At 43.0% G+C, this 72089-nt stretch overlaps 1 protein-coding gene and 1 pseudogene across 1 annotated transcript; one reads left to right on the top strand and one right to left on the bottom strand.

The window, feature by feature from the left end:
- Positions 1-4836: 4836 nt before the first annotated feature.
- On the bottom strand, positions 4837-8294 carry LOC123405258 (calnexin homolog). The gene is made up of 6 exons (XM_045099016.1): positions 8099-8294; positions 7943-8012; positions 5686-6815; positions 5516-5587; positions 5312-5428; positions 4837-5221 (listed from the first exon to the last, which is right to left on the bottom strand). The coding sequence occupies exons 1-6, from the start codon at positions 8180-8182 to the stop codon at positions 5078-5080; spliced, it is 1617 nt and encodes a 538-aa protein (XP_044954951.1). The 5' UTR covers positions 8183-8294; the 3' UTR covers positions 4837-5077.
- Positions 8295-28981: 20687 nt separating this feature from the next.
- Positions 28982-51379, top strand: LOC123405044 (annotated as a pseudogene).
- Positions 51380-72089: the final 20710 nt, after the last annotated feature.

Below are 72089 nucleotides of genomic sequence, written 5' to 3'. Positions count from 1 at the left end.
GGTTCGGCCGACCCCTCTCCTTGGAGGAGGGGCCAAGGCAGCCTCCTCTCCTCTCCTCCTATATATACTAGAGGGTTTGAGGGTTTTTGAGACACAACAATCAACCACGTGTTGCCCTCTCTCTAGACCTGTTTCTCCTCTAGTCTAATTTTCAGCGGTGCTTAGGCGAAGACCTGCTGGACTAGCTCCACCACCATCGCCGTCACGCCGTCGCACTGCCGGAGAACTCATCTACCTCTCTGCCCCTCTTGCTGGATCAAGAAGGCAGGGATCGTCATCGAGCTGTACGAGTGCTGAACGCGGAGGTGTCGTCCGTTCGACACTAGATCGGGATGGGTCGTGATGGGATCGCGGAACGGATCGTGATGAGATCGCGGGGCAGGTTGCGATCTGAATCGCGAAGATGTTCCACTACATTAACCGCGTTATATACGCTTTCTCTTAGCGATCTACAATGATATGTGGATCAGATCTCACTCTCGTAGATGATCATCATCATGATAGGTCTTCCTGTGCGTAAGAAATTTGTTGTTTTTCATGCAACGTTCCCCACCAGCCTCCTCTATCTGAAGTTGTTCTAGTTTGCTTTATGTGACACCTTACATATAACTATTATTATTTCAAACTTCAAGAAAAAAGAAGATATAGATACAACATTGGGGCGTTGAGAACTTTAGAAGCTTATTAAATATAATTCACCCACTAATAAAAGGTTACTGCTCGTAAACTTCAATAGCTGAAATAAAAATCATTAAGAGATAAAATTCAGAATCTTGGATGAAAATATTTAAAAATCAGTTAATTCCTCAAAATCAAAATTAGTCGTAACAAAATGAAATAAATTGACGCTCAAAAATCTTAACATGTGAAACGTAAAAAAATTCCATTAGTGAACTGAAAAGAGAAAATGTTACAGTGATGTTCTTAAACCAGACACGTCGACAAACAACTCATCAATGAACAAATATCTAGGCAAATAACCCAGGCAGCCGGTGCATTGCCCATTCCATTCTCTTTTAACCGTCAAGAGGGAAAATGCTATTCGCCGTATTTTGCGGCAAATAGCGGTGGCTCCGCACACCAACCCCTGACCATATTTGGACCAGCCCAGTTGGCTTAGCCACAGGTTTTGAGAACCTTCTAGAAGGTTTTCTGAACTGTTTTTTTTCTTTTTTTTCTTCTTTTTCGTTTTTATGTTTCTGTTTCTGTTATTTTCTCTTTTTCCTTTTACCTTTCATATATTCTTTTTTTTGTTTCTTTATTTCTTTTTTACAAAGTTATTTTATCCTTTTTTCAACTAAGATCACGTTCGACCATTGTTCTTAAAATTCGAATTTTGTTTGCTTTTTAAAAAGACTAATCTCAATTTCACATACCTCCTCCGTTCCTAAATATAAATCTTTTTAGAGATTTGACTAGGGGACTACATACGAAGTAAAATGGATGAATCTACTTTCTAAAGCATGTCTACATACATACGTATGTAGTCTCTTAGTGAAATCGTTTAAAAGACTTATATTTAGGAACGGAGGGAGTAGTTGCCTTTTCTAAACAAATATTTATTACTTTAAAAAATGTTCCTGCTTTTTAGAAAATGTTCGGTATTTTCAAAAAAAATGTTTGGTTTTTTCAAAAAAATATCTGGTATTTTCAAAAATTTCTCGATTTAAAAATTGATTATGCTTTCAAATTTGTTCACAATTTTTCAAAATTGTTCTCGGTTTCAGAAAAAAATCTTAAGATTAAAAAATATTCATGCTTTCAAATTTGTTCTTTGTTTTAAAAAATGTTCAAAAATGATCGTGCTTCTAAATTTGTTTGGGATTTTTCAAAATTGTTCTCCATTTCAAAATTTTATTCTTAAGATTCAAAAAATGTTCGTGCTTTCAACAATTATTTGTGCTACCGTATTTGTTCGGAATTTTTGAAAATTGTTCTTGGTTTCAAAATTTGTTCTCAAGATTAAAAATGTTCATGCTTTAAATAATTGTTCATGCTTCCAAATTCGTTCCGGTTTCTTCAAAATTGTTCTCCGTTTCAAAAATGTTTCCTCAAGATTTAGGTTTGTGGTTTAAAAAAATCGCACTTCCAAATTTGTTCATGATTTTTCAAAATTGTTCTCGGTTTCAAAATTTGTTCTCAAGATTTAAAATAATGTTCATGCTATAACTTTTTTTCATGCTTTCAATTTTGTTCACTATTTCAAAAGTTGTTCAAAAAAATTCGAGCTTCCAAATTTGTTTGGGATTTATTTAAAAAAAATCTCCTTTTAAAAATTTATTCTCAAGATTCAAGAAATGTCCATGCTTTAAAAAATTGTTCGCGGTTCCAAATTTGTCCAGGATTTTATAAATTTGTTCTCGGTTTCAAAATTTATTCTCAAAATTCAAAAAATGTTCGTGCTTCAAAAAAGTGTTGGCGTTTCCAATTTTATTCGGGTTTTTTTCAAAATTATTCTCCATTTCAAACTTTTGTTCTTAATATTTAAAAAATGTCCTTGCTTTAAAAAATTGATCGCGGTTACAAATTTGTTCATGATTTTTTAAAATTGTTCTCGTTTTCAAAATTTATTGTCAAGATTCAAAAACTATTCGTGCTTTAAAAATCTGTTTGCGCTTTCAAATATTTTAAAGATCCAGAACATTTTCTCAAAATCCCGAACACTTTCTGAAAACAAGAACATTTTATTAAAATCCAGAATACTTTTTTAAAAGGAAAAACATTTTTCGAATTTGAAGACCATTTTTTGAAAATATGGAAGGTTTATTGAAAATCCAAAATATTTTTTTAACATTGTTCATAAATTCGGAAAATGTTCTAATTTTCAAAATTGTTCTTCATATTAGAAAAATGTTTTTTCTAAAGTTCTAAATGTCAAATAGTTGATGATCTTCCGAAACATTCATAACTTGAAAAAATGTTGGAGATTTTAAAAAAATGTTCTACTTTTTAGAAAAATGTTCGTCATTTTAAGAATATGTTCGTATTTTCAAAAAATATCCGTTATTTCAAAGAAATGTTCGAAATATCGAAATTTTGTTTAGTTCTTAAATTAATTTCGTGTTCGAAAATTGTTCCTAAATGTCAAAAAATGTTTTTGATAATAAAATGTACCAAATTTCAAAAAAATGTTGTTTTTTAAACTTTGTTCATAAATACAAAAAATATTTTGGATATTTAAAATTATTCTTCATATTCAAAAAAAGTTTCCTTCAAATTTGAAAAGAAAAGAAAAACTAAAAAGAAAAAAGAAAATAAATATGCAGAAAAGGAAAAAACATAAAAATATATTAAAAGGTAACAATCAGATTTTTTGGGAATAAAAGAAAACTGGGCCGGCCCAGTTGAGACGCCCACCTATGGCGAGCGAGGACCGTCCCGTAAGCAACGACGATGTCACGACTAGCAGCCGAGGTGCACAATAGGAAAGCCCGGACCACATTTCGGTGGGGTGGGAGTGGGACAACCTCCTAGAGTTCCGGAGAGCTTGGAGGAGGAAATTTTCACCACGAAGAGGGTTTGTACAAAATTTTCATCACTCAAACCAATCAATAATTTATACTTCCTCTATAAAGAAATATAAGAGCATTTAAATCATTAAAGTATGTTTTGATGGAAAATTTTCATCACTAAAATCTCTTGGTATATCTAACCCTACAAAAATTAAGAGGATATGTTGAAATCTGAGATGGGCTTAGAACACATGAGACAATTTCAGAAAATCTCTAAGGACCCATATAAGTGGTGGCATGACAAGAGGAGGTAAAAGGTTTAGTCCCATTCCACTGGAGAAGGACTTGAACCCCTTTATAAGGGTCTTTCTTCTACTCCCTCCGTCCCAAAATAAGTGTCGCTCACTTAGTATAAAATTTGTACTAGTTTAGTTATAAATTTGCGACACTTATTTCGGGGCGAAGGGAGTACATGCTATTGGAACATGAGAAGAGAAGAGGCCCTCGCGCACTTCTCAGCCGCCCGCCACGCTGCAGGTTGCGTGAATGAACCGAGCTCATACCTATGCGTTTATTTTTGCCGGTCAGGAACGGAGAATACGTAACGGACGTGCCACGATATGAGACGTCGGATCGTGGGCTGCTACCGACTCGGGCGTGGGTCCAGCTCACGTCTCTCCACCCGGCCGCGCCTAGATAAGCAAGGCTCCTGCCAACCCTAGCCGTCACGAGATCAAATCACATCTGCCTCCACGCGCTCGTTTCTTTTGCTGCTAATGCCGCAGACGACTCTGTCCTGTTCACAGCGTACACGGTCGACGGGAGAGCAGGCCTTCGAAAACCCGCCTCTCCGGATCCTATGAAAGAGGGGCGATTAGGTTTTTTTGGAAGCGACTACGCGACTGCTCGCCTCCGTTCGTCTACTTCATCTACGTCTGGGTCGCCTTTGTCATCGATATGTCTTCACCAGCTGACGTACCGTCTCGTGAAGACCAACTGGCCGATCAAAGGTTATAACTTGTACCGTCTCGTGAAGACCAACTAGCCGACCAAAGGTTATAACTTATTTATCCGGCTCGTGTTTATGTTACTTATATATATATATAGTACATGCTAGTCTGGCCCTCAGTATCTCATCAATCTAATCAATATTATGATAGTGATTATTTCATGAATTAATTTAATCAAAAAATTACCTATTTACTCAACAGACATGACTCCTTTTTTTTGGTATTCCCGTGTTTTGAAAATCCTTTGAATTAAAGAGACCGTCCTCCATAGTCCTCGTATAAAAAGACATCCGGGCGCATCATCGGTCCAGGAAAGTAAACTGAGCCGCCCTAGACTCGTTGTGATTTAACCAGGTACAATCGCCACTGAGTAAATGAACATCATCTAAATATCAAAAGATCCTTTCAAGTTTCATTTGATACAAAAGAAAAAGAAAATCACTTCTAGCTGATTCAGGACATCACACAAACAACACAAAGCTTCACCGGCTCGTAGATTCTAGTGACTTAAAACTAGGGGTAGCAGCTGAAGCGGCGGCAAGACTGTTCGATTATACACTCGAGGAGTTCACAAAAAGGCGAGGACCGAGACGTCCGAAAATGTGAAGGTCTGGCCTACGTCTCCCTTCGCGACCTTCTGCGTGGTGCAGCCGTGTCATCCTTTTCATCCTCCTTGTCCTCCTTGTCACCGCTGCTTCCGGCGGCATCGGCTTCCGTGGCACTGGGCTTCTTCACCACAGCAGCGGGCTTCACAGGTGCCTGAAAGAAGCAGAAGTTGCGGTCAGTCGTTTGACTCAGGTTTTAAGAAATACAGCAATGGCACATGTCGGAAAATAACATATAACATACCACTGCCTTCTTGCCACCGAAAATGGTTCTGAAGAGCACAGTAACAAGGATGACAGCAACTGAGGCCAAAATCGAAATTGTAATGTTGGGCTGCTTCTCTCCCTTCTCAATTAAATCCTGAGAGACAAAGAGAGATTATATGTCATTTTTCAGAGAACGCACAGGACCGTTTGAACAGAGGAGACAAAGGTTCTTGGTCCTTACAATGATCTTGATCTTGTATGGTTCCAAGAACGGAATGTCGGCGATTTTGTACAAAACGCTGAAGATCTTCTTCTGCATTACACATACCAAATTAGTTAGCCATAACATGCATGCAGCAACACAATGAAGGGCAAATGTAATGTAACGGAAACATCGGAAGAATGAATTACCTGGAACTCAGAAAGGTCCTCTGACTCGGCTGCTGCAGCCTCCTCAGCCTTCTGCTTTTCCTTCTCAACAACAAACTTAGGCTTCCATGTCTTCTCCAAGATAGACATGGCTACCTTCTCATCATCAGCAATTAGAATGTTGTCAAAAAGGATGCCATCCTGCATTGTCCAGATCTCAATTCCAGTAGCAGCAATCGGATCAAAGTCAGGCTTGTCAAGCTCAAAGTATTCAGGGTTGGGGATTTCTTGGGGCTTCCAGATTCCCTTGTAGTTGGGGTTGTCAATCAGGGGTGCATGCCACTTGCCCTTGTATGCAGGGTTCTGCTTCATCGGCCTCTTCCATTCACCACATCCAGGTGCCTCTTCACACTTGGGGTTATCGATCTTTGGTGCCTCCCACTCGCCATCCTCCTCATCATCCCAGTCTTCAGGCTTAGCAGCCTCTGGGTCATCAACTTCCTCAGGCTCATCATCCAACCATCCTTCTGGCTTGGTGGCCTCCTCATCCAGAATTTCTGTTGGGGCATCCTCATCCCAGTCATCAGGCTTCACTGCATCTGGATCAGGGATTTTAGCTCTCTCGTCCCAGTCCTCTGGCTTCTTGTCGTCAGGGTCAGGAATAGTCTTTGATGGAATAAGTGCTGGCTCAAAATCGTCAGCGGACATGAAGTTTGCTTTGCTCTTCTCCTCCCCATCAACCAAAATTCTGACCTCGTTATCCGGCTTCAAGATAGCCGTGTAGACATGAGAGAGCTTGTCATATGGGACAGAGGGTGGGGACTTGAGGTGATGTTCAACATATTTGCCAGTCTTGGGGTTCTTGTGCTTCAGGATGAAGTGAACCTTGTTGGTTGAACCACATTTGTCAGGACCAAACATAATTGTGTAAGGAGTGTCATTGTCAAATTCCTTGGCATCCCATCCAGCCTCCTGAGGGCGAATGTACTTAAGGTAAGCACCTCCACACTCGAGGCCATTCTGAAGCCTCACTTCGAACTGCAGGACAACTGTCCCATCCTTCAAAGTAACAGGGCTATCAAGCTCTTTGACTATGGCATATTTCCTGGCTGGCTCGCTAACAAGGAGACCATAGTCTTCATGGCCATCACTCTTCTCGTGCTTCCATACACCTGCATGACAGATTTATATCAAAAATTCATCCATGAAGTGCTGTACAAAAAGTATTGGTAGAACAGCAAATTTTGACAGGAAATAGAGTTGGACAGACAACTAGCTGACCAGCAAAACTTGCAATAAAGACCTAGGAAACAAAGCAGATAAACAAAGAACAACAGGCTAGGTTTAACACAGAAATCCTACCTTGAGTAGGGAAATAATAGGGCACAAACATCAATGAACAATATGACAAAAGTTGCAAATTACTCCCTCCGTTCCTAAATATAAGTCTTTTTAGAGATTTCACTAGGGGACTACGTACAGAGCAAAATGAGTGAATCTACACTCTAAAGTATGTCTACATACATCCGTATGTAGTCTCCTAGTGAAACCTCTAAAAAGACTTATATTTAGGAACGGAGGGAGTACATGATTTTACAGATGGCATCTACTAATAGCTATACTTCGTTCCATTGGTATTATCAGAATACCGATCAAAGAATCAAGTCTATTAAGGTGGTTAAGAGCTAGGCGCTGAATTTTGCTTCTATCATTTGGAGCAACAGTTTTTAATCAACTCTATGCAGAATCATGGGGTTATTGATGTAATTGTGCAGACAATTGCTAGGTAGTAAAGAGCTAAGCACTACGCTATGCTTCTATCATATGATGAATATTTCAGATGGTTGATGAGGAGAGGGAAATGCTTGCAAGGGAACCCTACATAGAGAAAAATTCCAATTAACTCTTCATGGGCCTACTGGTATAATTGTGGACACAGCTGCTTACATGTTTCAAACCCAGTTCAACTAAGCATACTAAATATCTTCATCTTCGAATGAAGATAGTCGTTTCCCTTCGCAAAACATACTAGATGTTCCTATATATGGATGGCGTAGCAGATCCGCACCAATGATGTCATGTTTTGGATCTCACGACACTACGACAGCTGAGCAGCTAACCGCCTCGCTCCTAATTCATCATCACTACCTCGACTCCACACTCGAATCGAATTCCACACAGAAGCGTCTCACAGCCTTAGCAGATCAGATTCAGAGCTCCGCTACGCCCACGGATCTCCCAGGGATCCGAACCAGGCGAGCACGCAGTCCACACAAGACCGGCAGAATCATAGAATTACCTGAGTACTCTTCCTTGCCGGAGACGATCCAGCTCCCCTCGAAGCCCTCGTCGAAGGACTCGTGGAACAACTGCAAAAACCCAAGCCAACCATCACAAATCTCGCCCAAAAACTGAGCCGCGAAGAACAGCACGCAGCGACGGAGAGATAAATTACCGGATCCGACGCGTGGATCTGGGCGAAGAGCGCCGAGGCCACCAGCAGCAGCGGCAGCAAGAGCACCGCGCGCCCTCCCGTCATCCTCCTCCTCCTCCCCGACCCGATCTCTCTGCAAGCGCAACCGGAACAACTGGAGTGGTACCGAAGCGAGGGATCGGAAGGAGGGTATAAGAAAGGGGAGGGGGGTTGGACGGCTGTGATGGGGTTGGATGGGGGATGCGACGGTGGAGGCGTGGGCTAGTCGGGGATGCGTGCGTTGGGACGTGGCGTGGGTTGTTCCGGCCAATCAGAGGCTCGCCGGCGGGGTTGTGACAAATGGGAGGGCGCCACGTGGCCGTGATGACGCCTGGACCCACCGAGGACTCCACGTAGATGCATGCTCTGGGTCAAGTCTTGCCTCCCTTCACCAACTCACCAACTCTCTCAGTTCTTTAATGGCAAAAAAGTAAAAGGAATTCGGTTTTTCTTCTCGGGTAAGGCTCGTTGTAATGGGAGTATCATACTACCTCCGTCCAAGTGTATAGGACATGCGCGTAGTTTTAGGTTGTTAATTTAACTAGCTAAATATATATTATATGTAATAAATAATATATCATTAAATTCATGTGGGAATGTAATTTCTGAATATGTAATTTTATCATATATTTCCTCTGTTTCAAAATATAAGACCTTTTAGAGATTAAATTAGGAGACTACATACAGAGTAAAATGAGTGAATCTATATTCTAAAATATGTCTATGTACATCCGTATGTAGTTCATAGTGCAATATTTAAAATGTCTTATATTTAGGAACGGAGGAAGTATAATATATATTTAGCTAGTTAAATGACAACCTACAACTACGTGCATGCCCTATACACTTGGACGGAGGTAGTAGGTAGAATCATGCATATAATTTTGATGATGTGGCATAAAATTAAATTAAAAAAAGTTGAGTATCATATCATGACACTGTATCATATTAAATGATGTGCTTCTATATATCATGCAGGGTCAGGCTACTAGTGGTACAAAATATACGGCCCGCAGAGGGTTCACAATTTTAGGAGGCCCCAAAATTTATATATAGATGTTTTAGTAATTTTAAAAGAAAAAGAAATCCTACACGTTGTATCTGGAAATAAGTTAAGGCCATCGAGCGCACGAGTGTTCGTGCTCGATCGATATTTCTCTAAAAAATAATAGAACTCGATCGATAATATGGAAACGCTACCGTCGGTCTAAAAAAGGAATCGCTACAAAAGTTAATTTGGAACGTTTGGTCTCTCGATCTGGAGACTGCAACAGCAGTCGCTTCTACTTTGCTACAGAAAATATGATCGTCTCGTCGACTTTTGATGTACGGTTGGTTGCCTAAGTTTGTAATAGGTCTACTTTAACTCTTCGTGTTGTCTAGGTTTTCGTCCCATAACGTCTGTTTCGATGACGCGCAAACATGATGGGTTTTCTAGTAGTGCTTTGAAATCGCTTTTCTCCCTACCTTGTTTTTTTTGGTCCGTTGTAAGACTTTGTATTTCCATTCTAGTAATGAAAAGGGGAAAGCCCGGTTCAAAAAATGACCGGTTTTGAACGTACGTCGGTTGTACATCCAACTCGCCCGCTGCATCTCAAACTTATTCTGTTTGGACATTTTTTGAAGAAAAAAAGCGCACAATTAGAAAACTTGCAATGAACTTAATTAAAAGCTTGCAATGAACTTAATTAAAAACTTGCAATAAACTTAAAATAGTCCACAAAAGCCCTGGACACACATCTAAACTTAAGTTAAAATTAAATAAAACATAAAAGACAGATTTGTCACCGGCGTGCCCTATACGATGCCGCCGCCGTCTTCAGGTGTCCGTCCACGTCCTTGTCGTCCATGGTGAGGTTAACGTAGGGTGGTGGTTGCTAGAGGTGGATTGGCGACCATTGCGGCGCTGCACGCGTTGGTGGTGGCGGGGGTGGTGACCAAGGTGCCCACTGTCGATGTCAAAACCGACGGATCTCGAGTAGGGGGTCTCAACTGTGGATCTTGGATCGATGGGTAACAGGAGACAAGGGAGGCGGATGTTTATCCAGGTTTGGGCCCTCTTGATGGAGGTAAAACCCTACGCCCTGCTCTTACTATATTGATGGTGGAGTACAAAGTACACAGTTGATATATCTCGAGATCGCATGTTGTGGTATAAACCCTAGGAGTAATGAGCTTAATCTGCCCTACGGACAAAAAACCTCTGGTTTGTATAGATACCAGGGATACTAAGGTTACACAATGTCGGTTACACATTGCTACTGCAACAAAAGACCTTCCAACGGCGCCAGAAACAAGCGTGCTGATGGGAGACTATTCTTGTCTTGATTCTCCTCAGCAACGGCACCAGGAATCCTTCTGCTACGGCTACGCCTTTAGGGACTTCCTAGGCAAATATGCAAAGGATTCCCCCATGGCCTTGGAGCCTTGCGTTGGTGTTCCCTCAAAGCGAAAAGGGCGATGTAGCGGTGGTAAGTATTTCCCTCAGTTTTGAGAACCAAGGTATCGATCCAGTGAAGGAGTATCACAAGTACCTGCACAAAACACAAAGATCTTGCTCCCAACGCTATGAAGGGGTTGTCAATCCCTTATAGATTGTTTGCCAAGTGAGAACTGAAAGCAACAAAGTAACAAAGCAAAGTAAAAGCGAAGGTGGAAACGATATGTGTGAATAGACCCGGGGGCCGTAGTGTTCACTAGTGGCTTCTCTCATGAAAGCAAGTAGACGGTGGGTGAACGAATTACTGTCGACCAATTGATAGAACCGCACAAAGTCGTGACGTTATCTATGGCAGTGATTATATCTATAGGCATCACATCCAAAACAAGTAGACCGATACTTTCTGCATCTACTACTATTACTCCACACGTCGACCGCTATCCAGCATGCATCTAGTGTATTAAGTTCATGAGAACAGAGTAACGCCTTAAGCAAGATGACATGATGTAGATGGACAATCTCATATCTACGATAAAGCCCAGCTTGTTACCCTTGATGGCAATAACACGATGTGTGCCTTGCTGCCCCTACTGTCACTGGGAAAGATCACCACACGGTATGAACCCAAAACCAAGCACTTCTCCCATTGCAAGAATTATATATCTAGTTGGCCAAACAAAACCCAAGACTCAGAGAGACTTACAAGGATATCAAATCATGCATATAAGAAATCAGCAAAGACTTAAATATATATCATAGATAATCTGATCGCAAATCCACAATTCATCGGATCTCGACAAACACACCGCCAAAGAGGATTACATCGGATAGATCTCCATGAAGATCATGGAGAACTTTGTATTGAAGATCCAAGAGATAGAAGAAGCCATCTAGCTTCTAACTAGGGACCCGTAGGTCTGAAGTGAACTACTCACGAGTCATTGGAGGGGCGATAATGTTGATGAAGAAGCCCTCCAACTCCAAAGTCCCCTCCTGCAGGGCACTGGGAAGGGTCTCCAGATGAGATCTCGCGGAAACGGAAGCTTGCGGCGGCGGAAAAGTGTTTTCGTGGACGCCCTGATTTTTTCTAGATTTTTAGGGAATTTATAGGCCAAAGACCTAGGGCAGGGGAGCACCAGGGGGGCCACAAGCTTGGTTGTCGCGGCCTCCCCCTGGCCGCGGCAACAGGGCTTGTGGGCTCCCTGTGGGCCCACTTGCTTGGCCCTCAAGCCTCCCGATCTTCCTCCGTTCTGGAAAAAATCATTTTGGGGATTTTATTCCGTTTGGACTCCGTTCCAAAATCAGATCTGAAAATAGTCAAAAACACAGAAAAAACAAGAACTTGCACTTGGCACTGAGTTAATAAGTTAGTCCCAAAAAAGATATAAAAGGTAAACAGAACATCCAAAGTTGACAAGATAACAGCGTGAAACCATAAAAAATTATAGATACGTTTGAGACATATCAAGCATCCCCAAGCTTAACTCCTGCTCGTCCTCGAGTAGGGAGGTGATAAAGAATGAATTTTTGATGCTTTCATGCTACCTAACATAGATGTCCTTTGTAACTCCTCTTATGTGACGTGAATGTTCAGATCCATTAGATTCAAAACAATAGTTTTCTATTGACGTGGAAACAATAATACTTCAAGAAAACTAGCAAAGTAATCATGAACTTTCAAAATAACAAGGCCAAAAGAAAGTTATCCCTACAAAATCATATGGTCTGTCTATGCTCTATCATCATTGCACAACGAATTTAAATCATGCACAACCCCGGTATTGGTCAAGTAATTGTTTTCACACCTTTACTTTCTCAAACTTTTTCAACTCTCACGCAATACATGAGCGTGAGCCATGGTTTTTAGCACTATAAGTGGTGTGGAGTGTGGTGGAGGTTGCAAGGCAAACAAGGAGAAGATGGTCACTTTAACTAGGCATATCAATGAGCTGTGGAGATGCTCGTGAATAGATATCAATCTGAATGAGTAGGGATTGCCATACAAATGATGCACTAGAGCTAAGAGTATGTGAAAGCTCTTAAAGAAAAACTAGTGGGTGTGCATCCAACTTGCTTGCTCACGAAGACCTAAGGCAATTTTGAGGAAGCCTATCATTGGAATATACAAGCCACGTTATGTAATGAAAATTTCACACTAGCTATATGGTGGTGACAAAACGAGAGACTCTCAATCATGAAGATCATGGTGCTTAATATGCACAAGTGTGGAAAGGTGGTAGCATTGTCCCTTCTCTCTTTTTTTGGATGGGCTCTTTGGCCTCTTTTTTTTGGTGGGCATCTTTGGCCTCTTTTATTTCCTCACATGGTACAATGCTACATCAGTGATGATCATCACACTTACAACTCAAAACTTAGAGCAACGATGACTCTATATGGAATGCCTTCGGTAGTGTACCGTGACAATGATCTAGCATGGCATGGACATTAATGGAAACATCATGCTAGCTATCTTACGATCATGCAATGGCAATGTAGACGTGGTGGCACATGTCATGGTGGTAGTTGCATGGCAATATATCCCGGAATGACTTTGGAAAAGCCATAGTAGGTAGTTATGGTGGCTGTTTTGAGGGAGGCTAATGGTGGGTTTTGTGCACACGCGAAAGTTGCACGGCACTAAAGAAGATACTGATGGTGGAAGGTGAAAGTGCATCTAAACCATGGACTCAACATTAGTCATGAAGAACTCATATACTTGTTGCAAAAGTTTTATTAGTAATCGAAACAAAGCATTCAACGCATACTCCTAGGGGAAGGGTTGGTAGGTATAAACCATCGTGCGATCCCGACCGCCACACAAAGGATGACAATCAATAGACTAATCATGCTCAGACTTCATCACATAGAGGTTCACCATACGTGCATGCTACGGGAATCACTAACTTCAACACAAGTATTTCTAGATCCACAACACCTTACTAGCATAACTTCAATATTACCACAATCACAACTCAAAACTAGTTGAGATGAATCAAACTTCTCTAACTATTCAATGCACATGAAGGTGGAAGTTTTCATATCCCTTTGGATAACTACCCCTTTTGAGAGTACTTTCAAAGCATAAATCAACTACCAAGCCATGCACCGTCATGCTCTAAAAGATATAAGTGAAGCACATAGAGCAAAAGCATCTAGCTCAAAAGATATAAGTGAAGCACATGTGAGCTGAATTGTCTACCAAAGGATATAAGTGAAGCTCGACAAAATCACGGTGAGTGCATGTCTCTCTCTCTAGGTGTGCGGCAAGGATGATTATGACACAACAAAAATAAAAGACTCATACGATACAAGACGCTCCAAGCAAAACACATAACATGTGGTGAATAAAAATATAGCCCCAAGTAACGTTACCGATGGATTGAAGACGAAAGAGGGGATGCCTTCCCGGGGCACCCCCAAGCTTAGGCTTTTACGGCATCCTTGAATCATCTTGGGGTGCCTTGGGCATCCCCAAGCTTGAGCTCTTGCCACTCTTTATCTTTTTGTCCATAAGAACTTCACCCAAAACTTGAAAACTTCACAACACGAAACTTAAACAGAAACTCGTGATAACATTAGTATAAGAAAGCAAAACCACCACTTCCTTATGTACTGTAGCAAACTTAAATTCTACTTATGTTGATGTTGGGTTACTGTATTTTCAATCTTCCATGGCTAATACCCCTGATACTATCCATAGTTTCATCAAAATAAGCAACCAACACAACAAAAACAGAATATGTTAACAGCAGACCAGTCTGTAGCAATCTGTATACTTCGTATACTTCTGTTACTTCAAAAATTCTGAAAACTTACGACAATCGGAAGAATTTGCGTAGCAATCAGCAGCAAAAAGAATCAACTCAAAAGCTCTTACAGAAAAAAAATGAAAATTCTTTTTGTGAGCAGAAAGTTTCTGTCTTTCCCAGCATGACCAAACGATCATCCCTAAGACTAATCATAACGGTTTTGCTTGGCAGAAACGCAAAAAGAAACACAAAAAACACAATCATAACAGAATTATGAAAGTGTGGAAAACACAAAACAGAAAGAAAAAGGATAGATTCGTTGGGTTGCCTCCCAACAAGCGCTATTGTTTAACGCCCTTAGCTAGGCAAAAGGTGATGGAATCACGTATAGTCATCTTTGGTGCTCAAACCATAAGTAGCCCTCATCATAGATTCATAAGTCAATCTTATTTTCTTTCTAGGAAAATGCTCCATGCCCTTCTTTAGAGGAATTTGAAATCTAATATTCCCTTCCTTCATATCGATGATAGCACCAATAGTCCTTAGGAAAGGTCTACCAAGAATAATTGGACATGAAGGATTGCAATCTATGTCAAGTACAATGAAATCCACGGGTACATAGTTCTTATTTGCAACAATAAGAACATCATCGATCCTTCCCATGGGTTTCTTGACAGTAGAATCCGCAAGATGCAAATTAAGAGAACACTCTTCAATCTCATGAAAACCAAGAATATCAGATAAAGACTTTGGAATCGCGGAAACACTAGCACCCAAATCACACAAAGCATTGCACTCATAGTTTTTGATCTTTATTTTGATAGTAGGTTCCCACTCATCATGAAGTTTTCTAGGTATAGAGACTTCTAGTTCGAGCTTCTCTTCAAGAGATTTCATCATAGCATCTACGATATGCGCGGTAAAGGCTTTGCTTTGGCTATAAGCATGTGGAGAGTTTGCAATGGAGCAACTATCATAATTGAATTCCTTGAAATCCAAAGTGGGAGTTCCATTACTACCCAAATTTTTGATTTCTTCTACTCCACTCTCCACACCTTGATCATCAAGATAGGTGGACTCCGAATCATTGGGGCGTTTTTCAACCAAAGTGGATTCATATCCAGCCCCTTCATCAATAGGTTTGACACGCGAAAACAAAGATTCAAGAGGAGTCACACCAAGCACTTTAAGATCTTTGTGATTTGCATCACTAGAACGCACCCTTTTAAACCATTCATGCCTAGCGCGAATTCGGGCGGTTCTTTCTTTGCTCTCATTCATGGAGACACGCATTGCTTTTATAGTTTCATCCAAGTTGACCTTGGGAGGAGCACATCTAACTTTCAAAGCATCAATATCACAAGCCATCCTATCAACGCTCTTAGCAAAATCGTCTATTTTGAGTAGTTTTTCCTCTATGGACGCATTGAAAATCTTTTGAGAGTTGATGAACCCTTTGATATTACTCTCTAAATCAGAGAGTAATTTGTTGTGATTTCCATAAGTTTTGTTGTAGAAATTTCCATAATTGTTAGAGGAGTTACTAGGAAAAGGCCTAGGAACATAATTTCCTCTAAAAGCATTATTGTTGCCAAAATTGTTCCTACCAACAAAATTAACGTCCAAACTAGCGTTGCTACTCTCAATCAAGGAATATAGTGGCATGTCATTAGGATCTAAAGGAGTGTTTCTACTAGCAACCAAATTCATCAACTCGTCCATCTTAGCACTAAGCGAGTTAATTTCTTCTATAGCGTGTACCTTTTTGCTAGCAAGTGACCTTTCAGTGTGCCACTAAGAGTAGTTGGTCATGATATTGTCTAGGAGTTTTGTAGCATCTCCTAACATGATTTCCATTAACGTTCCACCTGAGGCGGAGTCCAAGATATTGCGAGAGGCAAAATTCAAACCAGCGTAAAAGATTTGTATAATCATCCACAAACTCAAGCCATGAGCGGGACAGTTTCTAATCATTAACTTCATCCTCTCCCAAGATTGTGCAACGTGTTCATGATCAAGTTGCTTGAAATTCATGATATCGTTACGTAAGGAGATAATCTTAGCCGGCGGGAAATACTTGGATATGTAAGCATCTTTGCACTTATCCCAAGAATCGATACTATTTTTAGGCAAAGAAGAAAACCAAGTTTTTGCGCGATCTCGCAACAAGAAAGGAAAAAGTTTCAACTTAATCACGTCATTATCCACATCCTTTTTCTTTTGCATATCGCAAAGATGAATGAAGGTATTGATATGGGATGCGGCATCTTCACTAGGAAGGCCAGAGAATTGCTCTTTCATAACAAGATTCAGCAAAGCTGCGTTGATTTCATACGATTCCGCACTACTGGCAGGAGCAATCGGAGTACTAATAAAGTCATTATTATTGGTACTCGAGAAGTCTCAAAGTTTGGTGTTTTCAGCCATGATGACTTCAACAAACAAACAAGCACACAAGCAAGCAAGAAAAGCGGCAAAGGAAAACGGCAAAAAAAGGCAAAAGAAAAAGGCAAAGGAGAATGGCAAATGAAAACAACAAATGTGAAGTGGAGGAGAGGAAAACGGGAGGCAACTGGCAAAAAAGTAAATGCAAGAGATGAGTTTGTGACACCTACTTGGATAGATCTCTCCTTCCCCGGCAACGGCACAAAAAATACTTCTTGCTATTGCAACAAAAGACCTTCCAACGGCGTCAGAAACAAGCGTGCTGATGGGAGACTATTCTTGTCTTGATTCTCCTCAGCAACGGCACCAGGAATCCTTCTGCTACGGCTACGCCTTTAGGGACTTCCTAGGAAAATATGCAAAGGATTCCCCAGTGGCCTTGGAGCCTTGCGTTGGTGTTCCCTCGAAGCGGAAAGGGCGATGTAGCACAGCGGTGGTAAGTATTTCCCTCAGTTTTGAGAACTAAGGTATCGATCTAGTGAAGGAGTATCACAAGTACCTGCACAAAACACAAAGAGCTTGCTCCCAACGCTATGAAGGGGTTGACAATCCCTTATAGATTGTTTGTCAAGTGAGAACTGAAAGCAACAAAGTAACAAAGCAAAGTAAAAGCGAAGGTGGAAACGATAGGTGTGAATAGACCCGGGGGCCGTAGTGTTCACTAGTGGCTTCTCTCATGAAAGCAAGTAGACGGTGGGTGAACGAATTACTGTCGAGCAATTGATAGAACCGCGCAAAGTCATGACGTTATCTATGGCAATGATTATATCTATAGGCATCACGTCCAAAACAAGTAGACCCATACTTTCTGCATCTACTACTATTACTCCACATGTCGACCGCTATCCAACATGCATCTAGTGTATTAAGTTCATGAGAACAGAGTAACGCCTTAAGCAAGATGACATGATGTAGATGGAAAATCTCATATCTACGACAAAGCCCATATTGTTACCCTTGATGGCAACAACACTATGTGTGCCTTGCTGCCCCTACTGTCACTGGGAAAGGTCACCACACGGTATGAACCCAAAACCAAGCACTTCTCCCATTGCAAGAATCATAGATCTAGTTGGCCAAACAAAACCCAAGACTCGGAGAGACTTACAAGGATATCAAATCATGCATATAAGAAATCAGCAAAGACTCAAATATATATCATAGATAATCTGATCACAAATCCACAATTCATCGGATCTCGACAAACACACCGCCAAAGAGGATTACATCGGATAGATCTCCATCGTACTGTCAAGGGGGGCTCTCAAGTGAGTAGCTTGATCGTATCGTTCGTTGAGAGCTCAAACCATTTGCATCCTTGCATCATACTTCTTGGTTCTTGTGTTATGTTTCTTTTTGTGAGTTTTAGAGCTTATGGTCATCTTTATGACAATCTCGAGTTCATCGAAAACGGAGTCCATATACATATTCTATGATGTTTTCGATGTTGGGAGTTTTTACCGGTCTTATTCAAAGAAGAATCCTCACCATTTTCTTATGGGCCTTTTATCACTTGATTCTTATTGATATTAGTATCAAGATTGTGTTAGCCCATGTCGTTAGCTTTCCAACAAACTTGGTTTCGTTTAATTCGGAGTCCGTATGCGAAAGTTAGAGTAGTTTCAGTATCGAGCAGTAGTATCACTCCTAGTGCTAGCGTAGTACCGCTCGTGTAGCGGTAGTACCGCCCCCGGAGCTGTAGTACCTTTCCCGGAGCGGTAGTAATTTCTTAATACTGCTCCCTAGCAGTAGTACCGCTCCGGGTGGGCGGTAGTACTGCTCCGGGACGGTAGTACCTCTCTGTGAGCGGTTGTTCTTCGTCGGACTTTTTGCGAAGACTTTCTCTAGAGGTAGTACCGCCAGGGGCTAGCGGTAGTACCGCCAGGGCTAGCGGTAGTACCGCTGTGCTCGGGCTGTAAGTGGGGGTAACAGTCTGATTTCTTCCCCCACTATATAAAGGGGGTCTTCTTCCCCCTTGGACGAATCTATCCGTTGAGCTCGTGTTCTTCCCCCATTGTTGACCTACTTAGAGATTGCTAACTCTCAATCCCTACAATGATTCTTTCTAGTTCTTGAGAGAAAATAGAGAGGAGATCTAGATCCACATCTCCACCAATCACTATCTCCTCTATGTGAGGGGAACCCCTTGGATCTAGATCTTGGAGTTCTTTGTGAGCTCCTTGTTCTTCCTCTCATATTTCTCCATAGATTTTGTTGTTGTGGAGGGATTTGAGTGTGAGGGACTTGACCACTTTGTGTGTTCTTGCCATTGCATGAGTTGAATCGGTTTGAGTTCTCCACGGTGATACGTGGAAGTGAAGTTTGAGAAGCCATATTACCTTTTGGTACTTAGTACCCTAGAGATTGTTCTTCGTGGATGCTTTGGCGTCCTAGAAGCTTGGTGGTGTCTTGGAGCTCAATCATTATGGTGTAAAGCTCCGGGCAAGTGTTGGGGTCTCCAATTAGGTTGTGGAGATTGCCCCGAGCAATTTGTACGGGTTCGATGACCGCCCTCAAGGGTCCCTTAGTGGAATCACGGCATCTTGCATTGTGCGAGGGCGTGAGGAGATTACGGTGGCCTTAGTGGCATCTTGGGGAGCATTGTGCCTCCACACCGCTCCAACGGAGATTAGCATCCGCAAGGGTGTGAACTTAGGGATACATCATCGTCTCCACGTGCCTCGATTATCTCTTACCCGAACCCTTTACTTATGCATTTTACCTTGTGATAGCCATATTGTTTATTGTCATATATCTTGCTATCACTTAGTTGTTTATCTTGCTTAGCATAAGTTGTTGGTGCATATAGGTGAGCCTAGTTGTTGTAGGTTTTGTGCTTGACAAATTAAACGTTAGTTTTATTCCGCATTTGTTCAAGCCTAAACCGTAATTATTTTAAAGCGCCTATTCACCCCCCTCTAGGCGACATCCACGTCCTTTCAATTGGTATCAGAGCTAGGTCTCTCTTTATTAGGTTTAACCACCTAGACAGTAAGGATGTCGACTAGGAGTTTAGGATTCACTAACACTCTTAGTTTTGATGGCACACATTTTGATGTTTGGGTAATTCGCATGCTTAATCACTTTCGGGTCTTGGGCCCAAATTTAGAGCGAATTGTAGATATCGGTTTTTCTCCTCCAAAGGATTCTCAAAATATATCTTTAGAGGATGAGAAAAACTCTTATCTCAATGCTCAAGCTTCTAATGTGCTTTTTTATGCTTTGAGAAATGTAGTTATACTTCAACTCATGCCATTCCGGGATACTCATAGGTTGTGGACAAAGCTTCAAGATAAATATGGTACGAACAAGATTTGTGGGAATGATTGTTCTCCCTCCGCCTCCGGTCGTGTGGTATTCTCAAATTCATCTACTTCACCTACATGTGGATCGCCACAAGGTAATGATATGGTGAGTAGTGGTGATCATTGCAATGATGATAGTGGGTTTATTGTTGATGATCCTTCATCACTATATTATTGCAATGCTTCATCTTTGGGCATTAACACTTCGAGCACTCTAAATGTTTTACATGCTTGTGTTGATAGTCCTTGCATATCATGTAAAAACTGCTTGACTAAATCTCATGATGATATGCTTCCTATATCTTGTTGCCATGATAAAAATGTATATATTTCCTCGAATTGTTGTGCTAACAATGTAGAGGAAATTCATCACTCCATGGAACAAGATGTGGCCTTGAATGATGCTTCAAAGGATCCTACATCATCATCTATTGTTACTCAATTTTGCCTTATGGCTAAGGCTTCAAAGGTATCTCCTACTTTGAATCCCAATGTATCTCATGGTGATGATGTTTATGATAATGAGGATGAGAATAATGATGAAGAGAGTGATATTATTGCATCCTTAAAAATTAAGGGTGAAATGATTTTTAAATCTCTTTATAAGAATAAACTTGCTCGTTCCAACTTCTTGGAAATCATGCCTATTGCCACTGAGGGCAAGAAATACATTGAGGAGTTGGAAGCTCATCTCGAGGAGCATGAGGCCACCATTGAGACAATGGAAGGTCATGAGCGTGATTACGCTAACGAGATCGCGGAGCTATTTCAAGCTCTTGAAAATGAACAAACCACCAAGGAATCTCTTGAGGAAAGCTTCGCTATAGAATTATCTAGATTAAAGGAATCCCATGATAGAGCTCTCGAGGTGGCTAATTATTTTAGAACTAAAAACGATAAGCTTGAAGTTGCACATGCTAAACTCGTTGAGGACTATGAGCACCTCGAAAATGGCTCAAGGGCTATTAAGAGTTCTCTCATCGAACTCACCGAGTCTCATGCTCAACTTGAAGCTTCATATGCTAAAGAGCTTGCAAAGTTGCCTTCTCCTCTTATTGTTAATAATGATGCTTGTGCTACTAATTCTACTTCTTGTGAAGCATCCATTTTAAAGGAGAATGTTGAGCTAAGGGCTCAACTTGAGTTGCTATCTAGCAATTATGGGAAATTGGAAGAAAGTCATGTAATGCTCACAAGGTCTCATGATGATCTTCTAGTATCCCATAATGTGCTAAAATTAGCTCATGAGGCTATTACTACCAAGGTAACATCTAGTGAGCCTCATGTGGACATTAGCACTACTTCTATAGAAAAAACTATATTACCATGTGCTAGTCCTCGTAATTCATCTACTCATAATGTTGCTACATCTTGTGATGAATTACTTTCCATGCCTTGTTGCTCTAACAATGAAGCTTATACTTCCTCTAGTACTTGTGTTGATACTAACCATGTAGAGGAAATCAAAGAGCTCAAGGCCCAAGTCACTTCCTTGAAGAAAGACTTGGAAAATAGTCATGAAGGAATGTCCACACTCAACAATGTCTTGTGTGGGAAAAAAATCCCCAAATGACAAAGATGGACTTGGATTCAACTCCAACAAGAATATTAAGTCCAAAAGCTTCAAGAAGAAGGGCCAAGAACAAGTCAAGAATTTGGCCAAGATTATTTGCTTCAAGTGCAAAATTGAAGGGCACCATGTTAGATATTGCCCACTAAATAAGAAGCCCCAAAGTCACAAGCAACAAGGGAAGCGGCCACAAGTTCAATCACATACTCAACTACAAGTTGAAGAAAGGCCCCTTCCCAAGAAGACCCAAGCCAACACTCCTCATGTTGAGAAATCAATAGGGAAGAAATTAAAGGGTAGATGTTGCTACTTATGTCGTGAGAAGGGTCACTTCGCTTCTTCTTGCATGAGAGGTAATTTATCCAACCCAATCATTATTGATGATATCCATTCTCTTGGGAAGGATAAGGTTGGCAATGTGTTTGCCAAGTTTGTTGATACTCAAAGTGGTGTCAAGAAAAGTACCATTTGGGTTGCCAAGCCTATTTTGACTAACCTCTTAGGACCCAACGTGGTTGGGGACCAAGAAGCTCAAACTTGATCAATACGTGATTGTGGAGGACATTGGAGACTTTGATACATAATGAAGAATTAAGGGGTCTTCATCATTCATATTATCTCAAGCCAAGTCATTTGGATTATCGAGTTTCTATCTTATATCCAATGTGCCTCCTTCCTTACGGTAACTTGTACTTAAACTGTTTACATTGTTAGTTACTTGCCCCTTTGCATGTTGTGGTTTTGTACCTTGCATGTGTTTGTATATGTTGTGCTTCTAACTTGTTTATCTTGAGTAATCGAGTATGTGTATGTTGGTTTGCACATCATGTACATGTGAGTCTTGTATTGAGCCTTTTCGCATCTTTTTTGTATCTTTGTTGGCTCTTGTGAGAGATTAATGGATTATCCCATTGTGGGGGAGTGATGTGCTTTTCACACCTCACAATCCTATAAATGTGTATACATGGGGAATACCACTTAGTATTGATATTTCAAGATTAACTAGTTTCTATGTGGTATGTCTTACTCATAAGAAATTCAAATTCTACATGGTCCATTAATTATCTCTTGTTGGTTTTAATTTGCCACTTGTTAATATTGTTGGGTTATCACATTATGGGCGAGTAATATGCTATGTGCATATTAGAAGCCTAGAAAATGTGTACATTTGAGGTATTGCCACTTAGTGTTGATATTGTAAATTATCTTGTTCCTAGGTGGCATGTTAGCTCTACAAGTGTCATTTGCTTGCGTTTTAGGGGTAAAGATGATGTTGGATATATTTGCGATCTACCAATGAGTATTATTTCCAAAATACTTCTTGTTCTTGACAATTGGTATTCCCATCATGTGGTAGAAATTTCTAATTGTCTTTACAATGGATTTTGTGTTTCGTTGTCTTCCTTGCCTCTTGTGGATCTATTTTAACATGTCTAGTGTTTTTATAGATATGGAGAAAGTGATGATCCCATCTTGTGCATTTTGTATTTAAATGCAAATTCTATATAATGCACATTCCTTGGGGGAGCTATCCTATTTTGTTTAGAACACTCTCTTTATTCGCCCATCATAAAATCTTCTGATCCCCATCAAGTGCATGTTGATGGGAGGCAAGTCTTGCTCTTTATGATGCTTTGTGCCATCATGAAAATTTGTCGAGGGTTTGGTATGTTGGAACCTAGCTCTCTTTTGGAAACTAGATACCTCGTGTTTGTTTTCCTTCAATTGGTATCTTGTTTTCTTTTATTTGGCATGTGTCAATGGATATCTCATTCCTTGAGGTATCTTTTAATTGATATCCTTCAAGTGATAGTTTTTTGTTTGGTATCTTATTATCACTTGATACCTTGTCTTTTGGTGTATTATCAACTTTGTGTTGAGTTGATTCTTGAAAGCCTTGAGCATGCATATTTACTATATATAGCTTCTTTTGCTTGCTCTCTTTCTTTGACCCAATATATAGGGGAAACTCCACCTTGTCATAAATTGGCTAAAGTGTGCATGAAATTCAAATTCATATCTATGTGCACATATGTATGTGGAGTTTGTCCTATGTATTGTTGGTTTTCTAACTCTTTGGTCCCAATGAGCTTGGGCATCATTTTGTTTGTTTTGTTGTTCCAGGAACAACTAGAGATGCGTTGGATGCTCGACTCACCTATAAGGAAGATGTTGAGACCATGTGATTATTGGAGCCAAGTTAGGACGATCAGCGAACAACTATCTACTACATCAATCCAATGTTGTCTCGGTATCTACTTCATGCATTCATTTCTTGCAAAGGCCCAAACCTGTCTTTTCTTTTTAGGTTGCATCATGGCATGAATCTCTTGATTCGTTATTGTAGTACTTGTTTCCTTTCTCAAAGCATCCGAACGATGATGTCTTATTGCTAGTTGGGATGTCTTTGATGTTCGTATGTTGGAAGTTCATATTGTACAATAAGAAAATATTAGGCCATGTGCTATGCTTCCAAGCAAAGATCTTATTGATATATTTATGACTTCCTTTTGGATATCTTGTTTGTTCCTTCTTGTAACCATTTCATGTGTACATCCTTCTTTGTGGATGTATATCATCATGATTGTCCTCTACTTAGAATCTTTTACACATGAGAGAAGTTACATCTCTAATTGATATCCTCTTTTCTTTCACGTCCACCGTTGCATTTCCTTTTTCAGTATTGGTGGCTTCGTGAAAGGATTTGTCTTGAGTGTGTATCTTATTTTCCTACATCTTGATGCACTCTTTGGCCGTGAAGATTATTTTTCCTCGTGCTTGTCTTGATGAGGGTTTTTCCATTTCGATTGGTATCCCTCCTCTTGACAAGGTTCTTATTTCCTATCTTCACCATGGGTTGTGACAAGCGTTGGTTCTTATTTTCTTTATTAGTAAGCTTGTGAACCCATTTTCTAGTATGTGTGTGTCGGAACGATATGTCTTGCACTTTGTTTATCATTTCATCAAGACTATGTTGATGAGTAATGCTCATCCTTATCTTAGTCTTCTCAAGTGCTTTGCCATGACTCACACACATTATTTTGGTTGAGCCTATTCTTAAGTTGCTTCTTTTACATGTTGCTCAACCATTTGTTTTGTGCAAATGGTATGCTTATTGTCTCATCTATCTTCTTGCACTCGTTGTGTGTGTTTTGTTAATTTTGGGGGAGAAACGATCCTATTTTGTGCAGTTGTATCAAATACAAAAATCTCTTATTAGTGCACAAATCATGGGGAGCTTCTCTAGTCTTGAAAGCCATGAATCTTCACACATGATGACTCATTTCTAAGAACACTTTTTTAAAATAATTGTCATATTACAAGTTTCTCATTTTACCTCGTAACTTTGTCACATATAATGACACAATGCAAAGTTTTTTCATTTTTTTGATTTTTTTTGAATTTTTCATGGCCATTTCAAAATGCGGTCAAAACGGCGGGTATGCCCGTACCTAGCTAGTGGTTGAATCTTGAAATTTTTTTGGTGTTCTATGATTAAATAGATACTCGTGTACCTAAAAAAGATTTTTGGCAAAAATAAAAAGCATACTATGAGGCAGCTGAAGTTCAAATTTGACCCGCTTCGAGCTGATTAGACAAAAAATTGTCTTTTTCACGAGAGGTGGATAACATCTTTTGACACCGAAACATTTGGTCAATCGTACATTAAATATGGCCTAGTATTTTATAAAAATGATTTGGTCCAATTTTTCAACAAATATATGATAGGTCCTTCACAAAAAAACTCATTTTGGGTACTCAAAAAATGGAAAATGAATTTTCCGTCCAAAGAAAATGAAAACTTCCTTAGGCAACATTGTTTGCCATTCCAATACGCACCCTTGTGCACAATATGAGATCATTTTAACAAACTATGCCATGAATGAGGCTATGAGGTTGATCATTTGGTTTGAAAGTCATGAATCTTCACACATGATAGCTCATTTCTAAGAACATTTTTTTAAAATAATTGCGTATTACAAGGTTATTATTTTACCTGGTAAGTTTTTCACATACAATGACACAATGCGAAGATTTTCCAAATTTTTTTTGAATTTTTCATGCCCACTTCAAAATGCAGTCAAAAAGGCGGGTATGACCGTTCCTAGCTAGTGGTTGAATCTTGGAACAATTTTGGTGTTTCTATGACGAAATAGATACTTGTGTACCTAAAAATGATTTTTGTAAAAAATAAAGAGCAAACTATAATGCCCCAGCAGTTCAAATTTGACCTGCTTCCAACTGAATCGATGAAAATTTGTCTTTTTCACAAGAGATGGGTAATTTTTTTGACACCCAACCATTTGGTAAATTGTACATTAAATATGGCCTAGTATTTTAGAAAAATTATTTGGTCCAATTTTGCAACAAATATATGGTAGATCCTTCACAAAAAAAACTCAATTTGTGCCCTCGAGAAATGGAAATATTGAATATTTCATTTTTTTTGAAAATATAAATAAGGTCTAAAGAATATGAAATTTGACATGGTATTGGTTCATCATTTCTAGAAGGTGTGGAAAAATATTTGAAAAAGTTGCTAAATATTAACATGTTTATTATATCAAAAGTAATAGGTGTTAGAGCATATTTCTCCATATGTGGTTTTGGTAATTGATGACAATTCCTATGGACTAATGGTTGCCTTAAGTTATATTTATAGGATTTGTCCATAGGCACTTTTTGAAGTCCATCTGTTGGGTTCAAGGAGTTTATATGATGACCAAGATGGTATTCAAGGTATTATCCAAAGAATGGTCATAAAGACACAAGGTTGATCATGATCGTCAGACAAAGAGTAAATCAAGATGATCAACACACAAAGCGTACAAGATGTACCGAGAGGGATCAAGTGATCCAATGGTATGGTAAGCATTGTCCATTACGTGTTTTGTGTACTAACCCATGGTCTTCGTGACAGTTCTATGTGGGGGTTAGGTGTGTTTCCATGGGCTTGCGTCAAAAGGAAGATCTCGTACAACCCATGAAGGATGATATCAAGTGGTGATCGTCATCAAGATTGCGGTGTGCAAGTTCAAGTGGATCAACACGAATATATCATGCTTGAAGCTTGCCATTCATTGTGGTGGCAATGGACTTGTGAAGATATGCTAAAGAGTGGCTCACCCATAGTGAGTATGGGGGAGCAATCAACTAGTCTTCATCAAGCCAACACAATCAATAAAGGTGGTCCATCTTGAGGAAGCCAAGATCATCATCATCTAGCTCAAGAGGACGAGGTGCAAGGTATAGGTTTGCCCTTGATAGGTTTTCTGTTTTAGGATAGATTGCCGTACTGTCAAGGGGGGCTCTCAAGTGAGTAGCTTGATCGTATCGTTCGTTGAGAGCTCAAACCATTTGCATCCTTGCATCATACTTCTTGGTTCTTGTTTGATGTTTCTCTTTGTGAGTTTTAGAGCTTACAGTCATCTTCATGACAAGCTCGAGTTCTTCGAAAATGGAGTCCATATGCATCTTCTCTGATGTTTTCGATGTTGGGAGTTTTTACCGGTCTTATTCAAAGAAGGCTTCTCACCATTTTCTTATGGGCTTTTTATCACTTGCTTCTTATTGATATTTCTATCAAGATTGTGTTATCCCATGTCGTTAGCTTTCCATCAAACTTGGTTTCATTGAATTCGGAGTCCGTATGCGAAAGTTAGAGCAGTTGAGCTCGGGCTATAAGTGGGGGTAAAGGTCTGATTTCTTCCCCCACTATATAAAGGGGGTCTTCTTCCCCCTTGGACGAATCTATCCGTTGAGCTCGTGTTCTTCCCCCATTGTTGACCTTCTTAGATCTTACTAACTCTCAATCCCTGCAATGATTCTTGCTAGTTCTTGAGGGAAAAGAGAGAGGAGATCTATATCCACATCTCCACCAATCACTTTCTCCTCTATGTGAGGGGAACCCCTTGGATATAGATCTTGGAGTTCTTTGTGAGCTCCTTGTTCTTCCTCTCATATTTCTCCATAGCTTTTGTTGTTGTGGAGGGATTTGAGTGTGAAGTACTTGACCACTTTGTGTGTTCTTGCCATTGCATGAGTTGAATCGGTTTGAGTTCTCCACGGTGATACGTGGAAGTGAAGTTTGAGAAGCCATATTACCTTTTGGTACTTAGTACCCTAGAGATTGTTCTTCGTGGATGCTTTGGCGTCCTAGAAGCTTGGTGGTGTCTTGGAGCTCAATCATTGTGGTGTAAAGCTCCGGGCAAGCATCGGGGTCTCCAATTAGGTTGTGGAGATTGCCCCGAGCAATTTGTACGGGTACCGCTAACCGCCCCCAAGGGTTGCCATTTGTACGGGTTCGGTGACCGCCCTCAAGGGTCCCTTAGTGGAATTACGACATCTTGCATTGTGCGAGGGCGTGAGGAGATTACGGTGGCCTTAGTGGCATCTTGGGGAGCATTGTGCCTCCACACCGCTCCAATGGAGATTAGCATCCGCAAGGGTGTGAACTTCGGGATACATCATCGTCTCCGCGTGCCTCGGTTATCTCTTACCCGAACCCTTTACTTATGCACTTTACTTTGTGATAGCCATATTGTTTATTGTCATATATCTTGCGATCACTTAGTTTTTTATCTTGCTTAGCATAAGTTGTTGGTGCACATACGTGAGCCTAGTTGTTGTAGGTTTTGTGCTTGACAAATTAAGCGTTAGTTTTTTTCCGCATTTGTTCAAGCCTAAACCATAGTTATTTTAAAGCGCCTATTCACCCCTCCCCTCTAGGCGACATCCACGTCCTATCAATAGGGTAAACAAACACAAATTTGTTTGCTGATTTCTTATTGGCTAAAACCTCATTCTCCCGGACCGATGACGTGGCAGGGTAATCAGCCCCACTTAAGCTGATCTGAGACGTCAAAGCTAACGAATCCAACGGATTCAAACACTGCGCGAACAAACCCCGCAAACCCTACCCTTGTCCCACCCAGACCGATCCACCCCTCCCCTCCCGTCGTCTCTCCCTCATCGTCGTCTCTCCAAATCCAATCCACATCTTTCCCATGATTCATTTGATCCCCCCCACGGAGCAGCCGCCGGCGACCCCAACCACGGCCAGCGAGCAATCCTAGCACCGGTGGCGGCTAGGGTTCGGGCGGGGCGTCGCCGGCGGCCTCTCCACACTTCTTCGACCGGATCCGCCACCCCACCTCACCTCCATTTCTCAACCCAGGTCACGACGAGGCCAGAGGTGACCAGATCACAGCGAGGTCACGGTGAACCCAGAGGTGACCAGATCACGGCGAGGCCACAGGTGACCAGATCCAGCACTGGTAAGCCCCTCCCCTCCTTCTTCGCCCATCATCTCCTCTTCACCTCACCTGACCTCATCTTCTCTTCCTGATTCGCGGAATGGCTAATGTTTCCCCTCCCTCCTCTCAGTTCATCCTTATATCTTGTGTTTGTGTGATGATTTTTCTAATCTCTTGCAGACAGTCAACCCTGATTTTTCGAATCTCCTGCTTCGTCGTGTCGCCGCCCTTCGTCTGCGCCGCCTTCGTCGAGTCCGCCTCGGGCTCCGACGCCTCCGAGGACACGACCGCAACGCCGAGCCTCCATGGCAGGGCAACGACGTGGGCCGATCGGGGAGGAGTGGCGCGAAAAGGGGTTCCCGCTCAAAAGCATGCTGGCGATGGAGCTAAACTGGTACACTAGCCCTGAGGAAGCCGAAGACAGCGGCGGCGGCTCTACCTTCGACTCCGACGTGTATAGATTAGGGGTGCTCCTGTTCGAGGTGCTCTGCTTCTTGGCATGAATATTCTCTTGGTACTTTTGGGCGCGGTTTCCATTGCTAATGCTTTTCGCCTGTGGTCTGATAACCCTCAAGTATAGGGATCGCAACAGTTTTCGAGGGTAGCGTCTTCAACCCAAATTTATTGATTCGACTCAAGGGGAAGCGAAAGAATATTCTCAAGTATTAGCAGTTGAGTTGTCAATTCAACCACACCTGAAAGATTTAGTGTCTGCAGCAAAGTATCAGTAGCAAGGTGGTATGAAAGCAGCAGTAGCAACAGTAACCAGTAGCAGCAAAGTAACAGCAGGAGCAGCAAAGTAACAGTAGTAGCAGTAGAGTAACAGTAGCAGCGACAACAGTAGCAGCAAAGTAACATAGCAAGGACCAGTAGTAAAAGACTCGTAGGCATTGGATCGGTGATGGATGAGTATGCCGGATGTGATTCATCATGTAACAGCTATAACACAGAGAAATAGTAACTAGCTCCCGTTCATCAATCTAATGTAGGCATGTATTCCGTATGTAGTCATACGTGCTTAGGGAAAAGAACTTGCATGACATCAATTGTCCATCCCTCCCGTGGCAGCGGGGTCCTAATGGAAACTACGGGATATTAAGGTTCTCCTTTTAATAAAGAACCGTACCAACGCATTAACACTTGGTGAATACATGAACTCCTCATACTATGGTCATCTCCGGGAGTGGTTCCGGCTATTGTCACTCCGGGCTTGCCGGGTCATAACACATAGTAGGTGACTACAACTTGCAAGATAGGATCTAAAACACACATATATTGGCGACAACTTAATAGGTTCAGATCTGAAATCATGGCACTCGGGCCCTAGTGACAAGCATTAAGCATGGCAAAGTAGTAGAAACATCAATCTCAGAACATAGTGGATACTAGGGATCAATCCCCGTCAAAACTAACTCGATTACATAATAGATCTCATCCAACTCATCACCGTCCAGCAAGCCTACGATGAGATTACTCACGAACGGTGAAGAGCATCATGGAATTGGCGATGGAGGAAGGCTGATGATGACAATGGCGACGATTTCCCCTCTACGGAGCCCAGAACGGACTCCGGGTCTGCCCTCGAGATGAAGATCAGGAGGTGGCGGCGCCTCCATATCGTAAAACGTGATGAATCCTTCACTCTGATTTTTTCCCAAGCGAAACGTAATATATAGAGGTGAATTTGGAGGCAGTGGAGCTCTGTGGGCTCCACAAGCCCTCACGGCGCAACCAGGGGGGTGGCCGCGCCTCCTGGGGTTGTCGCCCACTGGCTCACCCCCTCCGGTGGATCTTTGCGCATGTATTTTTCATTAATTCCAGAAAAATTCTCCGTAAACTTTTAGGTCATTCCGATAACTTTTATTTATGCACAAAAACAACAACATGGCAATTTTGTTGAAAACAGCGTTAGTCCGGGTTAGTTCCATTCAAATCATGCAAATTAGAGTCCAAAACAAGGGCAAAAGAGTTCGGAAAAGTAGATACGGCAGAGATGTATCAACTCCCCCAAGCTTAAAGCCTTGCTTATCCTCAAGCAATTCAGTTGACAAACTGAAAGAGACAAAAGAAAAACTTTGACAAACTCCGTTTGATCTTGTTGTTGCAACTATATCTAACTCATAACCAGAATTTCAGCAAGATCACAAGCAAACCACATAAGCAAATGACATCTAGGTTTCATGGTAAACTCATATCAATGGCATAATCAACTAGCGAACAAATAATAATAAGCTTCAAATGTTAACACTTCAATCAAAACAACACGAAGCAGTACGAACAGATGGTATCTCGCTAGCTCTTTCTGAGACCGCAAAACATAAATGCAGAGCACCTTCAAAGACCAAGGGCTGACTAAACATTCTAACTCATGGCAAAGAAGATCCAGTCACAGTCATACTCAACACAGTTAAAAACAAAGCATAAAGATGACAGAGGTGCTCTCTAATTGGTGCTTTTATAAGAGGAGGATGACTCGACAGGAACATAAATAGACAGGCCCTTCGCAGAGGGAAGCATTGACTTGCAAAGGTGCCAGAGCTCAAGCTTTTAAAACAGAGATAATAATTTTGGGTGGCATGCTCTCATTGTCAACGCAATGACTAAGAGTTCTCAACATCTTCCACGCTACACATGCTATAGGCGGTTCCCAAACAGAAAAGTACAGTTTTGACTCCCCCACCACCAATCAATCACACTCCACAGCTAGCCGAATCATCGGGTACCGTCCATACCAACATCAATCCTGGGGGAGTTTTGTTTGCAATTATCTTTTCGATTTGAGCATGGAACTGGGAATTCCAATTACCGGCCCCTTTCTCATGAATGATAGTGAATAAACACATATCGAGGATAACACGCCTAGCACGGAAGATACTGATAGCCCCCTGTCACCACATGAGCGGTTCGGGCATGCAAAACAGATTATTTCTTGAAGGTTGTAGAGAGTGGCACATGCAAATTTACTTGGAACGGCAGGTAGATACCGCATATAGGTAGGTATGGTGGACTCATATGGAACAACTTTGGGTTTATGGGAGTGGATGCACAAGCAGTGTTCCCGCTTAGTACAAGTGAAGGCTAGCAAAAGACTGGGAAGCGACCAACTAGAGAGCGACAACAGTCATCAAAATGCATTGAGATTAACTAACATTGAGTGCAAGCATGAGTAGGACATAAATCACCATGAACATGAATATCATAGAGGCTATGTTGATTTTGTTTCAACTACATGCGTGAACATGCGCCAAGTCAAGCCACTTGAATCATTCAAAGGAGGATACCATCCTATCATACTACAACACACTCATCTCAAAATTCATGTGGGCATCCAAGACAAACCATTATAAGCTCCTAGCTAAGTAAGCATGGCATAAGCAACTATGATCTCTAAGTTGTCATTGCAAGTCACTTCATCATATATCGTCATTATTGCATTTCACTTGCATGACCGAACGATGTGAACAATAATAAGCGTGCTCGTGCATTGTACTAAAGCTGGAATCTGCAGGTAAACACAAAGGAGAAGACAAAGTAATATGGCTCTTTAATAGATAAACAGATATGCATGCGAGAGCCACTAAACATTGTAACCATGGTCTTCTACCTTGACCCAAAGAAAAAGAAAACTATTTACACGGGAAAGCTCCCAACAAGCAAAAGAAGAAAAAGAAAATCTTTTTGGATTTTTTTAAACTAGACAGACACACGAAAAGAAAATGAGAAAAAGAAATAAACTAACATGGATGATACAGTGGCAAAGTGTGAAGACCGGCTAACAAAGTGAAAGCATAAGCAAGAATGTAAAGTCGGTGAGAACACATACTCCCCCAAGCTTAGGCTTTTGGCCTAAGTTGGTCTACTCCCAAGGATGGTCCTGGCGAAACCCAAAATCATAATGGGGGTTATACGGGAGCGCTGCAGCCACTGCCTGAATAGCTGCCTCACGGAGACGAGCAGCCTTTGCCTCCCTCTCATACTCCTGTGCCTCTCCTCTAGTTATGTAATATCTCCGTTTTACTTGAAAGTCAAAGAAGGCAGGATCAGGAAGGATAATATGGAAAACATGCTGCCGGTTAAATATCAAATGGTATAGGAGGGATTCGTCATCCCTCTCAAGGAATTGGTAGCGTGTCAAGGCGACGCGGTCAAGGAAAGCTGTATGGAGCTGGGGATCTCCTTCGCGGATGGGTACTCCAAGAAAATTTGCTATGCGAGTGGCATAGATCCCATCAAAGAAATCCCCTTCATTACCATTCTTATTCAGCCTCCTTTCTATAATAGCTCCCATGTTGAAACTTTTATCACCTGTTACTGCGCTCTTAAGGATACTAAGGTCAGGTGCGCAGAGGTAACAATGCTCAATCTTGCCATTAATGCATCTGTCAATGAAGAGGGCAAAATAATGCAAGGCAGGAAAATGAATGCTCCCTATGGTAGCATGCGTAATATCTCTCGTTTCTCCAACAGTTATACCAGAGAAAAAAATCTCTAACCAAAGATTTAGGAGGATCATTGAGACTACCCCAAATAGGTATCTTGCAAATTCTATTGAAATCCTCTAAATCCATGGTATACGATTTCTCATAGAGATCAAACAGTACCGATGTGTCACGGCCAACTGAAAATTTGAATCTACGAACAAAACAGGCAGTGAGAGCATCATACTGTTCACATTTATCGGATATGAATTCTTCGAGTCCGGCGTTGCGAACAAGTGCATCAAACTCATCTTTAAAGCCTGCCTCAATCATAAATTCATCTGAAGGCCATTCACATGGTTGTACCCGCGCGTCCCTTGGTTGGTAAGGATCCGGCTCCCGAATCGCAAGACGGGGGCTTCTCTTGCTTGAGGAACCACCATGATAATTTCTCCTGAACATCTTTCTTTTCTGAAATTTTCAGTGACCCAAAGGAAAAATGAACAAGGCTCAACTAAACTCATAGCAACTACCCCCGCAAGTGCCTAGAGGCCATATTAAGCATCAAAACTACTTGGGACCAGCTAAAATCAGCATACAAAGCTCCAGAACATGGTCACCAAGGTAGCAAAAATACGCGGAGTATAAGGCACTAGAGCAAAAACTAATTGGACCAATGGAGAAGTCACTTACCAAGGAGTAATTTCCCCAAAACAGTTCGGAGAATGGTGATTTGAGCAAAGAGATCGAAAATCCCAGCAAGAGGTGCCAGAACACGGGTTTGAGCTGCGAAACGATTTTTTCTGGAGGTAGGAGAACCAGATGAGAGCAAGAATGAGTGGAGGGGTGCCTGTGGGCCCCACAAGCCTGGGTGGCGCGGCCAGGGGGGTGCCCGCGCCTCAAGGGCTTGTGGCCCACTGGTGCAGCCCCCAGACAAGCTCTTTATCTCAGAATTTTTCAAAAATTCCAGAAAAAATCATACTTAATTTCCAGGACGTTCGGAGAACTTTTATTTTCGGGGTACTTTTCTACCGGACGCTAAAACAGAAAACAGGGAAAACTAAACTAAACCTATCATTTTTATTTCTAAGCAACCGAAGGTGAAAGCTTGGAATAGAGGTTCGTGACTCCTCGATTCATCCATCTCATGGTCATCGAAATAAATCCGTCAGTGAGGTTGACCAAGTCTCTTTGACAAAAAAAATCGAATCGCAAAAGAGAACGGAGAATTTTCGAATAGTCACTAGGTCACCTCAATGGGGATGTGTATCTCCCCAACAAGCAAATCATACTTCATCTTGACACGAGGAATAGGGCATTCAAAGCTCCAAACAAGAATCGATGAAGTTTTTTTGATAACATTGATGCAATGTCCTCGATATTGTTTCTTCGGAAAGTGCACCGTATGCTCATTACCATTGACATGGAAAGTGACATTGACTTTGTTGCAATCTATAACAGCCCCTGCAGTGTTTAAAAAGGGTCTTCCAAGGATGACCGCCATGGCATCGTCCTCGGGAATATCCAAGATAACAAAGTCTGTTAAGATGGTGACGTTAGCAACCATGCACATCCTCGCAAATGCCGATAGGGAAAGCAGTTGATTTGTCGCCAATTTGCAGAGAGATTTCAGTGGGTGTCAACTTATCCAGTTCAAGTCTACGATAAAGAGAGAGAGGCATAACACTAACACCGGCTCCAAGTTCGCATAAAGTAGTTCTAACGTAGTTACCTTTAATGGATGAAGGTATAGTGGGCACACCGGGATCACCCAGTTTCTTAGGAGTTCCACCCTTAAAGGTATAGTTGGCAAGCATGGTGGAAATCTCAACCTCACGTATCCTCCTCTTATTAGTCACAATATCTTTCATCTACTTAGCATACGGAGACATTTTGAGCATATCTGTCAAACGCATTTGCAGAAAGATAGGTCTGATCATGTCAACAAAGCGCTCAAAATCCTCATCATCCTTTTTCTTGGATGGTTTGGGAGGAAAGGGCATGGGTTTCTGAACCCATGGTTCCCTTTCTTTACCGTGCTTCCTAGCAGCATAGTCATTCTTATCGTATCTTCTATTCTTAGGCTGTGGGTTATCAAGATCAACAGGTTCAATCTCCACATCCTTATCATTGCTAGGTTGAGCATCAACATGAACATCACTATTGATATCATCGTTAGGCTCATGTTCATCGCCAGATTGTGTTTCAGCATCAGAGATAGAGGCATCGTTTGGACTCTCGGGTGTAGGAGCAATAGGGTTGCTAGCGTGCACATCCCTATCATCTTTCTTCTTCTTTCTAGGATGACTAGGTGTATCAGTGCTAACTCCTTGAGAATCTTGTTCACTTCTCTTCGGATGACCCTCACGATACAAAGGTTCCTAGGTCATTCTATCGCCTCTAGTAACGACTCTGACAGAATTGTCATTCAACTCATTGAGCAAGTCATTCTGAGCTTTAAGTACTTGTTCTACCTGAGTAGTAACCATAGAGGCATGTTTACTCAGAAGCTTAAGATCATTGACATGTCTGTCCACACAAGCACTTAAATGACTAAGCATCCGAGCATTCTGTTCCAATTGTCTGCTAACATAATCATTGAAGCTTTGTTGTTTGGCAACAAAGTTATCAAATTCATCCAGACATAGGCTAGCCGGTTTATCAAAAGGAATATCACTCTCATCAAACCTACGCAGAGAATTTACTTATACTACGTGTATCAGGTTATCAAGACCATGTATCTCTTCGATAGGTGGTAGATTTTTGACATCTTTAGATTTAATGCCTTTCTCTCGCATAGATTTCTTAGCTTCTTGCATATCTTCAGGACTGAGGAATAGAATACCTCTTTTCTTCAGAGTTGGCTTAGGAGGTGGTTCGGGAATAGTCCAAGCTTTCTCATTGCACAAGATGTTATTCAGTAGAATCTCAGCTTGTTCTACAGTTCGTTCCCTAAAAACACAACCATCACAACTATCTAGGTGGTCTTTGGAAGCATCGGTAAGTCCATTATAGAAGATATCAAGTATTTCATTCTTCTCAAGAGGGTGATCAGGCAAAGCATTCAGCAGCTGGACGAGCCTCCCCCAAGCTTGTGGGAGACTCTCTTCTTCAGCTTGAGCAAAGTTGTATATTTCCTGCAAGGCAGCTTGCTTCTTATGGGCAGGGAAATATTTTTCAGAGAAGTAGTAGACCATATCCCCGGGGCTACGCACACAACCAGGAGCAAGAGAAGTGAACCAAGTCTTAGCATCATCCTTTAGCGAGAAAGGAAACAGCTTGAGAATGTAGTAGTGGCGGATCTTTTCCTCACTAGTGAATAGGGTGGCTATATCGTGTAGTTTGGTAAGATGGGCTACAACCGTTTCAGACTCATAACCATGAAAAGGATCAGATTCGACCAGAGTGATTAACTTAGGGTCGACAGAGAATTCATAATCCTTATCGGTCACAAAGATAAGCGAAGTAGCAAACTTCGGGTCGTATTTCATCCTAGCGTTCAGAGATTTTTCTTTCCACTTGAGCAGTAATTTCTCAACATCATAACTATCCTTACACGCAAGAAAATCCTCGGCTATCTCTCCCTCCATAACATAGCGCTCAGGCATAACAGGCAATTCAGGCATAGTAGCACGTTCTACTTCAATAGTATCAGCAGTTTCAGAAGTATCATCACATCTAGCAGCAACTCTAGCAATTTGTGCATCAAGGAATGCACCTAGTCGCAAAGAAGTATCAAGCATAGCATCATCAGGCAAAGTAGTATCAAGCATAGCATCATCAGGCAAAGTAGTATCAAGCATAGCATCATCAGGCAAAGTAGTATCAAGCATAGCATCATCATAAGCATCATGGGCAGCAGAAGTAGCATCATCAAGCACAGGTGACATATCAAGATTTCTAGCAGGAGGTGATTTCGCAAACTTACTCATAACTGAAGGTGAATCAAGTGCAAAGCTAGATGGCAGTTCCTTACCTGTCCTCGTAGTGGAAGGCAAGATTTCAGTTCTTGGATCTTTCGGATTCCTCATAGTGACCAGCAGACGTCAATCCCAAGTGACTCAGAGAATATAGTTGTGTTTCCCCGGCAAAGGCGCCAGAAAAATGTCTTGATAACCCTCAAGTATAGGGGATCGCAACAGTTTTCGAGGGTAGGGTATTCAACCCAAATTTATTGATTCGACTCAAGGGGAAGCGAAAGAATATTCCCAAGTATTAGCAGTTGAGTTGTCAATTCAACCACACCTGAAAGATTTAGTGTCTGCAGCAAAGTATTAGTAGCAAGGTGGTATGAAAGCAGCAGTAGCAACACTAACCAGTAGCAGCAAAGTAATAGCAGGAGCAGCAAAGTAATAGCAGTAGCAGCAGAGTACCAGTAGCAGCAGTGACAGCAGTAGCATCAAAGTAACGTAGCAAGGACGAGTAGTAAAAGACTCGTAGGCATTGGATTGGTGTTGGATGATTATGCCGGATGTGACTCATCATGTAACAGCTATAACACGGAGATGTAAGTAACTAGCTCCTTTTCGTCAATCTAATGTAGGCATGTATTCCGTATGTAGTCATACGTGCTTAGGGAAAAGAACTTGCATGACATCTATTGTCCATCCCTCCCGTGGCAGCAGGGTCCTTATGGAAACTACGGGATATTAAGGTTCTCCTTTTAATAAAGAATCGGACCAACGCATTAACACTTGGTGAATACATGAACTCCTCATACTATTGTCATCTCCGAGAGTGGTTCCGGCTATTGTCACTCCGGGATTGCCGGGTCATAACACTGTCACGCCCAAGATGCGACCCTATCCTCAATTTGGCACGAAGGCCTCGTCAGGGATAGAAGCGCATCTCGTCGTGTCGCAAGAATGGATATCGTTACAAGTACATGTACTGAAAAGAAGAGGTATATAATAGAATTGGATTACACTCGCCACAAGCTACATCAGAGTCACATTAGTACATTACATAATCATCAAGAGTAAGAGCAGGGTCCGACTACGGACGAAAACAAACGAGAAAAGAAGAACGACGTCCATCCTTGCTATCCCAGGCTGCCGGCCTGGAACCCATCCTAGATCGATGAAGAAGAAGAAGAAGAAGCAACTCCAAATGAACAATCAACGCGCTCGCATCAAGTAACCTTTACCTATACCTGCAACTAGTGTTGTAGTAATCTGTGAGCCACAGGGGACTCAGCAATCTCATTTCCAAAGGTATCAAGACTAGCAAAGCTTAATGGGTGAGGCATGGTTAAGTGGTGAGGTTGCAGCAACGGCTAAGCATATATTTGGTGGCTAAACTTACGAGTACAAGAATTAAGAGAGGGAAGATCTACGCATAGCGGACGTGAACTACTGATGATCAGAAGAATGATCCTGAACACCTACCTACGTTAGACATAACCCCACCGTGTCCTCGATCGGATAAGGAACTCACGAAAGAGACAGTCACGGTTACGCACACAGTTGGCATATTTTAATTAAGTTGAATTCAAGTTATCTAGAACCAGTGTTAAACAAAGTTTCCACGTTGCCACATAACTGCGGGCACGGCTTTCCGAAAAGATTTAACCCTGTAGGGGTGCTCCAACTAGTCCATCACAAATTACCACAAGCCGCATAGAAATCCTCCATCATGAAGCTCACGATCTCGTCGGATTCCCTAGTGGAAAACCTCAACTCTGAGATTACCCAAAGCATCACCGGAATCCCGGTGCACAACATATCTCGCCAAAGGTAAAACTAATCCAGCAAGGCCACCCGGTGTGTCGACGAACCCGATAGGAGCCGCGTATCTCGTTCTCAGGACACACCATCTATGCAAAGTGGACGGGAACCAAACCTCGAGTTGCCCCGTGGTGGCACCGCCAACTGCTAGGTGGGTGGACCAACACTCATGAGGAGCACCGGCCCGGGGGTTGATTAAATTTCCTCGGGTTAATTACTCCCTATGCAGTTCATTAGTTATTAGGCAAATGTAGTACCAAAGTTGGGCCTTGCCAGACCAGCTTTAATCTAAAACGAATTATCAAGGGGGTCCCCATAACAACCCCGATCGTGTTAGGAGCGCTCATTTATGGAACATAACACCGGTAGCCAAAAACTAAGGGGGCAAAGGTGGAACAAAACACCAGGCTAGAAAGGCCGAGCCTTCCACCTTTTACCAAGTATATAGGTCCATTAAATTAAATAGCATTAATATGGTGATAAGACAAGGAACCCATGTTATCACATGGAAGCAACTACACCTGCAACTAGAAACGCTAACAACAAGGTTAAGCAAGCGGTAACATAGCCAATCAGTGGTTTGCTAGGTCGAACAGGTTGAAGGTTATCATGGCATTGTTGAGAGGCTGATATATAACGTGTGGTAGGCAGCGAGACATAATCGATAGAAGCGATAAAACTAGCATGGCAATGATAGTAATGGTATCTGGGGAAATGGTCATCTTGCCTGAGATCCCGCTTGGAAGAAGAACAACTCGATGGAGTTGGCAAACCAACGTAGTCGAACGGGTCCTCACATGCCGACACGCCTGTGGAACTCTATCGAAACAGAGCAAACTGGAAACAAACATCAACACAAATATTCACCACACGATGCACAACATGATGCATGATCAGTTCAAAGAAGCAAGGGATGGCATGGCAATTCACCTCACGCAAACACTACACATTAAGTGAAGCTCGATATGCAACGGGTTGCATATTGACGAAACTCCACGATTAATTATTTAATTCACTCCCGATTATTTACATGGCAATATTAAATTGTTGTTATCATGGCAAGGGGTGAAGCGGTGGTCCTACATGTCATCCTAGTCGATAGCACGCGGAACTTAGAACGGAGCTACGACACAAGAGACATGCAACACAAGATATCATGCCATGAATGCGTCATGCATGCAAGCTCATAACACGGGCAAGAAGGCAAAGAAACAGGCGTCGCCACGACGAGCGAGAGGGAACCATGGCAGCATAACGAAAACGATGCCACGGCAACGTTCCTATCCCGATAACTCGACGGGGTATCGGAGCCAACGAATAGGGAGCGTGTGCGGGAACGCTAAATAAAGAATGGGGTGATCCCGGTTACCGGGTTCCCATGTGTCGAGGCACAACAAAAGAAGAATAACGTGCAACGGGCAACATACGATGCAAACATACATTTAACTCATACATCACATTCATTCGTTACAGGACACGTCTCATCGGTATACCTTCGAGGCGTGTGATTCGAAGCGGATCGGTTCATAGCGGATGTCATGGAAGTCGTGGTCGTCGTGGAAGTAGTGGTACACGGTCTCATCGACGGTAGTCGTTCTCTTGCGTCGGTAGACGATCTTCGGCGTCGGGAGTCGAACACGTTTCCGATGAGGCCGTCGATGATGACGTGGTGCTCGTCGAATTTGTCGATGACTCACGGAGGAGGGAATGGTGCACGCGGCGACGTCAAGCGGCAGCATGAGCAAATGCGAGCGGAGGCCACGACTACAAGCGGCAGCAACTAATATCTAGCAACTAGGATGCCTCAGCTACACAGCAACTAACAACAGCAAGCAACGCGACCGCAAGCATCAGCGGCAGCAGCAGGCGACACCTAGCAGCAGCAAGCAACTAGGCAGCAGGCAGTCAGTAGCAGCTACAACTAGCAATGCATCAACTACAGCAACTAGCTTGCAGCTACGGCCACCAACAGCATCGGCAACAGCCAGCGACAGGCAGGCAAGGCATCTAGCAGCAGCTAACACATGCCACAAGCAACACAGGCAGGCAGGCAAGCAAACAGTAACAAGGACAGCGGCGGCAGCAGCAATACTCGGCAACAGCACAGCTCGGCAGCAAGCAAGCACGCACCAGCAATCGACATCACCCTAGAACAAGAGCAACAGAACGGCAATAACACCGCATGGCAGCAGCAAGGCAGGCAACTGGCACAGTGGCAGGTCGGCACGGGGTCTGGCCAGGCGACACGGCAGCAAGCATGCTCGGGAGGGACGAGGCCATAGGCCCTTGGCGCAGGAGGTGGGCTCGGCGGGGAAGAACGGCGACAGAACTCCTGGAGCAGGGCGGGGCGCAGCGCGGCCGTCGAGAAGGGAGGCGGAGGAGGTCGGGGGCGAGGGCGAGGCCGAGGGAGGTGCCACAGCGGGCGGCGCGGCACCGGCGCGGGCGGCATGGTGACGGGGCGCACGGGACCTGCAGCGAGGTGGCGCGACGGCCATGCCGAGGTCGGGCACCGGCGACCTAGGGAGCGGCGCAGCGCGGGGAGGCGACCAGCTACTAGCGGAGGGGCGAGCAGCGCGGTCGCGGGGGCAGGCCATGGCGGGGCGAGGTCGAGGGCGAGCTAGGGGACGGAGGCGAGGGGAAGGAGACGATGACGCGAGGGAGAACCACGAGGGACGAGGGGGGCTGGGCTGCGTGCGCTAGGGTTGGGGGGCTGGCTGGGCCTGGGCCGGCTCCTCCTTCCCTCTCTCTTCTTGGGTTTTTTTCCTTTTTTTAAATCAGAGAAACACACACAAAAAATAAAAAATAAAAGGATTAAACAAAACAGGGAAATAATTTTGGCTCCTTTGAAAAAAATATACCCCAACTTTATAAAAAAAATAGATTGGGCATCTTTTTTTAAAAGAAACAATATAAAATCTTTTGAAGAATTAAAATTAAAACCCGTTTACAAAAGAATAAAAACCAAACCCCTTTGAAGAATTAAATAAAACCTCTTTATTTAAAGAATAAAATAAGAGCTCTTCAAAGGAGAAAAGAAAATGAGACGATTTTAGAAAAATAAACAAAAGGGAAAAATAAAAATAAAGGAAACCCAAGGGGTGGCCCCACATTTAATAAAAGGGTTTTTAAAAGAAGACACATTTTTTTAAATAGGGGTTTAAACGAAGACTTCAGCAAAACCACAAAAACGAAATAAGAGGGGAGAGGAGGGGGAGCTACTATCGCACTACGACTCGGTGATCACTCGAAGCACAATACTCAAAACACCACACGTGAGAGACGATGCAAGATGCCATGCATGATGCGACGATGCAAACTAAATGATGATGCAACAAATAAATTAATCACATGACGGAAACGGAAATAAAAGGGGGAATCTTCTGGAGCGTCGGTCTCGGGCTGTCACAACTTTCCTACACTACAAGAGGATCTCTCCCCGAGATCCAAGAATGAAAGGGGGAGAGGATGAGAAAGAACAAGAGGTAAAAACTTAGTCGCTTCTTTGACAAACAAGTGAAACCAATGATCCTTGAAAGTTGCTAGGCGATGAGGAATGATATGAGAAAGAAGCAAGAATTCACGGAAAATTTCGGCAGCACTTCGGTAGGAAAATGGGACAAAAAATCGATAAGAAGATAGAATTAGACAATATACATAACAAACAACTAAATAGAGCAAGGGAACACCATGATCTTGATAGAACAACATAATAGACCCAAAAGAGCAACATCACAAAGCCTCCGGAACAAGAGAATATGAACTATCTCAAGCGGAAGAAGAGAATGAAGAAAGAAAGCCAACTATCATCATAATAGGATTGAAGAGCCTCCGGACAGAGAATTGACAGAGTAGTTGGAAAACCAACAACGAAAAGAACAAGATAGTAGTGGGCTTATGAAAATCATCTCAACATAAATGAGGTGACAACCAACCACTAAAAAAGGATAGTTGAAAGCAAGGATATCAAAACTTCTTACACCAAGAGTGTGCATTCAGAACTGGGATTAGTGACAAGCACCATGATAGCACAATCCATAGGAAAAGCTTTAGGTGAAGTCTAAACCAAGATAGCTCAACGAAGAAATCATAGGTTGAAAAATATCTCATGATCAAAGAATTGGTGGATTTAATTATCTCATTCTTGAAAGGAAAACTCTTCGAGGCTCCTACACTAACAAGAATGCTATAATACTACCTCAAAGGATAAAGGAGAACAAACGCACATATAAATGCAAGAGAAATGATACTTGAGGTTCTCCAACAAGAATCTTGAAGAACACTTCAGAATGAATGAAATCTTGACGAACCACCAAGAAGGACCTCCGTATACAAATGAATGATGCAAAGACATGACGGTAGAAAATAATAAGATTATGACCTTGCCAAGATTTAGATGAAGCTTCACAAAGAGATACTTGATAGAACTTGGAACTTCGGAAAAGGAAGATAAGCACTTGAGAAAAGAATTGATATCATGAGCCACTCCGAAAGAAGAATTCAGATTACTACGAACAAGAATAAGAATTATGTTATGCTTATCCTTCATCAAGTTTAATTGATGACAAGCAACGGATTTAGCATACAACTTATTCTTCTTGAAAGAAACTTGAAGAGAGAGATAGATAAGCACCACTTGAAGCATAAACGAAGGAAGCACCGGTAAGAATTCACAATTGAATGGGAATACCAAGAATTAATGGAGATACAAGAGAATGAAGAGATCATAAGTCACCTGAGAGAAAACTTGAACAAGGCACCAGATAAACGAGAGACGGCGAAGAGACAACAATGGAGAAGAACATGAGGATGAAAGCTGAAAGCTGAGAATGAAGAATCTTCTGAAATGATGGCCTTCGGGGGATCGAGAACTAAAAACAACTCAGAAATGCACCGGATAGCAAGAAATGAATCACTCATGATTGGAACAAATAAGATGATGGCACAAAGCTGAAATGATGAATCTTCAAAAGAACGGACCAAGATTTGAGAGAAACACTCCTTCGAATTGCAAGCTGAGAATGATGACGAGAGCAACACCAAGAATTAATGAGACACTCCGGAATAATGAAGAATGAAAGGTTCAGCCAAAGAATGGATTAATTGAAATAGATCTTGAAGAAGGGATATGACTGATGAAAATCATACTTACGTCATAGTTGAAAAAAATTAATGATCTCCGGGAAAAAATTAAAAGAGTCAGGAAAGATCCTGGAAAACATGTGGCTTATGGGCCCACTCAAAGAAACCACCGTTGAAAGGATTTCTTAAAAAAGAGATATTGCACCGGTATAAAGAAAACTTGATGAGGTTAGCACCTCGAAATAATTGAAAATATCTGAAAACAAGAAACTCTGAGACATCTTCAACACACCAGATAGGACAAAGATGAACGAATAACAGGATAGGCTGATAAGAATCTCCAACATGGGAAAGAATTGTAGAGATGAATAGGATATAATGAACACGGATAGCTTGAACTGAATTCACCGGAAAAGATGACAAGAATGAATAAACATGACACGAATCTCATGAGAATCTTCACAACGAATCACCGGGTAAGAGAGGAAAGAACGACAACGGAAGCACATGAAAAGAAAACTCTTGGATGAAAATTGAATCACTGAGAAAAAGGGCGGGAGGGTGGGGAAAAACAAAGACAACTTGGGCCAGATGAGATGAACTCCGGAATCAAATGAGAGAATGATCTTGCAAAATTGGATAGGATTGAGTTCACTTGGAGAGAAACACACCGGTTGAAAAAGAATTGATACGATGACTCCGGTTGAAAAGAATTAATAAGACGATCTGATTGAGCAAAGAATTTGCATTCACATAAAAATACGAGAACACAGATTAGGAAAGATATGAAATCACCACTTGACATCGAAGCAACACGAATTACCACATTCAACAAAACAAAGAGTGAGGCTTATGAAACAAGCCAGAACAAACTCATGAGAAAGACTTCGTCCGATATTTTCGTGGACAGGACCGCACGGGCTCGATTTTACAGTAGCCATCAAGTGCAAGGCAGTGCACCCGACATACGAAGCGTCCCCGAGTCGTAGCAAGCTACAAGGACTCTTTAAGACACAACGTGTACCGCTGTAAGTCGACCGTAACCAAACGAATCCACTAGATGTCGAACCCCAACCTAACATCATGCATTTGTTGGAAGATTGTCCTATAAGAAACTACTTGAATTCCCACCTAAGAATTCCCGAAATATCTGGTCATGCAATCTGGTACACGGATACAAGGAGTAATATCACACAACTCCTATACTAACCCGTCACCTGTATCACATTCGTCAACACATAACCATAATCTCGGACCTTCATCTATTACAGACCCTCGTGATCACAACGATACAAAGTATGGCAGCACTCCCGAACAATCTGCACCAGTACTGGGGACATCGGGGTTATCTCGCCACTACTAGTATTGAAGCAATTACGAACATCCTTCGTTCTGAGATACTAAGAAATATGAATGATAACGATGTGCTCAAGAATCCCCTGGAGCTCAACTCCCCTGAAAATCAAAGCAGATAGGAGGCACCAAGACAGAACTCCGTCACATCGGCATCATATAGATCGCAAGAATATCCACGTGATCCTAAAAAAAATTGAGTGAGAAGAGGAGTAGAATTAAATTATTATGTCAAGATTCCTCACTAGAGCATAGAAGAGGAGAAAAAAGAATCCTACTCTCCGATATATAACTAGACTCAAAGCAGTTTTTCACTAGACTCAACTCGGCCAAGTTCGATCAATCAAGGGGGCTCCTAGGTCGGTACTGCTCTGATACCAACTTGTCACGCCCAAGATGCGACCCTATCCTCAATTTGGCACGAAGGCCTCGTCCGGGATAGAAGCGCATCTCGTCGTGTCGCAAGAATGGATATCATTACAAGTACATGTACTGAAAAGAAGAGGTATATAATAGAATTGGCTTACACTCGCCACAAGCTACATCAGAGTCACATCAGTACATTACATAATCATCAAGAGTAAGAGCAGGGTCCGACTACGAACGAAAACAAACGAGAAAAGAAGAACGACGTCCATCCATGCTATCCCAGGCTGCCGGCCTGGAACCCATCCTAGATCGATGATGAAGAAGAAGAAGCAACTCCAAATGAACAATCAACGCGTTCGCGTCAAGTAACCTTTACCTGTACCTGTAACTGGTGTTGTAGTAATCTATGAGCCACAGGGGACTCAACAATCTCATTTCCAAATGTATCAAGACTAGCAAAGCTTAATGGGTGGGGCATGGTTAAGTGGTGAGGTTGCAGCAGCGGCTAAGCATATATTTGGTGGCTAAACTTACGAGTACAAGAATTAAGAGAGGGAAGATCTACGCATAGCGGACGTGAACTACTGATGATCAAAAGAATGATCCTGAACACCTACCTACGTCAGACATAACCCCATCGTGTCCTCGATCGGAGAAGGAACTCATGAAAGAGACAGTCATGGTTATGCACACAGTTGGCATATTTTAATTAAGTTGACTTCAAGTTATCTAGAACCAGTGTTAAACAAAGTTTCCACGTTGCCACATAACCGCGGGCACGGCTTTCCGAAAAGATTTAACCCTCCACGGGTGCTCCAACTAGTCCATCACAAATTACCACAAGCCGCATAGAAATCCTCCATCACGAAGCTCGCGATCTCGTCGGATTCCCTAGTGGAAAACCTCAACTCTGAGATTACCCAAAGCATCATCGGAATCCCGATGCACAAGATATCTCGCCAAAGGTAAAACTAATCCAGCAAGGCCACCCGGTGTGTCGACGAACCCGATAGGAGCCGCGTATCTCGTTCTCAGGACACACTATCTATGCAAAGTGGACGGGAACCAAACCTCGAGTTGCACCGTGGTGGCACCACCGACTGCTAGGTGGGTGGACCAACACTCATGAGGAGCACTGGCCCGAGGGTTGATTAAATTTCCTCGGGTTAATTACTCCCTATGCAGTTCATTAGTTATTAGGCAAATGTAGTACCAAAGTTGGGCCTTGCCAGACCAGCTTTAATCTAAAACGAATTATCAAGGGGGTCCCCATAACAACCCCGATCGTGTTAGGAGCGCTCATTTATGGAACATAACACCCGTAGCCGTTAAATAAGGGGGCAAAGGTGGAACAAAACACCAGGCTAGAAAGGCCGAGCCTTCCACCTTTTACCAAGTATATAGGTCCATTAAATTAAATAGCATTAATATGGTGATAAGACAAGGAACCCATGTTATCACATGGAAGCAACTACACCTGCAACTAGCAACGCTAACAACAAGGTTAAGCAAGCGGTAACATAGCCAATCAGTGGTTTGCTAGGTCGAACAGGTTGAAGGTTATCATGGCATTGTTGAAAGGCTGATATATAACGTGTGGTAGGCAGCGAGACATAATCGATAGAAGCGATAAAACTAGCATGGAAATGATAGTAATGGTATCTGGGGGAAATGGTCATCTTGCCTGAGATCCCGCTTGGAAGAAGAACAATTTGGTGGAGTCGGCAAACCAACATAGTCGTACGGGTCCTCACATGCCGACACGCTTGCGAAACTCTATCGGAGCAGAGCAAACCGGAAACAAACATCAACACAAATATTCACCACACGATGCACAACATGATGCATAACCTACTATGATGCATGATCAGTTCAAAGATGCAAGGGATGGCATGGCAATTCACCTCACGCAAACACTACACATCAAGTGAAGCTCTATATGCAACTGGTTGCATATCGACGAAACTCCACGATTAATTATCTAATTCATTCCCGATTATTTACACGGCAATATTAAATTGTTGTTATCATGGCAAGGGGTGCAGCGGTGGTCCTACATGTCAGCCTAGTCGATAACACGCGATACTTAGAACGGAGCTACGACACAAGAGACATGCAACACAAGATATCATGCCATGAATGCGTCATGCATGCAAGCTCATAACACGGGCAAGAAGGGAAAGAAACAGGCGTCGCCACGACGAGCGAGAGGGAACCACGGCGGCAAAACAAAAACGATGCCACGGCAACGTTCCTATCCCGATAACTCGACAGGGTATCGGAGCCAACGAATAGGGAGCGTGTGCGGGAACGCTAAATAAAGAATGGGGTGATCCCGGTTACCGGGTTCCCATGTCTCGAGGCACAACAAAAGAAGGACAACGTGCAACGGGCAACATACGATGCAAACATACATTCAACTCATACATCACATTCGTTGTTACAGGACACGTCTCATTGGTATACCTTCGAAGCGTGCGATTCGAAGCGGATCGGTTCGTAGCGGATGTCGTGGAAGTCGTGGAAGTACTCGTACACGGTCTCGTCGACGGTAGTCGTTCTCTTGCGTCGGGAGTCGAACACGTTTCCGAAGAGGCCGTCGAGGACGACGTGGTGTCGTCGAATTTGTCGATGACTCACTGAGGAGGGAATGGTGCACGCGGCGACGTCAAGCGGCAGCACGAGCAAATGCGAGCGGAGGCCACGGCTACAAGCGGCAGCAACTAATATCTAGCAACTAGCATGCCTCAGCTACACATCAACTAACAACAGCAAGCAACGCGTCCGCAAGCATCAGCGGCAGCAGCAGGCGACACCTAGCAGCAGCAAGCAACTAGGCAGCAGGCAGTCAGCAGCAGCTACAACTAGCAATGCATCAACTACAGCAACTAGCTTGCAGCTACGGCCACCAACAACATCGGTAACAGCCAGCGACAGGAAGGCAAGGCATCTAGCAGCAGCTAACACATGCCACAACAACACAGGGAGGCAGGCAAGCAAACAGCAACAAGGACAGCAACGACAACAGCAATACTCGGCAACATCACAGCCCGGCAGCAAGCAAGCACGCACCAGCAATCCACAGCAGCCTACAGCAAGAGCAACAGAACGGCAACAACACCGCATGGCAGCAGCAAGGTAGGCAACCGGCATAGCGGCAGGTCGGCCCGGGGTCTGGCCAAGGCGACACGGCAGCAAGCATGCTCGGGAGGGACGAGGCCGCAGGCCCCTGGCACAGGAGGCGGGCTCGGCAGGGAAGAACGGCGGCACAACTCCTGGAGCAGTGCGGGGCACAACGGCCGTCGAGTAGGGAGGCGGAGGAGGTCGGGGGCGAGGGCGAGGGCATGGCGGCGAGGCCGAGGGAGGTGCCACAGCGGGCGGCGCGGGGAGCAGCGCGGCGGCGCGGCACCGGCGCGGGCAGCATGGCGACGGGGCGCACGGGACCTCCAGCGAGGCGGTGCGACGACCATGCCGAGGTCGGGCACCAGCGAACTAGGGAGCAGCGCAGCGCGGGGAGGCGACCAGCTACTAGCGGCGGGGCGAGCAGCGCGGTCGCGGGGGAAGGTCATGGCGGGGCGAGGTTGAGGGCGAGCTAGGGGACGGAGGCGAGGGGAAGGAGACGACGGCGCGAGGGAGAACCACGAGGGACGAGGGGGGCTGGGCTTCGTGCGCTAGGGTTGGGGGGGCTGGCTGGGCCTGGGCCAGCTCCTCCTTCCCTCTCTCTTCTTGGGTTTTTTTCCTTTTTTTAAATCAGAGAAACACACACACAAAAATAAAAAATAAAAGGATTAAACAAAACAAGGAAATACTTTTGGCTCCTTTATAAAAAATATACCCCAACTTTATAAAAAAAATAGATTGGACATCTTTTTTTAAAAGAAACAATATAAAACCTTTTGAAGAATTAAAATTAAAACCCGTTTACAAAAGAATAAAAATCAAACCCCTTTGAAGAATTAAATAAAACCTCTTTATTTAAAGAATAAAATAAGAGCTCTTCAAAGGAGAAAAGAAAATGAGCCGGTTTTAGAAAAATAAACAAAAGGGAAAAATAAAAATAAAGGAAACCCAAGGGGTGGCCCCATATTTAATAAAAGGGTCTTTAAAAGAAGACGCATTTTTTAAATAGGGGTTTAAACGAAGACTTCAGCAAAACCACAAAAACGAAATAAGAGGGAAGAGGAGGGGGAGCTACTATCGCACTACGACTCGGTGATCACTCGAAGCACAATACTCAAAACACCACACGCGACAGACGATGCAAGATGCCATGCATGATGCGACGATGCAAACTAAATGATGATGCAACAAATAAAACTAATCACACGACGGAAACGGAAATAAAAGGGGGAATCTTCTGGAGCGTCGGTCTCGGGCTGTCACAAACACATAGTAGGTGACTACAACTTGCAATATAGGATCTAAAACACACATATATTGGCGACAACATAATAGGTTCAGATCTGAAATCATGGCACTCGGGCCCTAGTGACAAGCATTAAGCATGGCAAAGTAGTAGCAACATCAATCTCAGAACATAGTGGATACTAGGGATCAATCCCCGTCAAAACTAACTCGATTACATGATAGATCTCATCCAACTCATCACCGTCCAGCAAGCCTACGATGAGATTACTCACGAACGGTGAAGAGCATCATGGAATTAGCGATGGAGGAAGGTTGATGATGACGATGGCGACAATTTCCCCTCTCCGGAGCCCAGAACGGACTCCAGATCTGCCCTCGAGATGAAGAACAGGAGGTGGCGGCGCCTTCGTATCGTAAAACGCGATGAGTCCTTCTCTCTGATTTTTTGGCGGGCGAAACGGAATATATAGAGCTGAGATTGGAGGCGGTGGAGCTCTGTGGGCCCCACAAGCCCTCACGGCGCGGCCAAGGGCGATGGCCGCGCCTCCTGGGCTTGTGGCCCACTGGCTCACCCCCTCCAGTGGATCTTTGCGCAGGTATTTTTCATTAATTCCAGAAAAATTCTTCATAAATTTTTAGGTCATTTCGAGAACTTTTATTTGTGCGCAAAAACAACACCATGGCAATTCTGCTGAAAACAGCGTTAGTCCGGGTTAGTTCCATTCAAATCATGCAAATTAGAGTCCAAAACAAGGGCAAAAGAGTTCGGAAAAGTAGATACGACGGAGGCGTGTCATGGTCGCAGTTGTTTTGCAGCTTCAAAACGTTGGAGGAGAAGATGCGGGCAATGGCCAATCTGAGGTACCGCGTATTGCCACCAGAATTGCTGCTCAAGTGGTCCAAGGAAGCATCCTTCTGCCAGTTGATGATGCACCGTGTACGCGACTCCCGACCCAAGTTCAGGTTCATGTTTCTCATTTACATATATTTGTGTATAAGTATCGCTGAAAATAGGGTTGACTGTTTCACATTGGGTAGCACAAACTACTTTACTAATTATTCATCATCATTGTCCTAACATGTCTGGATCTTATGGCTGGGCATGCTTTGGATAGACTAGGAACGAATATGATTAGCTGTAATAACTGCTAACTGATAACATCTGGTTATAGTTTGCCTGATTGATGCACATTGCAGAAATGCATTTTGCTTGGAAAATAATTTAAATATGGGCTCCTTAAACAGAGTGTCGTTTTCATAATTATTTTGTTGAAAGATGCATGTGGATGTAAAATGTGACCCCCTTTCATTGAAAAACCGCAGTTGAATTTATGTAGAACTTTAATCTGTAGCATGGTATCTAGGTACACATGATGGTGTTCAACACAAGTATCAATTTTCTGCGAGCATTTTCTGCCGTGTAGTTTAGAGCCTTAGATTAACCGCATTCTAATCAGTGGAGTCCCTATACGAGCTACCATGAACTATATTTGAACTGGTGAAGAGTATCCCATTTTCTGTATCACTACTTCATAACTTGGATTATTAAGTTGAATTGCCACTATTTTCTTTTATAACTAGCAACTTTTATAAAACTGTGACATCCACTATAATGGATATATTTTGTGATTTGAAGTTACTGATCTGTGCTCTAGTGTAATATTACGGTCTAATGTTTTTTGTTTTGTCTCCTTCTCTTTTGCTAGGAAAGTGGTGAGAAGATGTCGATGATGCCTAATTGGGACATTCAAATAAACACCATATAAAAATTTCTGAACCTATGTCTCATAGGAGAGTGGAATGAACTCCATTGTTAGCAGATGTGCCATTGTTCTATTGTGCAATTCTGTCCGTTCTTGCTATATTACTGTGTAAGGAAATGTATTCATGAGATGAGTTATTGTGTTATGTGATACGTTTCCATCGTATCTACTTTTCCAAACTCTTTTCCCTTGTTTTGGACTCTAATTTGCATGATTTGAATGGAACTAACCAAGACTGACGTTGTTTTTAGTAGAATTGCCATGGTGTTGTTTTTGCGCAAAAATAAAAGTTCTCGGAATAACCTGGAAATTTACGAGGATTTTTTGTGGAATATATAAAAAATACTGGCGCAAGAATTACCTGGAGACGTGGAGCGAGGAGCCCACAAGCCCAGGAGGCGCGGGCCCCCCTGGCCGCGCCTGGCAGGCTTGTGAGCCCCTCGGGGATCCGCCGCCTCCAATTCCAGCTCTATATATTCTCTCGCGCCCGGAAAAAAATCAGAGAGAAGAGTTCATCGCGTTTTACGATACGGAGCCACCGCCACCACCTGTTCTTCCTCTGGAGGGCAGATCTGGAGTCCGTTCTGGGCTCCGGAGAGGGGGAATCGACGCCTTCGTCATCACCAACCATCCTTGATCGCCAATTCCATGATGCTCTTCATCGTTCGTGAGTAATCTCATCATAGGCTTGCTGGAAGGTGATGGGTTGGATGAGATCTATCATGTAATCGAGTTAGTTTTGATGGGGATTGATCCCTAGTATCCACTATGTTCTGAGATTGATGTTGCTACTACTTTGTTATGCTTAATGGTTGTCACTAGGGCCCGAGTGCCATGATTTCAGATCTGAACCTATTATGTTTTCATCAATATATGTGTGTTCTTGATCCTATCTTGCAAGTTGTAGTCACCTACTATGTGTTATGACCCGGCAACCCCGGAGTGACAATAGTCGGAACCACTCCCGGAGATGACCATAGTATGAGGAGTTCATGTATTCACTAAGTGCTAATGCTTTGTTCCGGTTCTCTATTAAAAGGAGAACCTTAATATACCTTAGTTTCCATTAGGACCCCGCTGCCACGGGAGGGATGGACAATAGATGTCATGCAATTTCTTTTCCATAAGCACGTATGACTATATACGGAATACATGCCTACATTACATTGACGAACTGGAGCTAGTTACATATCTCCCCATGTTATAACTGTTACATGATGAATGTCATCCGGCATAATCATCCATCACCGATCCAGTGCCTACGAGTTTTTCCTACTGGTCCTTGCTACGTTACTTTGCCGCTACTGTTGTCACTGCTGCTACTGTTACCGCTACTGCTATCACTGTTGCTACTGTTACCGCTACTGCTGTCACTGCTATTGTTACCGTTGCCACTGTTACTATCACACTACTTTGCTACTGAAACTTTGTTGTAGATACTAAGTCTTTCAGGTGTGGTTGAATTGAAAACTCAACTGCTAATACTCGAGAATATTCTTTAGCTTTCCCTTGTGTCGAATCAACAAATTTGGGTTGAATACTCTACCCTCGAAAACTGTTGCAATCCCCTATACTTGTGGGTTATCAAGACTATTTTCTAGCGCCGTTGCCGGGGAGGCATAGCTCTATTCTTTGAGTCACTTGGGATTTACGTATGTTGATCACTATGAGGAAAGAAAAGAGGTATCCTATAAAGGTGTGGTTGATCACTTGGGATTTTCAGGTGTGGTTGATCACTTGGGATTTACGTGTGTTGATCACTCTGAGCCACCTCCGAAGCCAACTCCAAAGAAAAGAGGTATCCTATTCCTCAGTCCTGAAGATATGCAAGAAGCTAAGAAATCTATGACAGAGAAGGGCATCAAATTTGAAGATGTCAAGAATCCACCACCTATCGAAGAGATCCATGGTCTTGATAACCCAACACAGGTAGTAGAGGTAAATTATCTTCGTAGATTCAATGAGAGTGATATTCCTTTTGATAAACCTGCTAGCTTATGCCTAGATGAATTTGATAACTTTGTTGCCAAACAACAAAGTTTCAATGATTATGTTAGCAGACAGTTGGAACAGAATGCTCGTATGCTTAGTCATTTAAGTGCTTGTGTGGATAGAAATGTCAATGATCTTAAGCTCTTGAGTAAACATGCCTCTATGGTCACTACTCAAGTAGAACAAGTACTTAAGGCCCAAAATGACTTGCTCAATGAGTTGAATGACAATTCTGTTAGAGTTGTCACTAGGGGTGGTAGAATGACTCGGGAACCTTTGTATCCTAAGGGCCATCCTAAGAGAATTGAACAAGATTCTCAAGGAGTTAACACTGAGGCACCTAGTCATCGTGGTAATAGAAAGAAAAAGAAAGATGATAGGAACTTGCATGCTAGCAAACCTGCTGCTGCTACACCTGAGCATCCACATGATATCTCTGTTTCTGATGCCGAAACACAATCTGGTGATGAACATGAGCCTAGTGATAATATCGATAGTGGTGTTCATGATGATGCTCAACCTAGGAATGATAAGGATGTGGAGATTGAACTAGTTGATCTTGATAACCCACAACCTAAGAATAGGAGATACGATAAGAACGACTTCATTGCTAGGAAGCATGGTAAAGAAAGAGAACCATGGGTTCAGAAACCCATGCCCTTTCCTCCCAAACCATCCAAGAAAAAGGATGATGAGGATTTTGAGCACTTTATTGAAATAATTAGACCTGTCTTTCTGCAAATGCGTTTGACGGATATGCTCAAAACGTCTCCTTATGCTAAGTACATGAAAGATATTGTGACTAAAAAAAGGAGTATACCTGAGGTTGAGATTTCCACCATGCTCACTAATTACACCTTCAAGGGTGGAACTCCTAAGAAACTAGGTGATCTCGGAGTGCCCACTATACCTTGCTCCATTAAAGGAAACTACGTTAGAACTGCTTTATGCGATCTTGGAGCTGGTGTTAGTGTTATGCCTCTCTCTCTTTATCGTAGACTTGAATTGGATAAGTTGACACCCACTGAAATGTCCTTGCAAATGGCCGACAAATCAACTGCTTTCCCTATCGGCATTTGCGAGGATGTGCCTGTTGTAGTTGCTAACGTTACTATCTTAATGGACTTTGTTATTCTGGATATTCCCAAGGATGATGCCATGGCGCTCATCCTTGGAAGACCCTTTTTAAACACTGCATGGGCTGTTATTTATTGCAACAAAGGCAATGTCACTTTCCATGTCAATGGTAATGAGCATACGGTGCACTTTCTGAAGAAACAATATCGAGTACATTGCATCAATGCTATTGAAAAAACTTCATCGATTCTTATTGGGAGCTTTGAATGCCCTATACCTACTGTCAAGATGAAGTATGATTTGCTTGTTGGGGATATGCACATCCCCATTGAGGTAACCTAGTGACTACTCGAAAATTCTCCGATTTTATGCGATTCGAAAAAAGTTTGTCAAGGAGACTTGATCAACCTCATTGACGAATTTCGTTTGATGACCATGAGATGGATGAATCTAGGAGTCACAACCCTCTATTCCGAACTTTTACTTTTGGTTGTGTAGAAGAACAATGATAAATTTAGCTTTAGTTTTTCCTATTTTCTGTTTTTCCGTCCCTTAGAAAAGTGTCCCGGAAATAAAAGTTTTCCAAATGCCCTGAAAATCAAGTATGATTTTTTCTGGAATGTTTGAAAAATTCTGAGACAAAGAGCTAGTCAGGGGGATGCATTAGTGGGCCACCAGCCCAGGAGGCGCGGGCACCCCCCTGGTCGCGCCTACCAGGCTTGTGGGCCCCACGTGGCCCCCTTCACTTATTCCAGCTCCCATCTCCTTCTCCTACCTCCAGAAAAAATCATTCCACAGCTCAAACCCGTGTTCTTGCTCTTCTTGCTGCGTTTTTCGATCTCCTTGTGCAAAGCCCCATTCACCAAACTGTTTGGGGGGGATTGTTCCTTGGTATGTGACTCCTCCATTGGTCCAATTAGTTTTTTCTCTAGTGCCTTATTCGTTGTGTATTTTTGCTGCCTTGGTGACCCTGTTCTTGAGCTTTGCATGCTAATTTTAGTTGGTCCCAAGTAGTTTTGATGCATGATATGGCCTCTAGGCACTTGAAGGAGTAGTGGCTATGAGTTTTGTTGAGCCTTGTTCACTTTTCTTTTGAGTCACTAAAAATTTCAGAAAAGGAAGATGTTCAGGAGAAACTATCATGGTGGTTCCTCAAGCAAAAGGGGTCCCCGTCTCTCGATTCGGGAGACCGATCCTTACCAACCAAGGGACGCACCGGTACAACCATGTGAATGGCCTTCCGATGAATTCATGATTGATGCAGGTTTCAAGGACGAGTTTGATACATTTGTTCACAATGCCGGGCTCGAAGAATTCATCTCCAACAAATGCAAACAGTATGCTACACTCACTGCCTCTTTTGTTCGTAGATTCAAATTTTCAGTTGGCCGTGACGCATCCATACTGTTTGATCTATATGACAAATCGTATACCATGGATTTAGAGGATTTTAATAGGATTTGCAAGATACCTGATTGGGGTAGTCTCAATGATCCTCCTAAGTCTTCGGTTAGAGATTTTATCTCTAGTATAACTGTTAGAGAAACTAGAGATATTACACAGGCTGCCATGGGGAGCATTCATTTTCCTGCCTTGCATTACTTTGCCCTCTTCATAGGTAGATGCATTAACGGCAAGATTGAGCATTGTCACCTCTGCACACCTGACCTTACTGTTGGAATTATGCCCTAGAGGCAATAATAAATATAGTTATTATTATAATTCCTGTATCAAGATAATCGTTTATTATCCATGCTATAATTGTATTGAATGAAGACTCATTTACATGTGTGGATACATAGACAAAACACCGTCCCTAGCAAGCCTCTAGTTGGCTAGCCAGTTGATCAAAGATAGTCGGTGTCTTCTGATTATGAACAAGGTGTTGTTGCTTGATAACTGGGTCACGTTATTAGGAGAATCACGTGATGGACTAGACCCAAACTAATAGACGTAGCATGTTGATCGTGTCATTTTGTTGCTACTGTTTTCTGCGTGTCAAGTATTTATTCCTATGACCATGAGATCATATAACTCACTGACACCGGCGGAATGCTTTGTGTGTATCAAACGTCGCAACGTAACTGGGTGACTATAAAGATGCTCTACAGGTATCTCCGAAGGTGTTAGTTGAGTTAGTGTGGATCAACACTGGGATTTGTCACTTAGTGTGACGGACAGGTATCTCGGGGCCCACTCGGTAATACAACATCACACACAAGCCTTGCAAGCAATGTAACTTAGTGTAAGTTGCGGGATCTTGTATTACGGAACGAGTAAAGAGACTTGCCGGTAAACGAGATTGAAATAGGTATACGGATACTGACAATCGAATCTCGGGCAAGTAACATACCGAAGGACAAAGGGAATGACATACGGGATTATATGAATCCTTGGCACTGAGGTTCAAACGATAAGATCTTCGTAGAATATGTAGGATCCAATATGGGCATCCAGGTCCCGCTATTGGATATTGACCGAGGAGTCTCTCGGGTCATGTCTACATAGTTCTCGAACCCGCAGGGTCTGCACACTTAAGGTTCGACGTTGTTTTATGTGTATTTGAGTTATATGGTTGGTTACCGAATGTTGTTCGGAGTCCCGGATGAGATCACGGACGTCACGAGGGTTTTCGGAATGGTCCGGAAACGAAGATTGATATATAGGATGACCTCATTTGATTACCGGAAGGTTTTCGGAGTTACCGGGAATGTACCGGGAATGACGAATGGATTCCGGGAGTTCACCGGGGGGGCAACCCACCCCGGGGAAGCCCATAGGCCATAAGGGTGGCGCACCAGCCCTTAGTGGGCTGGTGGGACAGCCCAAAAGGGCCCTATGCGCCATACAAAGAAAAATCAAAGAGAAAGAAAAAAAAGGGAGGTGGGACGGAAGGGAAGGACTCCCACCCACCAAACCAAGTCCAACTCGGTTTGGGGGGGGAGCCTTCCCCCCTTGGACTCGGCCGACCCCCTTGGGGCTCCTTGAGCCCCAAGGCAAGGTCCCCTCCCTCCCACCTATATATACGGAGGTATTGGGGCTGATTTGAGACGACTTTTCCACGGCAGCCCGACCACATACCTCCACGGTTTTTCCTCTAGATCGCGTTTCTCCGGAGCTCGGGCGGAGCCCTGCTGAGACAAGGTCATCACCAACCTCCGGAGCGCCGTCACGCTGCCGGAGAACTCTTCTACCTCTCCGTCTCTCTTGCTGGATCAAGAAGGCCGAGATCATCGTCGAGCTGTACGTGTGCTGAACGCGGAGGTGCCGTCCGTTCGGTACTAGATCGTGGGACTGATCGCGGGATTGTTCGCGGGGCGGATCGAGGGACGTGAGGACGTTCCACTACATCAACCGCGTTCACTAACGCTTCTGCTATACGATCTACAAGGGTACGTAGATCACTCATCCCCTCTCGTAGATGGACATCACCATGATAGGTCTTCGTGCGCGTAGGAAATTTTTTGTTTCCCATGCGACGTTCCCCAACAGTGGTATCAGAGCTAGGTTCATGCGTAGATGTCTTCTCGAGTAGAACACAAAAGTTTTTGTGGGCGGTGATGTGCGTTTTGCTGCCCTCCTTAGTCTTTTCTTGATTCCGCGGTATTGTTGGATTGAAGCGGCTTGGACCGACATTACTCGTACGCTTACGAGAGACTGGTTTCATCGTTACGAGTAACTCTGTTGCTCAAAGATGACTGGCAAGTGTCGGTTTCTCCAACTTTAGTTAAATCAGATTTGACCGAGGAGGTCCTTGGATGAGGTTAAATAGCAACTCATATATCTCCGTTGTGGTGTTTGCGTAAGTAAGATGCGATCCTACTAGATACCCTTGGTCACCACGTAAAACATGCAACAACAAAATTAGAGGACGTCTAACTTGTTTTTGCAGGGTATGCTTGTGATGTGATATGGCCAACGATGTGATGTGATATATTGGATGTATGAGATGATCATGTTGTAATAGAAATATCGACTTGCACGTCGATGGTACGGCAACCGGCAGGAGCCATAGGGTTGTCTTTATACTAACGTTTGTGCTTGCAGATGCGTTTACTATTTTGCTAGGATGTAGCTTTAGTAGTAATATCATGAGTAGCACGACAACCCCGATGGCAACACGTTGATGGACATCATGGCGTGGCGCCGGTGACAAGAAGATCGTGCCGGTGCTTTGGTGATGAAGATCAAGAAGCACGTGATGATGGCCATATCATGTCACTTATGAATTGCATGTGATGTTAATCCTTTTATGCACCTTATTTTGCTTAGAACGACGGTAGCATTATGAGGTGATCTCTCACTAAAATTTCAAGACGAAATTGTGTTCTCCCCGACTGTGCACCATTGCTACAGTTCGTCGTTTCGAGACACCACGTGATGATCGGGTGTGATAGACTCAACATTCACATACAACGGGTGCAAAACAGTTGCGCACGCGGAACACTCGGGTTAAGCTTGACGAGCCTAGCATGTGCAGACATGGCCTCGGAACACATGAGACCGAAAGGTCGATCATGAATCATATAGATGATATGATTAGCATAGGGATGCTTACCACTGAAACTATACTCAACTCACGTGATGATCGGACTTGAGCTAGTGTAAGTGGATCATGAACCACTCAAATGACTAGAGAGATGTACTTTTTGAGTGGGAGTTTAGCGAATAATTTGATTAAGTTAAACTCTAATTATCTTGAACATAGTCTAAGTCCACTTTGAATATATTTGTGTTGTAGATCATGGCTCACGCGACAGTCATCCTGAATTTTAATACGTTCCTAGAGAAAGCTAAGTTGAAAGATGATGGAAGCAACTTTGTAGACTGGGCTCGTAATCTTAAGCTAATCTTACAAGCTGGGAAGAAGGATTATGTCCTTAATGCTGCGTTAGGAGATGAACCACCCGCTACGGCTGATCAGGATGTTAAGAACGCTTGGTTAGCACGTAAGGAGGACTACTCAATAGTTCAATGTGCAGTTTTGTATGGCTTAGAACCGGGACTTCAACGTCGCTTTGAGCATCATGGAGCATTTGAGATGTTCCAGGAGTTGAAGTTTATCTTTCAGAAGAACGCCCGGATCGATAGGTATGAGACCTCCGATAAATTCTATGCTTGCAAGATGGAGGAAAACTCATCTGTCAGTGAACATGTGCTCAAAATGTCTGGGTACTCAAACCGTCTAGCTGAGCTAGGGATTGAACTCCCGCAAGAAGCTATCACTGACAGAATCCTTCAATCACTGTCGCCAAGCTATAAAGGCTTTGTGTTGAACTACAACATGCAAGGGATGAACAAGTCTCCGGCGAGTTGTTTGCGATGCTGAAAGTCGCAGAGTCTGAACTCCGTAAAGAGCATCAAGTGTTGATGGTGAATAAGACCACTAGTTTCAAGAGAAACGCAAAGTCAAGAAGGGTAATTCGAAGAAGAGCGGCAAGCCTGTTGCCAATCCGACGAAGAAACCCAAAGCTGGACCTAAGCCTGAAACGGAGTGTTACTATTGCAAGGGTATGGGTCACCGGAAGCGCAATTGCCCCAAGTATCTGGCAGATAAGAAGGCGGCCAAAGAAAAATCAGGTATATTTGATATACATGTTATTGATGTGTATTTAACCGGCTCTCATAGTAGTGCCTGGGTATTCGATACCGGTTCTGTTGCTCATATTTGCAACTCGAAACAGGAACTGCGGAATAGACGAAGGCTGGCGAAAGATGAAGTGACGATGCGCGTAGGAAATGGTTCCAAGGTTGATGCAATCGCCGTCGGCACAGTGTCACTTCAGTTACCGTCAGGATTACTGATGAACTTAAATCATTGTTATTTAGTGCCTGCGTTGAGCATGAACATTATATCTGGATCTTGTTTATTGCGAGACGGTTACTCTTTTAAGTCAGAGAATAATGGTTGTTCTATTTCTATGAGTAACATCTTTTATGGTCATGCACCAAACGTGAGAGGATTGTTCATATTGAATCTTGATAGCGATACGCATATACATAACATTGAGACCAAAAGAGTTAGAGTTAGCAATGATAGCGCCATATTTTTGTGGCACTGCCGCTTAGGTCATATTGGTGTAAAGCGCATGAAGAAACTCCATGCTGATGGACTTTTGGAGTCACTTGACTTTGATAAACTTGACACGTGCGAACCATGCCTCATGGGCAAGATGACTAAGACTCCGTTCTCCGGAACAATGGAGCGTGCAAGTGACTTGTTGGAAATCATACATACCGATGTGTGTGGTCCGATGAGCGTGGAGGCATGCGGTGGATATCGTTATTTTCTCACCTTCACTGACGATTTAAGTAGATATGGTTATGTCTACTTGATGAAGCACAAGTCTGAAACATTTGAAAAGTTCAAGCAGTTTCAGAGTGAAGTGGAAAATCATCGTAACAAGAAGATCAAGTTCCTGCGGACTGATCGTGGGGGTGAATATCTGAGTTTCGAGTTTGGTACTCACTTAAAACAATGTGGAATTGTTTCACAGTTGACACCGCCTGGAACACCACAGCGTAATGGTGTGTCCGAATGTCGTAATCGTACTCTATTAGAGATGGTGCGATCTATGATGTCTCTTACTGATTTGCCGTTATCGTTTTGGGGTTATGCATTAGAAACAGCTGCATTCACTTTAAATAGGGCACCATCAAAATCCGTTGAGACGACACCATACGAACTGTGGTATGGCAAAAGGCCAAAGTTGTCGTTTCTTAAGGTTTGGGGATGTGATGCTTATGTCAAAAAGCTTCAGCCTGAAAAGCTGGAACCCAAAGCGGAAAAGTGCGTCTTCATAGGTTACCCAAAAGAGACAGTTGGGTACACCTTCTATCTCAAATCCGAGGGCAAAGTGTTTGTTGCTAAAAACGGATCTTTTCTCGAGAAGGAGTTTCTCTCGAGAGAATTGAGTGGGAGGAAGATAGAACTTGACGAGGTTGTCGAACCTCTCATCCCTCTGGATGGTGGCGCAGGGCAAGGGGAAACCTCTGTCATTGCGACACCGGTTGAGGAGGAAGTTAATGATGATGATCATGAAACTCCAGTTCAAGTTTCTGTCGAACCACGCAGGTCGACGAGACCACGTGCTGCTCCAGAGTGGTACGGTAATCCCGTCTTATCAATCATGTTGTCAGACAACAATGAACCTGCAAATTATGAAGAAGCAATGGTGGGCCCAGATTCCAACAAATGGCTAGAAGCCATGAAATCCGAGATAGGATCCATGTATGAGAACAAAGTGTGGACTTTGGAGGTACTGCCTGAGGGCCGCAAGGCCATTCAGAACAAATGGATCTTTAAGAGGAAGACGGACGCTGACGGCAATGTGACCGTTTATAAAGCTCGACTTGTGGCAAAGGGTTTTTCACAAGTTCAAGGAGTTGACTACGATGAGACTTTCTCACCCGTAGCAATGCTTAAGTCCGTCAGAATCATGTTAGCAATAGCTGCATTTTTCGATTATGAAATCTGGCAAATGGATGTCAAAACGGCGTTCCTTAACGGTTTCCTTAAGGAAGAGTTGTATATGATACAACCCGAAGGTTTTGTCGATCCTAAGAATGCTAACAAGGTGTGCAAGCTCCAGCGATCCATTTATGGACTGGTGCAAGCATCTCGGAGTTGGAACAAACGCTTTGATGAGGTGATCAAAGCATGTGGGTTTATACAAGTGGTTGGAGAATCTTGTATTTACAAGAAAGTGAGTGGGAGCTCTGTGGCGTTTCTAATATTATATGTGGATGACATATTACTGATTGGAAACAACGTAGAGTTTTTGGAAAGCATAAAAGGTTACTTGAATAAAAGTTTCTCTATGAAGGACCTAGGAGAAGCTGCTTACATTCTAGGCATTAATATCTATAGGCATAGATCAAAACGCCTGATAGGACTTTCACAAAGCACATACCTTGATAAAGTTTTGAAGAGGTTCAAAATGGAACAGTCCAAGAAAGGGTTCTTGCCAGTTCTACAAGGTACGAGATTGAGTAAGACTCAGTGCCCAGCAACTGATGAAGATAGAGAGCATATGCGCTCCGTCCCCTATGCTTCAGCCATAGGTTCTATCATGTATGCGATGCTGTGCACTAGACCAGATGTTAGCCTGGCCATAAGTATGGCAGGAAGGTTCCAGAGTAATCCAGGAGTGGATCACTGGACAGCGGTCAAGAATATCCTGAAGTACCTGAAAAGGACTAAGGAGATGTTTCTCGTGTATGGAGGTGACGAAGAGCTCGCCGTAAAAGGTTACGTCGATGCAAGCTTTGACACAGATCCGAACGACTCTAAGTCACAAACCGATACGTATTTATTCTTAATGGGGGTGCGGTAAGCTGGTGCAGTTCCAAGCAAAGCGTCGTAGCAGATTCTACATGTGAAGTGGAGTACATGGCTGCCTCGGAGGCGGCTAAGGAGGGTATCTGGACGAAGCAGTTCATGACGGATCTTGGAGTGGTGCCAAGCGCACTGAATCCAATAACCTTGTTCTGTGATAACACGGTTGCCATTGCCTTAGCAAAGGAACCACGGTTTCACAAGAAGACCAGACACATCAAACGACGCTTCAACCTCATCCGCGACTACGTCGAGGGAGAGGACGTAAATATATGCAAAGTGCACACGGATCTGAATGTAGCAGACCCGCTGACTAAACCTCTTCCACGGCCAAAGCATGATCAACACCAGAACTGTATGGGTGTTAGATTTATTACAATGTAATTCACATAATGATGTGAGGCCTGGATTATTGACTCTAGTGCAAGTGGGAGACTGTTGGAATTATGCCCTAGAGGCAATAATAAATACAGTTATTATTATAATTCCTGTATCAAGATAATCGTTTATTATCCATGCTATAATTGTATTGAATGAATACTCATTTACATGTGTGGATACATAGACAAAACACCGTCCCTAGCAAGCCTCTAGTTGGCTAGCCAGTTGATCAAAGATAGTCGGTGTCTTCTGATTATGAACAAGGTGTTGTTGCTTGATAACTGGGTCACGTCATTAGGAGAATCACGTGATGGACTAGACCCAAACTAATAGACGTAGCATGTTGATCGTGTCATTTTGTTGCTACTGTTTTCTGCGTGTCAAGTATTTATTCCTATGACCATGAGATCATATAACTCACTGACACCGGAGGAATGCTTTGTGTGTATCAAACGTCGCAACGTAACTGGGTGACTATAAAGATGCTCTACAGGTATCTCCGAAGGTGTTAGTTGAGTTAGTGTGGATCAACACTGGGATTTGTCACTCCGTGTGACGGAGAGGTATCTCGGGGCCCACTCGGTAATACAACATCACACACAAGCCTTGCAAGCAATGTAACTTAGTGTAAGTTGCGGGATCTTGTATTACGGAACGAGTAAAGAGACTTGCCGGTAAACGAGATTGAAATAGGTATACGGATACTGACGATCGAATCTCGGGCAAGTAACATACCGAAGGACAAAGGGAATGACATACGGGATTATATGAATCCTTGGCACTGAGGTTCAAACGATAAGATCTTCGTAGAATATGTAGGATCCAATATGGGCATCCAGGTCCCGCTATTGGATATTGACCGAGGAGTCTCTCGGGTCATGTCTACATAGTTCTCGAACCCGCAGGGTCTGCACACTTAAGGTTCGACGTCTTTTATGCGTATTTGAGTTATATGGTTGGTTACCGAATGTTGTTCGGAGTCCCGGATGAGATCACGAACGTCACGAGGGTTTCCGGAATGGTCCGGAAACGAAGATTGATATATAGGATGACCTCATTTGATTACCGGAAGGTTTTCGGAGTTACCGGGAATGTACCGGGAGTGACGAATGGGTTCCGGGAGTTCACCGGGGGGGGGGGGGCAACCCACCCCGGGGAAGCCCATAGGCCATAAGGGTGGCGCACCAGCCCTTAGTGGGCTGGTGGGACAGCCCAAAAGGGCCCTTTGCGCCATACAAAGAAAAATCAAAGAGAAAGAAAAAAAAGGAGGTGGGAAGGAAGGGAAGGACTCCCACCCACCAAACCAAGTCCAACTCGGTTTGGGGGGGGAGCCTTCCCCCCTTGGACTCGGCCGACCCCCTTGGGGCTCCTTGAGCCCCAAGGCAAGGTCCCCTCCCTCCCACCTATATATACGGAGGTATTGGGGCTGATTTGAGACGACTTTTCCACGGCAGCCCGACCACATACCTCCACGGTTTTTCCTCTAGATCGCGTTTCTGCGGAGCCCTGCTGAGACAAGGTCATCACCAACCTCCGGAGCGCCGTCACGCTGCCGGAGAACTCTTCTACCTCTCCGTCTCTCTTGCTGGATCAAGAAGGCCGGGATCATCGTCGAGCTGTACGTGTGCTGAACGGGGAGGTGCCGTCCGTTCGGTACTAGATCGTGGGACTGATCGCGGGATTGTTCGCGGGGCGGATCGAGGGACGTGAGGACGTTCCACTACATCAACCGCGTTCACTAACGCTTCTGTTGTACGATCTATAAGGGTACGTAGATCACTCATCCCCTCTCGTAGATGGACATCACCATGATTGGTCTTCATGCGCGTAGGAAATTTTTTGTTTCCCATGCGACGTTCCCCAACACTTACTATTCTTAAGAGCACAGTAATGGGTGATAGAAGTTTCAACATGGGAGCTATAATCGCGAGGAGGCTAAATAATAATGCTAATGAAGGGGAATTCTTTGGTGGGATCTATGCCACTCGCATAGCAAAGTTTCTTGGAGTACCCGTCCGCGAAGGAGATCCCCCGCTCCATACAACTTTCCTTGATCGCGCCGCTATGACACGTTATCAGTTCCTTGAGAGGGATAATGAATCCCTCCTATACCAGTTAATATTTAACCGACAACGTGTTTTCCATATTACCCTTCCTGCTCCTGCCTTCTTTGACTTTCAGGTAAAACGGAGATACTAGATAACCACAGGAGAGGCAGAGTATGAAAGGGAGGCAAAGGCTGCTCGCCTCCGTGAGGCAGCTATTCAGGCGATAGCTGCCGCGTTCCCGTACAACCCCCATATCGCCCGGACCAGCCTTGGGAGTAGACCAACTTAGGCCAAAAGCCTAAGCTTGGGGGAGTATGTGTTTCTCACCGACTTTATATTCTTGCTTACACTTGCACTTTGATAGTCGGTGTTCACACCATGCCACTGTATCATCCATGCTAGTTTATTTCTTCTTCTCACTTTCTTCTCGTGTGTTTGTTTAGATTGAGAAAACCCAAAAAGATTTCATGTTCTTCTTTTGCTTCTTGGGAGCCTTCCCGTGGAAATAGTTTTCTTTTTCTTTGGGTCAAGGTAGAAGATCATGGTTACAATGTTTAGTGGCTCTCACATGCATACCTGTTTATCCGTCAAAGAGCTATATTACTTTGTCTTCTCCTCTGTGTTTGCTTGCAGATTCTAGCTTAGTCCAATGCAGGAACACTCTCATTATGAGTCACATCATTCGGTCGTGCAAGTGAAAGGCAATAATGACGATATATGATGAAGTGACTAAGCCTGGAAAAGCTGGTATGAACTCGATCTATTTTGTTTTTGTAAATATGACTAGCTCATTGTTCCTAATTCAGCTTTGTTATGAGAGAAACATGTTTGCAATGACAACTTAGAGATCATAGTTTTTGATGCCATGCTTAATTAGCTAGGAGCTTATAATGGTATGTCTTGGATACCGACATGAATTTCAAGATGATTATGATGTAGTATGATAGGATGGTATCCTCCTTTGAATGATTCAAGTGGCTTGACTTGGTGCATGTTTATGCATGTAGTTGAAACAAAATCAACATAGCCTCTATGATATTCATGATCATGGTGATTTATATCCTACTCATGCTTGCACTCAACGTTGGTTAATTTCAATGCATTTTGATGACTGTTGTCGCTCTCTAGTTGGCCGCTTCCCAGTCTTCTGCTAGCCTTCACCTCTACTAAGCGGGAATACTGCTTGTGCATCCACTTCCATAAACCCAAAGTTGTTCCATATGAGTCCACCATACCTACCTATATGCGGTATCTAACCGCCGTTCCAAGTAAATTTGCATGTGCCACTCTCTAAACCTTCAAGTAATAATATGTTTTGCATGCCCGAACCGCTCATGTGGTGACAAGGGGCGATCAGTATCTTCCATGCTAGGCGTGTTATCCTCGATACGTGTTTATTCACTATCACTCACGAGAAAGGGCTGGTAATTGGAATGCCAATGCCATTCTCAGATCAAAAATATAATTGCAAACAAAACTCCCCCTGGATTATTGTTGGTATGGACGGCACCCGAGTATTCGGCTAGTCGTGGAGTGTGATTGATCGGTGGGGGGGGGGAGTCAAAACTTTTCTTTTCTGTTTGGGAACCACATATAGTATGTGTAGCATGGAAGATGGTGAAAACTCTTGGTCATTGCGTTGACAATGAAAGCATGCCACCCAAAATTATTTGTCTCTGTTTTAAAAGCTTGAGCTCTGGCACCTCTGCAAATCAATGCTTCCCTCTGTGAAGGGCCTATCTATTTATGTTTCTGTTGAGTCGTCCTCTCCTTATAAAGGCACCAATTAGAGAGCACCTCCGTCATTTTTATGCTTTGCTTTTAATTGATATTGAATATGACTGTGACTGGATCTTCTTCGCCTTGAATTACAATGTTCAGTCAACCCTTGGTCTTTGAAGGTGCTCTGCATTTATGTTTTGCTGTCTCAGAAAGAGCTAGCGAGATACCATCTGTTCATATTGCTTCATGATTGTTTTGATTGAAGTGTTGATGTTTGAAACTTATTATTATTGTTCGCTAGTTGATTATGCCATTGATACGAGTTCACCATGAGACCTAAATGTCATTGCTTACGTGGTTAGCTTATGACCTTGCTGAAAATCTGAATATGAGTTAGACATAATTGGAAGAACAAGATTAAACAGAGTTCGTAAAAGTTTTTCTTTTGTCTCTTTCAGTTTGTCAACTAAATTGCTTGAGGACAAGCAAATATTTAAGCTTGGGGGAGTTGATACGTCTCCATCGTATCTACTTTTCCAAACTCTTTTGCCCTTCTTTTGGACTCTAATTTGCATGATTTGAATGGAACTAACCTGGACTGACGCTGTTTTCAGCAGAATTGCCATGGTGTTGTTTTTGCGCAGAAATAAAAGTTCTCGGAATGACCTAGAAATTTACGAGGATTTTTTGTGGAATATATAAAAAATACTGCACAAGAATCACCTGGAGACGTGGAGCCAGGAGCCCACAAGCCCAGGAGGCGCGGGCCCCCCTGGCCGTTCCTGGCAAGCTTGTGAGCCCCTCGGGGATCCGCCGCCTCCAATTCTAGCTCTATATATTCTCTCTCGCCCGGAAAAAAATCAGATAGAAGAGTTCATCGCGTTTTACGATACGGAGCCGCCGTCACCACCTGTTCTTGCTCTGGAGGGCAGATCTAGAGTCCGTTCTGGGCTCCGGAGAGGGGGAATCGACGCCTTCGTCATCACCAACCATCCTGCATCGCCAATTCCATGATGCTCTTCATCGTTCGTGAGTAATCTCATCGTAGGCTTGTTGGACGGTGATGGGTTGGATGAGATCTATCATGTAATCGAGTTAGTTTTGATGGGGATTGATCCGTAGTATCCACTATGTTCTAAGATTGATGTTGCTACTACTTTGCTATGCTTAATGCTTGTCATTAGGGCCCGAGTGCCATGATTTCAGATCTGAACCTATTATGTTTTCGTCAATATATGTGTGTTCTTGATCCTATCTTGCAAGTTGTAGTCACCTACTATGTGTTATGACCCGGCAACCCCGGAGTGACAATAGCCGGAACCACTCCAGGAGATGACCATAGTATGAGGAGTTCATGTATTCACTAAGTGCTAATGCTTTGTTCCGGTTCTCTATTAAAAGGAGAACCTTAATATCCCTTAGTTTCCATTAGGACCCCGCTACCACGATAGGGATGGACAATAGATGTCATGCAATTTCTTTTCCATAAGCATGTATGTCTATATACGGAATACATGCCTACATTACATTGACGAACTTGAGCTAGTTACATATCTCCCCATGTTATAACTGTTACATGATGAATGGCATCCGGCATAATCATCCATGACCGATCCAATGCCTACGAGTTTTTCCTACTGGTCCTTGCTACGTTACTTTGCCGCTACTGCTGTCACTGCTGCTACTGTTACCGCTATTGCTCTCACTGCTGCTACTGTTACCGCTACTGCTGTCACTGCTATTGTTACCGTTGCTACTGTTGCTATCACACTACTTTGCTACTGAAACTTTGCTGCAGATACTAAGTCTTTCAGGTGTGTTTGAATTGACAACTCAAATGCTAATACTCGAGAATATTCTTTGGCTTCCCCTTGTGTCAAATCAACAAATTTGGGTTGAATACTCTACCCTCGAAAACTGTTGTGATCCCATATACTTGTGGGTTATCATTATGTAAACGTGGGACATGTATTATGTGATGTTATATGATGGATGATTTTAATTCGACTTGGAGTTTTCTTGATTTGAATATGAAATAGTGTTGGATTTAATATTGGACAAATAATTGGGTTGAAAAGGCCCAACAAATAAAATGAAACCAAGTTCTGGAACAAAAAAAATCTAATAAGGCCAAGGCCCAAATAAGTGGATGACACAAAGAAAACGAAGAAGCCCGAATTATTGGGCCATGCCCATGCAGCTAAGTAAAATAAAGAGAGAAAACATTAAATGGGCTGAATTATTGGGCTTGGCCCATGTAGATGGTTGGAATGGACCGGGCTGATTCTTATCAACGACCAATCGATTTGGTCGTAATTCTGCCACGTCAGCTTGCCACGTTGGATCCGACATGGTGTGGACAGACTTCTAACGACCAAAATTACTCGTCGTAGAACCAACGACCTTTTGTTTGGTCGTAAAATTGTAAGACGGTTCCAGCAGAAAGGTCGGTATAGTTCATTAGAGACCCTCAGCTTTTGACCTTCTGTTATTGGTCGTAAAAAGGTCGCAAATGGAAACCAACGACCATTCGGTGGCAAATATTGAAGGTCGTAAGTTAGCATATTTCTTGTAGTGACAAGCAGTAAACATAAATAACGAAGTTCCTCATACACAAACTAATTAACCAGACCGATGTATACGCTAGTTCATAGAAAGTCGGTAGTACTAATTATAAACACACATTGTCATTGTCAATCACTCCTCCATGTCGGTGCCCCAATCTTCATAATAAGGGATGAATGACTCGATCTGGTTGAAAAGCTTTAGGTCCAGACGCTGAGCGCGTAGGAGTACTCGAGATTGGCCCATGGAAGAACATCCCTCTTTGTTCGATGACCTGCTTCATGATCACTTGGGCAAGTTCACACTTTATGTGATAAAACTTAGCTCAAATTCGATGATCTGGTGTCGTTCCTATGCTTGTGGCCCAGTTGACAATCTCGGCATCGCCGGAATTAGCCGACATGTGAAGGCGTTGTTTATCCCTTCTGTACTTGATCATGTGATGCATGAGGTAGAATCCATCAGCCTTATTAGTGTTCAGTTGCTGGATGCACCAGAAGTCGGTCTTATGGCCGAAAGCCGGCGCTTGATTCCTGTACTTTTTCACCTTGATATATCCACCAGTAATGTTTAAGGTTATCAAGGCACTATCAAGAACACTCTTTATGTGCGTGTAATCCTTTTTCTCGATGTTCTTCGATGAGTCCAAGTACACAGCATGGCAGTATTGTGGGTACAAACATATGAGGATGCCCCCCGCTGCGCAAAATAGGTACCCCTCAAATTAGCCTCAATGCTTGCAAAGGAATGATCAAAACTTACGAAAGGATATCTGCGGATGACTTACGTGGGATGATAAGGCACGAGAATCATTTCCTTGTCCTTATTAGAGATCATGAAATCGCTGATGTACTTGCTCGCATAGTCACAGTGCTCTTTGCAGACTGCCAAGAAGCTCTCGTGCATATAGTACGGGTCCGCGACGCACATATATTCTATGTTCTCGCGCTTGATGATGTAGTTGAGATACGACACATTGCTACCTCTTGAGCTTGCATTGGTTTTCCCTTGAAGAGGAAAGGGTGATGCAGCAAAGTAGATAAGTATTTCCCTCAGTTTGTTGAGAACCAAGGTACCAATCCAGTAGGAGGAACAAGCAAGGCCCCAATAGTAGTACTTACACAAATAATCAAAGATTTGCACCCAATGCTATAAAGGGGTTGTCAATCCCTTCAGAGTTATTTGCAAGGATGATATCTGATAGAGATAGATATAAAAGATCACGGAAAGAAAAGTAAATAAATTGCAGCAAAGTATTTTTGGTTTATATATCTGAAAATATAATATGGAAAATAGACCCCGCGGCCATAGGTTTCACTAGAGGCTTCTCTCATGAAGGAAAATAATGCGGTGGGTGAACAAATTACTGTCGAGCAATTGATAGAAAAGCAAATAATTATGAAGATATCTAAGGCAATGATTATGCATATAGGCATCACGTCCATGCCAAGTAGACCGGAACAATTATGCATCTACTACTATTACTCCACACATCGACCGACTCCTGCCTGCATCTAGAGTATTAAGTTCATGAAGAACAGAGTAACACATTAAGTAAGATGACATGATGTATAGGGATAAACTCAAGCAATATGATGAAAACCCCATATTTTTATCCTCGATGGCAACAATACAATACATGCCTCGCTACCCCTACTTTGTCACTCGGTGAGGACACCGCAAGATTGAACCCAAAACTAAGCACTTCTCCCATTGCAAGAATTACCAATCTAGTTGGCCAAACCAAACCAATAATTTGAAGAGACTTGCAAAGATATGAAATCATGCATATAAGAATTCAGAAGAGACTCAAATAATATTCATAGATAATCTGAACATAAACTCAGAATTCATCGGATCTCGACAAAGACACTGCAAAAGAGTATCGCATTGGATAGATCTCCATGAAGATCCTGAAGAACATGGTATTGAAGATCAAAGAGAGAGAAGAAGCCATCTAGCTACTAGCTATGGACCCGTAGGTCTGTGATGAACTACTCAGACATCAT

The sequence above is a fragment of the Hordeum vulgare genome, chromosome 6H, assembly GCF_904849725.1.
Source record: "Hordeum vulgare subsp. vulgare chromosome 6H, MorexV3_pseudomolecules_assembly, whole genome shotgun sequence".
Lineage (NCBI taxonomy): Eukaryota > Viridiplantae > Streptophyta > Magnoliopsida > Poales > Poaceae > Hordeum > Hordeum vulgare.
This window is presented reverse-complemented; position numbering and strand designations above follow the sequence as displayed.

Coding starts and splice junctions, on each gene's coding strand:
- LOC123405258 (XM_045099016.1), bottom strand. CDS start 8,182: ATGACGGGAGGGCGCGCGGTGCTCTTGCTGCCGCTGCTGCTGGTGGCC. Junction 5,429..5,515: donor CATACAAGATCAAGATCATT/GTAAGGACCAAG, acceptor TTTGTCTCTCAG/GATTTAATTGAGAAGGGAGA. Junction 5,222..5,311: donor TCGGTGGCAAGAAGGCAGTG/GTATGTTATATG, acceptor TGCTTCTTTCAG/GCACCTGTGAAGCCCGCTGC.